This window comes from Scleropages formosus, chromosome 1, assembly GCF_900964775.1.
Source record: "Scleropages formosus chromosome 1, fSclFor1.1, whole genome shotgun sequence".
Classification (NCBI taxonomy): Eukaryota; Metazoa; Chordata; class Actinopteri; order Osteoglossiformes; family Osteoglossidae; genus Scleropages; species Scleropages formosus.
In genome coordinates, this window is record NC_041806.1 from 29,698,559 (window position 1) to 29,770,647 (window position 72,089).

General features: G+C 42.6%; 2 protein-coding genes and 1 non-coding gene across 4 annotated transcripts; 1 reads left to right on the forward strand and 2 right to left on the reverse strand.

Moving 5' to 3' along the window:
* Positions 1–6,221: 6,221 nt before the first annotated feature.
* On the reverse strand, positions 6,222–31,748 carry syne3 (spectrin repeat containing, nuclear envelope family member 3). Of its 2 annotated transcripts, none has more exons than XM_018735304.2 (18): positions 31,638–31,748; positions 25,141–25,320; positions 24,364–24,536; positions 23,749–24,058; positions 20,127–20,282; positions 19,265–19,609; positions 18,570–18,706; positions 17,352–17,526; positions 16,265–16,447; positions 14,950–15,093; positions 14,423–14,557; positions 13,823–13,984; positions 13,492–13,664; positions 10,722–11,586; positions 10,459–10,614; positions 9,931–10,104; positions 9,508–9,549; positions 6,222–9,044 (listed from the first exon to the last, which is right to left on the reverse strand). In XM_018735304.2, exons 2-18 carry the CDS (start codon positions 25,282–25,284, stop codon positions 8,862–8,864), a joined length of 3,657 nt encoding a protein of 1,218 aa, XP_018590820.2. In that variant the 5' UTR covers positions 25,285–25,320; positions 31,638–31,748; the 3' UTR covers positions 6,222–8,861. The 2 variants fall into 2 exon arrangements, with proteins under 2 accessions (XP_018590820.2, XP_018590819.2); XM_018735303.2 differs by having other exon boundaries at positions 6,222–9,047.
* Positions 31,213–31,512, reverse strand: LOC114912390 (small Cajal body-specific RNA 13). The gene has a single exon (XR_003798247.1).
* Positions 31,749–32,012: 264 nt separating the features above from the next.
* On the forward strand, positions 32,013–36,456 carry glrx5 (glutaredoxin 5 homolog (S. cerevisiae)). Its single transcript, XM_018735081.1, has 2 exons — positions 32,013–32,420; positions 35,894–36,456. Exons 1-2 carry the CDS (start codon positions 32,117–32,119, stop codon positions 36,070–36,072), a joined length of 483 nt encoding a protein of 160 aa, XP_018590597.1. The 5' UTR covers positions 32,013–32,116; the 3' UTR covers positions 36,073–36,456.
* The last annotated feature ends 35,633 nt before the right edge of the window (positions 36,457–72,089 follow it).

The window sequence follows — 72,089 nt, forward strand, 5'->3', positions numbered from 1 at the left end:
ATTGAACTGCAGCCATCAGTCTCTGATGTGCAACACACATACATAACCATCAGACATGCGAGAACCAAGGGACCATCTGGTGTGCTAAATCACAGTAAGTCATGTACTCATGGGGTCACGTAGGCCACGCCAATGCATTTCTGGGCATTTCTAGTCGATACAGGCTGTGCTTAAAACATTGGGGAAGAAAAAACATACCATGTGACTCTGTAAACTGCGGTATGTGTTTCGCCAATACCTGACTGGGAGCCATTCAACCTACTCTGCTGCTGCTGCGGTGGACAGCACTTGAAGTAACGAATGCCCTCTCTGAAATACAGGTGGTCCCCCGCTTACGATGGGGTTACGTTCTGCGAAACCCATCGTAAGACAAAAATATCGTAAGTTGAAAATGCATTCGATACACCTAACCTACCGAACATCATCACCTGTAATCCAATAAGATGCGGAGAGACTGGGAGATGTGGATCGCTGCCACTGCCAAGCATCATGAGAGAGTGTCGCACCACATATCGCTTGCCTGGGAAAAAATTAAAAATTCAGTTGTAAGTATGGTTTCAACTGAATGTCTATCGCCAGCTTACCATCGTAAAGTCGAAAAATCGGAAGTCAAACAAACGTAAGCTGGGGACCACCTGTACATAATGTTATTATTTTTCCAATTCTTAAGAGACAGCAGGATCCAAAATGGCACACCGTATTGTATTTCTCGCATGTATAAAATTACTAACTCACTATCCATAATTGCTTGTTCTGTTAGAAGGTCATGGAATTCTGGAGCCTATCCCTATATAGGAAGGCAGGTTAGGCATAGTACACCCTGGACAAAACAGCAGTCCTTCACAGGGTAGCCACATGTACACACTGCAGGCAATTTGGGGTCAATATCCAAAATTATTGCAACAAAATTTTTCTGTTATCTTCTTCGCAAAAGACCTTCTTCTAGGGTACAATGGTGTTTTCCTTTCCCAGCTCTCAGGCACAACTCTGCGGTTGACTGTCATGTGACTGACACTCCTAAGGAGGAGCAGAGAAGAGACCGCACCCTGGGGCAAGGTGTCTGCTGTAAGGAGTGCAAAACAACACAAAGGAGTGAACAGTGGAGGTGCTCAGGCTGAACCAGCAGCAGATGTCTGATGCTGCATGTGTTTGGAGAGGTTTGTGTTTAGACACAAATGTAAAGATAGTATTGCTTTGTCATCTTGGGGCTTGCAGACTTTTCATATTTTGTTATTGCTTACAGGGAAAAAAAACAACATAGAAAGCAATACAAACAAATACTTATGTATGTACATATAGCATTTCCAAAAACATATTAAAAAAACATTTGGGGTCCACATTACAAAATAAAACACACATGAAAAAGTTTAACCATAGAAAAGAATAAAAAATATCTTTTGTAACTGACTTTGTCATATTTGCATGCTATTGTATAGAGTAAAGTTGTCGGAGAAAAGTCCTGTGTTTGAACACTTTAAAATAACTATAAAGACCTATCTGCAAGTTTTTCAAAGTGTAAAAATATAAAAGCATGGTGTACTTTGTTTACTTAGTTTGTGATTGAATCTTGGCATCTATTTCTTTAAAATTAATATGAAAATTTGCCTCTTTTTTTAATATGTTTGTCCAAAAAAGTTTTTACCATGGGACATAACCAAAATAAATACTGTATAGTTTCTTTCAGGGTTTCTTTCACAAAAAAACAGATATCCCCTATACTGTATTAATCTTAAACATGACATATTGTGAATAATTTGTATGAATGCTCTTTAACCTAGGAAGGTTCTAATATCACAGTTCAGCTGACAGTTATCCAAAGTGACCAGATTGTACTCATTTACATAGGGGTATATTATTCAGGGGCAGTTTAAGGTAAGTAAAGAACCTTGTCCAAGGGTATCACAGCAAGGCTCATTCTTAAATTCTGCTTGCTACCTCTCTGGCTCTCACTGGTGCCTTTGCATGCAAAGCAACTGGTTAAAATCCCATCAGTCTGGGTTACATTTTGAGCGCAGAGCGATGTGGCTTAACTGCCCTCCGCCATCGACCAGGCACACTGACAGTCAATTCATCATCCATCCAGAAAAGACTTCCTGATCTCCTCCCCCTTCCCAAAGGGCAGCTCACCCTTGCTCCACCTGGAAGTGATTAAATAGAAAGCAAACCCTGAACTGTTCCGGGACTGAGCGCTAGCCCTGCAGGATGGAAATTGAAGCTCTATCCTAACATGCTCCCCATCACATTACACAGCAGAGGCGCCACAAAGGTATTAGGGGGCTACCTCATGAGACCTCATTTCTGGAATGGATTCATCTGTAGCTCTGTTCATTTGGAGAACTCATCAGGTGAAAAAAGACTAAATGAAATGAGAAGATTTCAGATTCACACTGATGACATTTTGCAATCTACCTTCACATAAAAATAGCCAAAAGGAAATAGATATGAGAAATGCAAAGTAGATCTGAATTTTATTCATGTAAAAGAAACAGCACATGAAATGAGTTGTCTTTTAAATATTGCAAAAAAATAAAATAAAATCCCAGATATCTACATTGACAAAAATACATTGTGAATGTTCAAAGCTGTAGTTTTTCTACACTGCAATGGATAACACTTTTTAATGATTGCATTTAAAGACCATCTTATAAACTTGTTCTACCAGCAAACTGGCTCTTCAAAATTGTAACAGCAATAATACTGCTATAAGCCCTGAACACACTGACATTTACTGAAACAGTTATGACTTATATTTACTGCTGCATTTATCCTATAGCAGACACTTATTAAAAGCAAAGCACACCTCTGAAAAGAAAAGCGGTTTTCAGTCAAACGAAGACACAGATCCAGATACAATTCTCAAAATAGTCAGTTTTCCAATATCACAGTTTAAACCAGCATAAATTACATTGGTAGCTAAATATACAGTAACATTGGTAGAGAGTACAAATTATTAAAACAGATAATATTGGCAGATAACATTGATAACATGATTAGCAGCATATACAGCTGAGCAGATCCATTGATGGTCTTGTAGGCCACAATCAGAATCTTAAACTTGGTGGCTACAGGCAGCAAAGAAAAGCTGTGTAAACACAACTCATGCAGTCAGCTAAAAAGATTTAATGGAAGAGGCTGGAAGGCTGGACAGGAGACTCAGTAGTCCAGGCAGGATATCACCATGATCTGGATCAGAAGTTGCATAGACTTCCTTGAAAGATTTGTGTGGATCCAGCAGATGTTATGTAGGGTGTATCTGCAGGATCTGGTTATGGAATCAATGTGATGAGAGAAGCATAGACCTGAGGCTCTTAATCAATGAAGCAGGTGAAATGAGCAAGATGTGCAGTTTGATGGAGAGTTCCTAACGGGTAGTCAGACCAACTGGGATGTGAAGGGTCTCAGTTTTGGAGAGGTTGAGTTGTAGACAGTGATCAGTCATCCAAGCAGAAATGTCAGAGGCAAGCTGCAATAAGTAGGATATGTCTGTAGAAAGAAGTGGAGAAAAGACAGCACCCTAGATCAAAGTGTAGTAGGTATAGCTGCAACTGCAGTAGGAACAGAGAAGAAGAGCTGGGTATCATATACACAACAGTGGTAGGAGAATTCATGAGAGGCAATGACACAGCCAAGGGAAGACGTATAGATGGAGAAGAGTAGGGTCCCAGCACCAAGTCCTGAGGAAAACCAGCTCAGATAAGCTGAGGAGCCAGGTAGGACTCAAACCTTTTTAGTGGGGTTCCTTTGATGCCAAGCTGTCCAAGACAGCAAAGTAGAATCTGGTGGTTGACAGTGTCAAATACTGCAGACAGGTGGAAGAGAATGAGGACCATGGAGAGGGATGCCACACTATCTGACTGGAGAGCATCTGTTACTGCAAAGAGGGCAGTTTAAGTGGAGTGGCTAACTTTTGAATCCAGATTGATAGGTGTCAAGGAATCATTCTGGGCAAGGAATTCAGATCGGGGGGCATGGTGGTGCAGTGGGTTGGACCGGGTCCTGTTCTCTGGTAGGTCTGGGGTTCAAGTCCTGCTTGGGGTGCCTTGTAACAGACTGGTGTCCCATCCTGGGTGTGTCCCCTCCTCTTCCAGCCCTTCGCCCTGTGTTGCTGGCTCAGGCTCTGGCTCCCTGCAACCCCATATGGGACAAGCAGTTCAGACAAAGTGTGTGAATTCAGATCATGAAGGTTGGTTAAAGGTTGTCGATCTTCAGATTTTGACATAAAAGGGAGTACAGAAAATTTCCCATAATTCTGAACTGAGTTTTGATCTAGACAGATTTTTTTTAATAGTGGTGAGATGAGGGCAGAAACACTCTGATGAAAGTGAGGGGTCAATGATAGGGCTGCGATAGAGGTTAAGGGAAGGGATGGGATCGAGGCAGCAGGTCTGCGTGAGACCAGGAGGTTGCAAATGTCACCTTCTAATGGTATTGAAATGGAATGAGGTTTTGCTGGGCAATCCAACACTATTGGCATAGGTGGATGCCAAGAACTTGATGGTGAGGGAAATGGATTTATCTTTGAAGAAAGATACAAAATTGAAAAGAAAAGAAAAAATAGTGAAGACATTGTGCAGATTGTTGGCTGTAGACTGTCATTAAGTCTGTTGGACTACTATATTTCTGCTATTACTGTTCAGCAACACAAAGTTTAGTTCTGTTGGCATGGAGTGCATCTGATCAACATGGGCTAGATTTAGAATTAAGAGTCCAGAGAGTAGGATTGGGTTGAAAGGAAGTCACTGGTGGCATCATCTATGGACAACTCTGAGAAGGGTGCAGTAGATGGGAGTGAGGTTAGTATGACAGAGAAAGAAAGCAGTGGGAGAGATTTTAAGTTATGGCAGGATTTGAGAAAGGGTGCAGAAGCAAAGGGGGATTAATAATTGTGACAGAGGGCTGAAAGGAAATGAAGAAACGTTCAGAAACGGAGAAGTAACAGAGAAAACATGATAGCTAAGCTGCCATTTCGGAAGAAGGCAAGGTCAAGGCAACGGCCGGCCTTGGGAGTAGCAGAGGACCGAAACATAAGAGGTCAAAGGACTGAAGGCTGGTTTTATGAATGTCCTTAACACGTAAGCTAATCAACCACTACACTACCACCCGGGGACAGTCAATAGCAAAGTGGTTAGTGCTACTGCCTGTGAATCCAAAAGTCACAGGTTTGATCTCCACCTCCAGATGTAATACCCTTGAGCAAGGTACTTACCCTAAACTGCTTCACTAACATTAACCAGCTGTACACATGAGTAAATAATTGTAACCTTAACACTGAGTTACTTTGGAGAAAAGTATCAGCTAAATAAATAAATATAGATGTACAGTAAGTTAAAGTTGCCTAAGAAGATCAGTGACCTTATGAACAGATCATTTATCATGTAAGACTTCTTGATACACTGGTTCACCTTGTATTGTTACCTGCATGTGGATTTGAAATGGTTACGGCTTATGGTTTAGATGACTTGATAAACATGCAAAGGTTGTCTTTAAAACATGACAGTACAATATAGCCACATTCAGCAAGCGAGCGAAGGATGGCTTTGCTGGATACACACTGCTACAGGCATGGATCATTAACTTGCAGGATCAGGGAATTAATCTCTCAGCACTTGCAGAACAAACAGGGATGAGTCACTCCTCCAGCCGCTCCTCCGTGATTCACGAGAACAGCCTTGCCAGTGTGTTCATTTGCCTGCAACGTGGTGGAAGCCTCTCAGGTTAGAAGCAAGTTCACAGTTTGGATCACTTTATGGCAACACTGACAAATTTTTCCCATATTATATTGATAATGAATGATTGACTTAGTAGTCCTAAAGTTGTTGGTGGCCCAAATTAATATATTGCACAGTATCCCAACATTTACCAAATAATCGGTTTCACAAAACAATAATTTATAGTCATTTCTAGGATGCCGAGGACTTAAACAGCCATCTTTGTTTCCAGAATGATGCAATTACTATGTCGCCAGATAGTTTTCGCAAGCTTGAAAATAGGCTGGGTTTTTTTTATACTGGGTGTAGGGCTATTTACAGAGTCACACTGCTGTACTATACAGCAGTTGCAGAGACAACGAAGGGGGGCGGGGGGGACTGGACAAATGCAAAGTGTTTGCTTAAAAAAAATCCTATACAATCAACTCAATGTTCAAACACTCCAATTTTTTAATTATAACATTAATGTCCAAAAAACAATAACTCAAAGTAGCCAGAAATGAAATACACAATATTTATTGGCTATGTATCATAGAAAAATACCAGCTTAATAAGCAATGTTACATTTTCAAAAATAGGATTTTCCTCCAGTCATCAATAAAATAGGTTAACTACTGTACAAATGCTTTGCGTTTCTGAACAAGCCTGAGATGGTTTTTCTCTTAATGATTTGCATTGCTACAGGAATGAATTACTGAAATTTACTGTCATTCCTTCAAGGAAGATCTCTATACACAATATTACTCTGATCCATAAAAAGCATTTAAAGTCAGAAAAGCAGAGCCTGACATGCAAATTTTATTGCATATCATGCACCATGCACAGAATACCTTCAAAATATTCCTTAAATGAAGCCAAGATTATATATCCGCAAAGCTGTACCTTCAGGTGCCACATATATCTTCATGAAAGTAGTAAAATGTATCAATACAGGACCAGATTAGGCAATAGTTAATTAACATTCATTAATATATTATAAAGGCATAGCAGTACTGGTGGCTACATATGCAGAAGCTGCTTCAAACCCATGCAACCATAAGATGATATTTATACTCAGCTCGACAACTACTTTCACACTTCGATTTGCATATGCATTCTGAGATTGTCAAGCCAGAGTTATTGTAACACCATAAATAGTGGCAGCCTTAAGGCCTCAATAGGACTAACTTTCCCAAGCATCCAGAGGCTTCTCCACTCTGACAGAGGGAAAACTGTTTCATATCACTTGAAATACTTGGAAAGGACTGAGGGAAACTCCATCCTGCATATCACTGGAAACATAGAAAGGTTAGGACTTTTGTGCAGAACGTGAGGGTGAGGCCGAAGCCGTATTCATGGGAAAATTAATCTACATTTTGTGAAACTTTGAAAAGGCAGGACTCCATATAGTGAAACTACAGAGTCTGCAACAAATTTGTTCTGTGCAAGTGTTTAATTTTCAAGAATCCACAAATACTGCAGAAGCAACCTGCCCCATTCTTCAGGTGACACTTTAGTCCTTTAGTTATGAGAATGAGGGCAGACTTTAAATGAGCACACACAGCAGAAACTGAGTTTTCCACTTACATTTCCTTGTTTACTGCTTAGGGGGTAATATCACTTTCACATTAATATAGCCAAACTGTAGGGAGGTAAAAAGGCCACCAAGTTCTAGAATCGGGAAACTCCTGACAAATGGATCGGTGTAATCTAGACTTGCACAAAACTAAACATGGCTTGCATGTAGCACACAGTGCTACCAACACATAACTGAAGGTACTGCTAGAGGTTCTATGAACCTAACAGGCTTGCTGCATATTAAGTAAACAGACACTTTTCAGTGCTTTATATTATATTTACATACTTTTACTTTAAAAAGTTGGCCCACACCTTTTATGTTCTGCTGAAACTTCATATATTACATTAAAATATTTTTCATGATTAATGATTTTTTAAACATGACTGTGTTGAGTGCTTGCTCATACAGTACTCTTGTCAACAGCTAACATTTCAGTTTGAAGTAAACACCATAAACTGCATATATAAGTCTTGTTTTTGGGACTGTTGTTCATCCCTTATACTTCATAATTCTGTCCATAGCTTTCTGATCACTTCATGAACAAGTCAATGCCAATTAATAAAACAAGTCTTCATGTCACATGAGTAATGTAGATTTTTTAAAAAAAAATTTCAAGCAGCTATTTCATTTACACTGCCTGTAAAATTCATGTACAACTTGACCAGTATGTAGCATGTTAAAGAACATTAAAATTTGTACAGTTTACAACTATGAGTTTTATTTATGCCGAACATGACAAGGCAGCTCACTTAAGAATGGCACCAACAGTTTCTTCAGACTTCCCATTTAAATGAATTAGCTTTAAGTGCAATTTATTCAGGCTTATAGGGATTAAATGGATTTATAGGAGCTTGTGGACAATCATGGGACAACGGATCTGTTCATAAGTTGAATCCAACATCGGTGTTTGAGTAGAAACACCAAATATGCCAATTTTGTTTTTTATATTGCTTCACTTTGCACTTTTTTTCAGAACCTACAATGACTTTCATAGTAAAGGGAGTTTTCCTACAAGTGAATGCCTCCGAAAAGTATGTCATTATGTATTTGGCTTTATGTTGAGGCTGTGTAGAACAGCGGTCGCAATCCTTGTTCTGGAAATTGACAATATATGGGTTTTATTCCAACCTCTGCCTCATTAAACAAACAGCATTTGCCTCAAGTCTTTAAGCAAAAATGTTACCCATTTACTGTTACAAACACTTGTGTGCTTTTTACAGTGTTTAAAGAACTTGTATATTCTTATTTTAAATAGTCATTATCTATTTAACCGTGTAATGCCATATATTAAATTTGAGGACTGACTTACACATCCTGCAAAGTCAGATGCTCAGAGCCACATTTATGCCATTAGATATCAATTTCATGGTATCTAGTTTGGGTTTTCATATTAGTATAATGATCACAATGCAGAGATACACACCACTATGTGAGGAAATAGCGAATCTTTGGCTAAGCTGCTGTCTGCTGCTGACTCCTTGAAGGTTGGAACAAAAGCCTGCATACCATTGTGTTTACCAGAGCAGGGGATGGCAACCGCTGCTGTAGAGTATGGGTGGTGGGTGGGGGTGCATCATCAGTAGTCCACACCGTTCTCAGGTGGGCGGTGGCCCGTTGTAGCGCAGCATCACACTGAAGGAGCGGGCAAAATTGTTGGCAAGGGAGCAGCTCGCGCCTTCATCCGTCAGTGGAAGGAGAAATGCGAGTAGGAGAAGGGCCAGGAGGAGCAACTGTAGAGGCAATGCGGCCCAGCACACGCGTGACAGGAATGTAGAGCGCTTCTGGGGAGACAGATATCAACCATCAGTGCCCACTTAACACGGTAGCAGGAGGTGAGAACAAATGTATCTCACCCAACACCTCTCATGGTGCTCAAGGCCCAGCTGCTATAATGAACCAGTGAATGGACATCTGTATGTCTAAGGTAGGGTTTTGCAATCCCAGTACTTAAAGATCTGTATGAATGCAGGTTGTTGCCCCAGCTCAGAATTTAATTCATTAGTAATGACTAAGATGTTGACTGAAAAATAATCCCAGGATTCAAATCATGTGGACCTGAACGGGTTAGCAGAGGAACATGCATTATTTAAATCATGTGGTGCATTCAATCAAGAACTCAAGTGGAAAAAACAGGAGACCACAGGAACCAAGAGTTGTAATGATCACTGAGTGCAAGTGTAGTATTAAGGTATGCTTCCAGTAGTGGTGTTCTCACAAAGATTAAACTACTAGAGTACTCACCTTTCTTAACTTCATGGGTTCCTCCCTCACAACACCAGCATCCTAGAATAAAATAAAAAAGTCTACTCAAATTTTACTCAACTCCACTCTACAGCTTGTGTTATTAAAACATCACCAGTTCCAACCAGGATGTTACGACGACACCTAGTGTTCGTGAAAATGGACAAATTATTACTGTACCGAAAACCCAGGCACTGCTGGTTTACATAAATTTTACATAATTTTACCAATGCTGACAATCTAACTAATAAGGACTTAAGATGTCAGTTTGAATACCTAGTGCCCTAAAGCACAAAATGAAGAAATCTGTGGTCTGAAGCAGATGCCACTGAAGCTATCATTACCATTGTCCATATGAACTTAAATGTTTATCAGAGTGTAATGGCCCTGTATCACTGGATCAGCTCATCAACCCCTCCCTACCGTTTGCCTCAGCCTGGCATTCAGGTCCACAGCATCCTTCAGCTGAGACTTGTAGAGCATCCAGCGGTACCTCAGCTCTTCCAAGTCCTGCTCCTCATCCTCATTTCCAACACCCTGTGAGGCCAGAAGCTTCTGAAACAGATTCTGGCCCCAGGCCACGTGCGACTGCAGATTCTGGAAGGAACACACATAACAGCAAAACTGGGTGAGTGGATAACCATGGTAACTGAAGTTATGCTTCTCCGGGGAGAAATTCTTGTCACAACGAGCATGGTAGAAATATAGCCTTAAATACACACACACATTTTCAGAACCGCTTGTCCCATACAGGGTCGCAGGGAGCCAGAGCCTACCTGGCAACACAGGGCATAAGGCCAGAGGACACACCCAGGACGGGACACCAGTCTGCTGCAAGGCACCCCAAGCGGGACTCGAACCCCAGACCCACCGGAGAGCAGGACTGTGGTCCAACCCACTGCGCCACCGCACCCCCTCGACTAGCCTTAAATAAATTTAGCAAAAACTTACCTTAAGGCCCTCATCCCTGGCCTTCAGCTCCTTGGAGCTCAGTTGTCCTTTCTGGCCCAAGATCTTGCAGAGTTTACTGTTCTCAGCTTTCAGCCAAACTTCAAATTCCCTCTTTAACTTAGGGTCAGCCTGATACTGGGTCTCCATTGAACCTACCTGGAAAGCACCACAACAATGTCTGAAAAGAAACCATTAATACCAATTTTCTCAAATACAAGCACTAAAGTGTTAAAGGAAGAATGTCTATCTGCCATATCAATTACCTGTCTGTGCTGAATGGATCCGTGCTTGGACGTTGCTCCTGCCACAGTAGTTATGTTTCCCATTGACTTATCTCCTGTTCCAGTCACACTCCTGGTTCTCACACTATGAGTATTTCCTCCCCTGTTCCAAGTTTGGATCTGGTATTTGGTCAGAACACGACTCCCTTCCTTATATTTTCCAGAATCATTATGGCTGGGTCTACCCTCTGCATCCAGCATATCAATCCCATGATCCCACTGGCTGGGAAAGTCTGAGCCACTGCTTTGTTTTGTATCCTTCATTCTTCTCTGACACAGTCCTTCAGTATGGATGGATGTGTCATCCACATCCAGTTCCTCAGGAGTTTCATAGTGTCCACTAGACCCAGACAGCATACCAGCTTGAGAACTCTGGCCTAGACCTTTATCGTCAAACTTGGAGCCTGATCTGTCTTCTGTCTCCATACCCCGACCAAAGAGCTTACTGAGAGATCCAAAATTCCCACCAGCGTCCCCACTCTGCTGGACACCAAGTGCTGGTGCAGTTTTAACGATATCCTGTCCTACAGAAGATCTTTCCCCACCAGGCCCTAGACCCAGACCTGAATGTATTCCCTCCCCTCCTGCCCTTATATACTGCCTCAGATACAATCCCTTCCCCCCAGTTATAATATTCGGTCTACAGTCTATTTCTTCAAAGCCTTCCACCCTGCACCCAAGTCCCTCACTTTTTCCTCCAGAATAATCTCCAGGAATTGGATCTGATGCACTCATTGTGATCTGGTCCTTTCCCTCTGCTGGTGAAAACACTCTGCCTGTCCCAGTTGGACCCTCCATTTCTCCAGGGACATCTCTGCTCCCAGCTGCCTCATTGCCACTGAGCAACCTGCAGGAGAAAAATGGCAGATATGATTCCATTATGTTCCCAAGAATGCAAGCTCCTTTACAACACAGACATGATTTACTCTGGACCAGATTCCACTTTAACAGTGCACAGCAGTAAAAAGTGTGTCCTTTTAAAACAAATATCCTTTAAATGGAATGGATTAAACAGAATAATATAAAACCTCTTTTATATTTTCAAGCAGTACAGAAAGAAAGATACAGTAATGCTTTGGAAACAATTTAATAAGGCATTTCATGACAAACCGTTTTCTAAATGTAGTTTTATTTCAACAATCATCAACTCATAGCTGTCCTCTGGTTGTTTCCCACCTGCCTTCAAAAGTGCCCTCCTCTCTCTGCTGTTAAAGAGATGCTCTCTGGATCCAGACTCAGTTCACAATTACAGGCCAGTCCTCCCTTTTCTGTCAAAAACTCTGGAACAGGAAACCTATAACCAGTTATCTGCATTTCTTGCCCAGAACTATCTCCTTGATTCTTATCAGTCTGGATTCGAAGTAGGACATTCCGCTGAATCTACCCTCCTTGCAGTATCGGATGCTCTCCAGTCACCAAGAACAACTTCCCTCTCCTCGGTCCTCATTCTCCTTAACCTATCTGCAGTATTTGACACTGTCAACCACTGGATTCTACTCCTCTCTCTTGGACAGCTTGGAAAACCAAAGAAAAGCACCAATATGGTTTGAGTCCTACCTATCAGGTAGGTCTTTACCAAGCAATCTGGCGGGGCTCCCGGTCATCGCCTCAGCCTCTCTAAACTGGTGTTCCAGTTGGGTCCCTACTCTTCTCTGTGTGCACCTCTTCTCTCCGCCAGGTCATCACCTCCCATGGATTCTCCTCCCACTGCTACGCCAATGATACCCAGCTCTTCCTGTCTTTTCCCTCTGGAGCAACAGGCATTTCCTCTTGTATCACTGTCTGCCTTTCTGACATCTCTGACCTCTGGATGCCAGATCACCACCTACAACTCAGCCTCTCCAAAACAGAGATCCTTCACCTCCAGGCTGGTCCATCCTCCTGTTGAGAACTCTCTATCAAACTGGACAACTCATTCATTTCACTTACTTCACTGGGTAAGAACCTGGGAGTAACAATTCAAACAGACTCAAAGTCTGTCTTTCTGTCAACATATAGTAGCTACAACCGGTCTTGCAGGAACATCCGGCATAACACCCACAGGATCAGCCCTCACAACGCCTGCTCACAGCCACATGAAACTCTTGCAACTCTCCATCTGGCCATTTGCTCCCTTCCACCTCCTCAGCAAATATGCTGCTGCAATAACTGTGTGGATGGATCTGCTCCTTGATGTCTACATGACTACATGATCACTTGCTACACCCAACCTCCTATAATAACTATTCTTAAAATTATTCTCTATGCAGCTACCGTGTAATGTATACTAGTTCATATGGTGGAATATGACAAATTGACTGTGTTCAAGAATCCCGTGTCTGCATCCAAATCTCTCCTTCTGTTCAGGTAATGTACTTTTTATATTGTTCAGACACACACACTGTCCGAAACGCTTGTCCCAAGTAGGGTCATGGCAAACCGGAGCCTAACCCGGCAAAACAGGGCGCAAGGCTGGAGGGGGAGGGGACACACCCAGGATAGGATGCCAGTCCATTGCAAGGCACCCCAAGTGGGACTCGAACCCCAGACCCACCAGAGAGTAGGCCCTGGCCAAACCCGCTATGCCACCGTGCCCCTCTCTTTGCATTGTTCTTAGGAGAAAAAGGTCTGCTAAATGAATAAATGTAAATATAATGCATTATTTTTTCCAGTACAAAGGTATTGCTCCACACTGACAGAGGCTGAGCAGCAGTGAGATATTTAATATTACTAATAACATGCACATTGAAACCCTTTCTCAACAAAGATGTACCTGTAAATGTTGAGACTGAGGGCATGGAGCGACATCCAGGACTCCCGCAAACGTTGCAGGTCCCGCACAATATGCACCTTCCCATCTTCAGATGTGTGCAGCAGCACCTTTTGACCCTGGGCCTCAGTTCTGTGTAGCTGTAACTCCCTCTCAGGAAATTCTCCCAGTGCTCTCTAGGCAGGGAAGAGACAAACATCCATTCTGAGCTGCTTACAGCACAATGCAAACAGGGCCATTTCATTTGCACAATCTACAAAGTAAATGGGGGATAATTTAATAATTGCAAGCTAGAGCCACAGAAACCTGACAGGACAGGAAGGAGGGGCCATACCTCCGCTTCCGTGCGCCGATTCTCTATGCTCCACTCGCCAGCCGAACTGCAGAATGACTCCAGTTTCTGCCTCATGATCATCAGCCACTTCTCCACTGACAGCAGGCTCTCATGGAAGTTCTCATGCTCAGTGATGTTCTGCTCGCTCTCGCTCACCTTCAGCTGGAGCAGGGAGGTGGATACATAAGATTCGGCGAGGTTTACACAAAGATTTGCTACAGTATTCTCAGAATTTTAAAGCAAAACAAATCAAGATTTCAGGTATGAAAATTCCACAGTTATCAGAAGATATTCAGATGCTCTCATGTATGAACATAAACATTGCCATCAATTACTGTTATATCACACACCAAGGTACAGCTAAACTGCATTTACATTTATTCATTTAGCAGACACTTTTCTCCAAAGGGACGTACATCTCAGAAAACAATTTAGTATACAGATGATAATGCAGTAATTGGACAATAACATAGTATAACTGTGTATTACACAAACCTCATTTTAATGGCACTACATTGGTTACAAAAATGTGTCATACCCATGAATCCACACCACAGATTTTTTTAAAAAAAAAAAAAAGCAGACCACATATCCGCTTACTCTGACATCTTTGTATAGATCTCTCCATTCTGCGTATAGTTGATCAAATCTGCGTCGGTTGGAAATGCTTGATGAGACAAGGGTCTCCAGGGCTGTGATGTGTGCTTCGCAGTCCTCCAAGTCCTTCTTGACAATCTACATACAAAAAGGCATCATGTAGTCCCTGTGTGATACCCAGTGAAGTTACCGCTGGATGCGGTTCAGGGACCTAATGTATGCAAGCAAACTAGTTGTCCAACCAGTGTTTGAAACAGTTGGAACGGTTAAAAACAAAAACCTGTGAACTGCAGGAGGAAAACAGAATGTATAGACAACTGGCAAACGTTGCAAATACAGCATGAGGAAGGGATCTGAACCCACAACCCTAGAGCTGTGAGGTAGCAATGCTAATTAAACAGGCATTTGTGCCATCTCTGAAATCACAAAACAAGGGTTTCTGCAAAGCTGTGTGCTTAAAAGTCGAGGTACAAAAGGTGTCCATCTAGCTCATTCATATATACTTGCCAATGAAAATTGCAGCATCTTACCATGAGCTGATCGTACTGGCTTTTCTTGGCCAATATATCAGGCTGGAGCTCAGCAGCTGCTTTGAGCCTTTCTTTGATGAGCAACAACCGTTTGCAGGTAGAGTCACACATATCCCCGAAGTCCTTAGATCTCAACAGCAAATCCTTCAGGAAACATTTTGCACAGAGATAAAACAGGTTTTAATTATATGGCCTTACCCACCTTGCAGAAGTGATGCATTCCTGAAAAATCCTTTGTAAGGTGAATTTTCATACAAACATATTAGTACCATTAGATTCAATGGTTAACATTTTTATGCATTTCTGAATCCCAAAGCTGACTTTCATTTATTCTACAATATCACCAAATTCCATTAAATAAGACACAATTACTTCAGCAGTTAACATTAGTTAACATTTTATGTCGGCATGTTCAGCTCTTTGCATATATTATGCAACGTATACTTAAATGCTCACTAACAAAACATACATACATATGTACTGTGAGGGTGATACCGTAAATTTGCTGCATTTCCACATGTGGCACTCACTCTGTTTTTACACACAGCTGAGCGAGTTCACCAGCTCTGTACTGCTCTGGTATCCTTTTTATACTCTTTACTCCAAGTTTGTTTCACTGTGCCTTGGAGGATGCCTGTTTGTGGTAGGCAATGGCACTTGAATAGTTGAGGGAGACCTACACAGCATTCAGTGGTGTTTTGCATTAGTTCCTGTACTGTCAGCTGAGTCAAACTATAACTGTACAGAGGACATTGTGGCGGCTCTGGTCTTGCGTGGCTCAGCAGCCAGGATGTGTGCAAAACTCAAATTTGGTCCTCATAAACGTGAAGAAACGCCTCGTATGCAGAGGCTGGGGTACTTAAACTCCTCGTAAAGCTGAATTCTCATAACCTGAAAGGGTGTAACTCAGGGTATAACTGCAGTTTATTGGCTTCACACCACTACAACACAGCATCACAAACTAGGAGAAAAAAAAAAAATATAAGAGTTAAATATTACACTAAATTGTCCATTAACGCCAGGGAGTAAACGACTGCTTTCATTATTTGTTTTTTAAATATTAGGCAGCTAATTTTTTTGCGAAGTGAGAAAACCATTTAACACCCGTAAAAGTTTACACTGGAAAGGTGGAAATGTTTCATGAATAACTTGTAGCAGAAAACATTTAATGGTTTGCTCCAGACAGGAGTCTTATATTAAATGCCACTGCAAACACAAGTTTTCTTTGCCACAATGAAAAGCAGCGCTTGTGTTCAGTACTTCCTGCAGGGAAAACACAAGGGGGCACTGTCACCTCGGGCTGCTCATGTAGTACCTGCAGGTGACTCTTTTTCTGAACAAGCTGGCTGTGTAAGTGCTCTCTCTCCTTCACAGCCGTGCCCAGCTCTGCGAGTGTGCTGGCAGCTTTTTCGGCGCTGAACACACTGCTCAGCAGGTCCCCTTTCACCTGCAGCAGGCTCAGTCGCTCCTGGAGCTGAAGGCTTTGCTTAAGCAGCTTCTGACTCAGACAACGGGAGAAAAAACCAACATGAAAACATGCTCTGGTGCTGCGAGAAGCCAACAGATGGCAGCAGAAAAGCCATTACAGAAAAAAAACACACACACAGAGTTTTAGTATGTGTGTCAACACACTTCAGTATTTCATATGTAATCACAGAAAATGAGAAGTACCATGTACAACTTTCCAAATACCTTAACAGTGCCCTTTATTTCTGGCAGAGACTACTGTGGAGGAAAACAGTCTACAGTATTTTAAACATAAGTGGAAGAACATTATGGGATGATGCAGTTGTGATTCAAGTCCCATGAGTGGTATGCTGAAGTGCCCATATTCACTGAACTAGAATTTTTCCCAGTAAAATACAGAGCTGCAGAAAACAGGAAAATGTAAAAAAAAAAAAAAAAAAATACATTTTTTTGCTCTTTTGAACAAATCTTAGAATAATAAACAAAAAATAAAATGGCAAGCGATTTCACAGGCAAAGAGAGATGTATCTGGATCCAGAAATAAATTAATTTATTTAATGTAAGGATAAAGGCATCATGAATTGCATTTAGTGCCGCTGCTCTATGCATCCAGCAGCACTTTAGGACAAACTGACCAAAGCAACAGGTATGACATGTGAGGATATTGATAGCTTTTCTAAAAAAAATTCTGCTGAAAGGATCCTAAATAATTTTTTTTTTTTTTTTTTTTAAACTTTACAAATCACTCATAAACCCAAAGAAGGAAACCCAAAAGGTAGAAATGACCAGTATGTGCACTTCAGAAAAGCTCAAATGTAAAAATCTTATAAAAAGAGAAAAAAGATGAAGTGTGCTTTTAAGGGCTAAACCATAAAAGGGAGAGTAGAGCAAAGTCGCCCAGCATATAGTTTCTGCCAACAGCTGTACAGTGTTACCTCCATCTTCTGCACCACCAGGGCAAGGTGGGAAAACTCTGATGCCTCAGCCGATGCTTCCAGAACCTGTGTGGCCAGCGTGGCCCACTGTCTGTAGCCTCGCAGTGGGTCCTGCAGAACCTGCCTGAGGTCTGCTTCAGCCTCCGCCGAGAGCTTTGATGCACGACTTTTAACCCTGGCATAGAAGGTCAAAGGCAGGTGATCCTCAATGAGAAAATAGGTTTAACCAGACATGCAGTTTTGCACTGGAAAGAATCAGTGCTTACACTCGTGGTATCAAACTCAGTTGAACAAAGGGCAGCGTGTATTGGATTTCATTCCAGTCAGCGACTCAGTCCTTGTCATAGCTTGTCCAAATAGTCACACTTACTCCTCATACCTACAGCAGTGTTTCTACAAGGAAATGTTTGCAGCATGGTGAAGTTTAAGCAGTGAGTAAAGAAAAAGGAATAAATAAAAATATTGGGAGCTTATGACTGCATGCCATGGTGGACAAAATCTGTGTAATTGTACCTGATATCAACTTAGCAGCTTGTAACAACTGCAGTAATGTCAGAAATAGCTGCATAACTTTCCTTCCGTTAGCCGTTATTACTGGCACACATTTTACATGTATTCATTTAGCTGATGCTTTTCTCCAAAGCAACTTATAATGTAAAGCCACTTCTTACAACGATTTACACATTTATACAACTGAGTAATTTTAATGGAGCAATTTAGGGTAAGGACCTTGCACATGGGTTCTATAGCTGAATGTGGTATTTGAACCTATGACCCTTGGGTGCAAAGGCAGCAGCTCTAGCCACCATGCTACCAGCTGGGCTTTTTTTCTATCCAGAATACCCTGGAGGGGTGGAGGCAGGCAGCCAGACTGCGAAAGGTTTATTTTTCTCTCGTCTTTTGAATTTTTGTTGTCCTCTCCTCTGTGCCCAGCTGCCTTATTTTCCAGCTTTACTAACTAGTGAAATTCCTGCAGTAATTTAATGTATAGATAACCATTTATTTAGGTTACTTCTGTGTCCCATGATGCTTTGTGTTTTCTTCTTATTCACACCACACTTAGCAGTACAAAACACCCACAGTGCGTTCTTTACCAACTACTTTGTACATGACTGGCTGGACATTTTAAAGGCTGGAAAGACCAGAGAGCTAAGTACGGCAAGCTCAACTTGGTCCAGTAGGTAACACCAAAGGCTCATTCTGCCTACATCTCCTCACCCCTGGTATTCCTTGACCACAGCCAGCACCTCTTCAGACACTGGACCAGCATCCTGGGAGCAACGAAAGAGATCCTTCAGCTGGCTCTTGAGCTCCTCCACGAGTGGCTCCTCAGCTGCCAGGGAGCTGCGGACATTCTGCGCAGGAAATAAGGAGAATTTTAAAAAAACCCAAAGCAACATGAAACTGTTACATTTCATTTTAAACGAGACCAAATCTTTGTTAAAACATCATAAGCAAAAAAGTGAAATTCATTCAATGACAAAAATGACGCAGGTAATGTTACTGAGAATGGTACGAGAAAATGACTGGATTTTACCACTTTTAAAACATTTGCTTCAAGGGCGCTGTAGTGATGCAACCACAGTTTTACCAAAACGTGTCTTTTGAACACAGCCCCAATACTACTTTGGCCCTTTAAAACTTGTGCGTCAACACAAACAGTGGGTGCAACCAGTCATGAGTATGTAAGACACTTATGTCAGGTGTGTCTAGGGAATTCTTGCCTTCACATACTTCCCTCAGGCATCCTACAGCCAAGGTAATACCATTCAAGGTGGTCACTACAGAAATAGACAACACGATTTACAGCCAAATTAATAGCTAAGTGGCGGAAAGCAGCAAAAGGAATGAGCAGCTGAACATAGCAACAAGGACATGACACAATAGTAGATGGAGCACAGAGCGAGACGTACCACGAACTTCCTCCACATGGCCACCATCTCCTCCTCGGTCCTCTCCCCTCCTTTGGCTTCCAGGTCCCGGCTCAGTCCCTGGAGCAATTTGTGCAGCTGAGAGGCGTCGGCACGAAGGCGCAAGACGCGGGCCTTGCAGTCGTCGGCCGAGAGCTGGATGGCATGGAGGGCCTCGTGCTCCCTGAGGAGATGCTGTCTCAGACAATCCCAGAGTTCACGCAGGTGCTCAGCCTCTTTGGTCACCACCTCTGCACCTGCCGGGGAGGTTTTGGCTTTCACGGCTTCTGCCCTGGCTTCCAAGTGCAGCACAGTGTCCTCCTCATTTGTGACACTCTCATACAGATCCTGGAGGAACAGCACAGTCCACAAGCTGTAGGTCTACAGTTCTTGTCCTCGAGGGCTCGTGATGTTGTAACAATAAGCTACTGTGAAGAGCAAGCGACCAATGCCTCTATGCTGTGTAATTTTCCCCTCCACTGCAGCATTTACACCTCATGAAGCAGCACATGTTCACTTTATGGGATGACCTGTCACAATGCAAGTCCTCATATTTAGCGAGCAGTGTGTCCTAACTATGTAGAAAAATATGTGTATGAACTGCCCTTTGTTGAAATACATTTACTAGGTCATATGTCATTCTGACTCACTGCTATACCAAACAACTCCTTACACTTACAGTACATCCTATTTATCATGTACAGAACCATGTGATGTCACTCAGTGACAATATTTCTCTCAAACAGTGCAACACATCAAGGAGGAGGTAAAACAGAGTGAAACTGGGCAAACCCTGCAGCACTCAAGGACCAGAAGTGAAAAGCTCCTTCAACCAGGTGCAAGTGTAACTCATCTGCCAAGATACCTGCAGGGCATGGAGCTTGTTGGAAGCACTGTTTTCTCCCCCCAAGCAGTGATTCAGCTCCTCCGTCTTGGAGTCTAACCAAGCTTGAAACTCCTGGACGCAGCGACTGTACGTCTGGTGGTCTTCCGCAATCTTCTCCAGCTGCGCCACCCTTTCCTAAGGGTGGAACAACACTTCAGAGCACAGATAATGTGTGCTATAAACTTTTTTTGATGGCTGTCACAATTCACGACAATTGTCAACCTTTCCTGATCACACTGGGCTCAACAGGAAATTTCATTATCAACATGGCATTTATGACACATGCACATGTTACAAAGACTGGCCACCATGCAATAGTGCTGTGGTTTCAAGTTTTCGGTACACGACGGCCAGTCTTAAAACTTATTGACTGTACCATGCATAGATTTGATACAGGACAGCTTTCACAGTATCTCTATTTGTTCATTACAGTGCAGAATTTAGGCAAAAATATGAATTTGAGAGACAGACACGTTTGGGCCACGTGCCTTCATCAGCATGCGAACATTAGTAAGATGGGCATGTAAGTAAAGTCATGTGTAAGATGTTTTCCATTCCCACATTCAATCACGAGGAACATGAGGTCCAAGAGACCCTCATCTAAGATCTCGCACAATGTCCTGCAAAAGTCCAAATTCTCATGACCAAGGGTGCTTTTGTAATCCATAAGCCGTGAGGAATGTGCATGTTCTGCCAGTACTGAGCCATGCAGCTCAGAGAGCATTTCCTTCTTACAGTCTTTGAAAGACTCAACAGTTGTCGAGCGAGTGAAACACCGATCGAAACGTTCTTCAAGAAACAAAACCGTAGTGGAGATATCTTCCAGAAATGTTAAGTTCTAGGAGAGGCGATTCCAGTATTTTTTAAATGAGGTGGCACGGGGGACCCATAGGAAATCAGAAAATTATATCAGAAATAAATACAGCATTAAAAACTGGCTTAGAAGACAGTGAATACAATTTTCAAGCGGTACATACCAAGTCATGTTTCTTCTCCTGTTTGAAAAACATGGTATTGTGATTCCGAATCGCAAATCAAGCAGCTATTAACAGTGCTCTGATCCAATGGCATTGGGCATTGACAGTACTCCAGCCCAATGGCATTGGGGGGGGGGGGGGGGGGCACCCCCACACCTTTTGACACGTCTCTCAGTTGCAGCCCCTGGCCTCAGGAAGCCAGATATGGATTAATTATAACAGCGAGGAGCTACATGTTCAGAACAAGGAAGAACGCCAACCTGAGCATTAACCCCAGTCTCGGAGAAGTGTTCCTCACACTTCCCTGGTTTGCATATAAAGGGCCTGCTAACCTACCTGCCCTTTTGGTCTGGGCGGATATTCAATCATGTTGGACACATAGTGGGTACTTCACACTTAATGGGCGCTGAGGCCATGGCCAAGCGCAGGAAAGGTGCCAACAAGGATAGATGCCTGCTTCAACTGGAGGTATGGTACATCCACATGTTGAACGTGGTATCCCAACTGGGGACTAATAAGGACATGTACTAAACGTGTTTTCTGTAATAATCATTGTATTTTCAATGTTCGGGACAGATCTGGTTGGCCTGTATGTGTGTTTATAAGTCTGGCTGTTACAGCTGATACATTCTTCATGCAACACACTTTGGCAGAGGTAAGGTTTGTACCACAGTTGGTGCCCTTTCTGAAACTGGACTGTCTATTTTGTACTGCTAAAATCAGCAATCGTTTGCAATGTAATGGATGCTCATTTAACATACACTGGTTTTTAGCCATCAGTTCTCATTGGTAAATCCAATTGCATCACATGATTTTGTACATCTGTTGCTTATTTGTATGTCTTACTGGTGTTTGCACACACTGATGAAGGCCAGTGGCCGCATGGGTCCGTGTCTCAGTTTCACATTTGTGTTGAAATTCTACACTTTATTAAACAAATGCAGGAACAACAGCGAGTACTGTGCTGCATAAACTCCATTTCAGTTTCTTCATTCAGCAGATGCTTTTCCCCAGTGACGTACAGCTCCTCCAGTAAAAGTGCATTACACCAAGAGAGATTTGGATGGAGGTATATGACTGAGGACTCTTTTTCCCTTCAACATTTGCAGAGAGAACACATTTGCCTATTGCTATACTATGTGAACAAACACATACAGACAAACAAACCAAAGGGGTTTATTTTTTAAATAAACAAACAAATAAATAAAAACCCTTATGCATCCTCTTTTCACTTGAACTCCAAACATATCGATACATTTCAGCAGTGGTCACTGACCTAGATAACCACACTGTGAAGCATGTGAGCACTCACTGCACTTACTCATGACAACTGAAAAAGGCTTTGATTGTCTCTGAAATGCAACCATCCCCGACGGGACTGCATCCAAAATTTTTTGCATGTCTGCTTGTTCACATTTGTTTCGTTTTCCCCACCCCCACAAGAAACAAGAGGGGGGGGGGGGATGTGCCAGTTTTGGACACAAGGTAAAGTATGTTGAAGAGAGTAAGGAAGCATTCTACATGTCCATAGCCTCTAGTACAGATATCTGGGTTTGCAGATCATTTATGTTACTCTTTATGAGAAGCTGTCTTACCTTCTGAAAATTAGTTGGGCTAATAATGAACTGCAAATGGGATCACAAACCAGAGCAGTGTTGGGTGGGGGGGGGGGGAAATACTGATAACCTATATATTTTTAATATGACTTTATGTAGAGTCACACCTCTTAATGGTATGAAGACAGCAAGTCACAAAAGAGACTGATTTTTCCGGTTAGACATCACGTTCAGTTCATAATGTGACTATCACTTAATACTGATGGCCTGCACAGTGGGTAGTACTCTCACCTCACAGTCTGAGCTATTTGGGTTCAAAACCTGCTCTGTCCATGTACAGCTCGCATGTTCTCTCCTTGTCTATACTGGCTTCCTCTGGGTGCTCCCATTTCCTCCCACACTAAAAGACAGGTGATTCAGGCTGACTAGTGACCTACATTGCCCATAGTGTGTCTATGTAGGTGTCCTGCAATGGACTGGCATCATCATCCAGTGTACCCCCTTCTAGTCTAATCCATGGTAATTCCAGGATAGGCTCCTGACAGCTGTGACTCTGGTAAGGACAAGTGGTTAACAAAAATGAGTGTAAATACTGGTATCTACCTAACAGAACTCGGGGTTGGAGGGTATATGGAACCTTTATGTAAAAAAGGACAAGCAAACTGGCATATTGGCACAGTGGATAGTGCTGGTAGGTTTGAATCTGACTCCATTTGTATGGAGTTGGCATATTCTTCCATGTCCCTTTGGTTTTCGTTCCATAGTCTTAACATAGTTTCAGGTGGACTGGTGACTCCTAGTATTGTGTGTACGTGTCACATTGCTGTTTTTACAGCAGAGCAATTATAGTGAATTTAGTGTAGCGTTTTTGATATTGCAAGTTGCCTTGGGCAAAGACATCAGCTAAATACTAGTTTAAAAGCTCCATTCCTTTGGAGAAAAGCATCTGCTAAATAAATAAACGTAAATGAAAAGAGGCCGACCAACAACAGGAAAAGCCAGGATCTTCTCAACAATCAAACTTGTGACAGCCAAGGAGAAGCCCCAGGCAATCAGCACCATCCTCACCTGAGCCTTGTTCCGGATCTCGTCGTAGGCACCCTGAAGTTCTTGCAGCGCCTTGGGCCCTACACTGGGATCTTCGGTGCGGCCATGTAGGGCCAGAGCCTCATCCAGCAGCCTCTCCAGCAACACCGCCTGGCCCTGTACATCACTGAGTATCACCCGGTGGTGGTCCAACTGCCACAGCTTTTCACGAGCATCCAGCTGCAGCTCCAGCTGGGGCTCCAGCATGCAGTGCATCCTGCTCAGCCAGAGGCCAAACTCCTCATGTGCCTTGAGGTACTCGCCCCAGTGAAGCCACACCCACTCGATCCGGCTGCCCAGGAAAAATGTCATGTCAGCGCTTGGGAATAACAACACAACCAGCCACCAGCAAATACCACTTAGCCACAGGAACAACACTCCTGGCCAACTGTGTATTCCACTAGAGAAAAATAAAAAATCCCATTCCTTGGGACATCTACATACATTTCACATTAAAAACCACTCCCCTTATTTAAGCGGGGGAAAAAATGCTCCTTATCCTTCCATATTCTTCACTAACTTGTGAAGTCAGGGCAATGTTCTGCCCAAAAATATACACTGATCAACAATTCAGGAGTGGGATTATTGGCAGTGCACCTGTGGCAGTGGATGATGTAGGTGGACGTCTCCTCCCACATTGCTTTGAGCTCCTTCAGCTTAGCATGTGTGTCCTGCTTGATGTCATCATTGCCATTTTGCAGCAGAGGGTCTGCTGCCTCCAGTGCAATGTCCACTTTCAGCCGACCCTCGTGCTCAGACTCACGGATTTCCTACAATTCAGCACAAAGATGTTACTCATTTCCTCCTCGACAAAAAACACTAAGCAAGCAAGCCAAGAAATTGGAATCAAGGCCAGAAACAGTAGGTTTAAGTCTTTAAAAAAAGGTTAACTATTTAGACTACGATGGAGCTACTGAATTGCTTTACCAAAACAACCAGCTTCACAAATGAATACAAAATACACAAAGCTATGCGAATCAGACACAAACACAGTGTGAAACCGCTTGTCCCAAGCGGGGTCGCAGCAAACCGGAGCCTAACCCGGCAACACAGAGCACGAGGTTGGAGCGGGAGGGGACAAACCCAGGACGGGACGCCAGTCCGTCACAAGGCACCCGAAGCGGGACTTGAACTCCAGACCCACCAGAGAGCAGGCCCCAGCCAAACCCACTGCACCACCGCATCCCCCCCCCCCCCCATGCAAATCACTCTGGATAAACTGCTGAGTAATATGATTGACATCATTGCTCACACATACCACATTACTCTGAAAAGAGACAAACATGCAAGGTATGACAAAGTACTGTGTTGAGAAACAGCAGCTGGCAGCGTGGCTACTTGTGAAAGCAGGCCAGAGGGGACGGGTTGGGTTACCTCTGTTTCTCTGAGTCTAGACTCTAGTGCATCTCTGGGGCCCTGCGTGTTGTCACTGAGCCGAAGCCTCTCTTGCGCTGCACGCATCCAGGAGAGAGCTGCCTCCAGGCTCTGCCCAAACTCAGCCTGCTCCTGCTGAGTCATGGCGATGGGTCAGACAGGGCTGAAAGGGGATGCAGGCTGGCCGGAGACACAGACAGACATTGAGTCAGTAGTGCTGCAATAATACTGAAGGGTCAAAATTATCAGTCTTGTTCAAACACTTCAATATCAGCAACAAAATGTTCATTTCTACAGGATGGTTTTCACAAAAGACACCTAACAAAATGATCTGTCAAAATGTATAAACATGAAGCACATTAAAAAAAGCTTCCAGTTACACATCACAAAACAGGTTGTGCTTCCTAAATGCGACACATTCACTGTGAGCATGAATAGAACAACCCATATTATACCCCCCAGGCATAACTGTCAAAGATGTACACAAATCCAGCCAAAATGGGTTCAACATAACCCTACAATAGCAGATGCCACCTTGCAAATGTGACATTCCACACATTGCAATTCACCCATCCATTCATTTGTATGCAGTGCTTGTCTCTGTCAGGGTTGCAGAAGTCCTGAACGTTGGACTGCAGGACGGAACCACTGCAACTGGACGAAACCCATGGAGAGAACACGGAAGCTACACATAGACTGAGCTGGATTTGAACGCAAGGCATTCAAACAGATGTTTCCTTACAATATCTACCATAACACCTCAAAAGAGAAACACTATGCTGTACATATGCGCTAAAATCCTTTGGAAAAAAGTAATCAGCTTCAGTGGTCTGACTAGATGGCTGTTTAAAAAAAAAAAAAAAATGGCAAAGAGCTGTGAAAAACAAAAGCAATAGCTAAAGGCAAAATTCCACAACCCCCCCTCCCCCACAACTAACCTTTTCCTGCAGACAGAAATGCTGTTCTGGTTCCATTAGTAAGTGAAACTCTTAAGAGGCTGCATTTGAGGGAGGAACATGCATTCTACTGTGAGCATGCCCATCACCATGCCTTCTGCCAATACCACAACTGAAAGGATATTCCGTTATTTGCATGCACACGTGCAGCTCATGGAAGGACAGGCTTGACAGCTGAATGCCCACAGACAGGTACCTGTCACACGAGGGCGTTTCTTCGCAAAACTTTTACAATAAGGCATTCAAAGCATGTCAACCGAGAGCCTGACAGCGTCACCCCAAGTTCAAAAGTCTATGAAAAGGGAGGTACAGGTGGTATCGTGATTATGATTGTAGTGTTACAATATTTAAGTCCTGGATTCAAATGCTACTCCTGATGCAATGCCATGGATCAAAGTGCCAACCCTAAACTGACGCTGCAAGAAATGTCCTCTTGTATAAATTAATAATTCTAGAGTTTAGCACCTAACAATCTAAGTACACACACATTTTCAGCGCTTGTCCCATACGGGGTCACGGGGAACCGGAGCCAACCCGGCAACACAGGGCGTAAGGCCGGAGGGGGAGGGGACACACCCAGGACAGGACGCCAGTCCGTCGCAAGGCACCCCAAGCGGGACTCGAACCCCAGACCCACCAGAGAGCAGGACTGTGGTCCAACCCGCTGCGTCACCGCACCCCCTTACACAATCTAAGTAGTGCTGCTCAAAGGAGCTAGCTGAACAAAGGACAACAGTAACAACAACAACAACAACAACAAATACTCTAAATAAATTAGGACGAGGCTGCTACAACAATGTGATTGTGATACTCAATTCAGAGACACGAGCGTCTAGAATGAAAACATAAAACCAGAAAAGGGGGGCGCGGGGGGCACTAACCAAAATATTTCCGTCTTAAAGTTTAAAAGAAGATTTGTGGTAAGGGGGGGAGGGCCCCAAGCTTGAGTTCTCCACAGATTAGTAATTTTTCCCGCATGACTCAGAGGACCGGCAGCGCGCCTCCTAAAAGCGAACAAACCACATAAACCGGAACTGGAGCCTCGCGCGAACCCGCCACACTGCTGCATTGAATGCATCGTACCATACAGTCAGTATATCGTATCCACACTGTTACTGTACACAGCCGGGCGAACGTGTCTGCTGTTCTGTTTCGTGAAATGCAACTTCTCCGAGAAAAGCAGAAAAACGAGAAAAGAAGATTTTAGTTATAACTTAAGTGCAAGTAAAAATAAACTATGTTAAACTGTTTTTAGACATAACATTGCGCCCCCACGTCGAAGCGAGAACAAACACAGCCAGGTGGAGTTATGTAAAATGGGTATTCAATTCATCATGGGAAAGCCTTACAAGCAGGCTACGTAGGCTATTCCAGTACGGAACACGCCCTGCTGTAGTGTAGCTGAACGCATCAGCGATGAGTTGCACACGCTTAAACTACCATAGTATAATTACTGTAGCTGCGCATTTAGCAACTTCCTAACAGTACAGCTAAAGAACAAAATTCCAACATTTGCACTGCAACATGACAACGCATACCAATCTGTAAGTTTAGAGTAAACACACAGACACCTACAAAAAACAGTAACTCTGAGTAGTAGTAACGGGTGACTACTACTAGTACTACTAGCCAGCAAAGTCCTTGCCTACGCAGGTTATGTTTTCACAAGGAAAGGAGAAAGGAAAGTACTCCTACCACAATATTCAAACTCTCTCGGCTCGTGCCGCCCGCCAATAACAGCGCCAACAAAAGCGAGAGGAACCGGCTCACTGACTATACAGTATAGTACAGTACAGTACAGTGTGCGCGCGTGCATCCAAATCGCGGGCTCGCGGAGGGAGTGAGCGGAGCGCATGCGATCCGGTCACAGACAGCGCTAGTCCACACCCCGAGCCATGGATCGCGCGCACACTCTGCGCTCCGACACGTGGACTGCCAGAGCAGCCGACAGTTACTGACAGTCACAGAATTTGCGCTTTCGCACAACGACCGCTCCCTACGTGCTGTTATTATCTTGTATTCTGTCAACGCCTTTGTTAAATTAGATTTGTACAATGACTTACACACTTATACTGCACAGTATTCCCCCACGAGCAATTTGGGCTAAGTACCTTGCTTGATTAAGATACCGCAGGAGCGGGGTTCGAACCGGGAACCGTCAGATTACAAGACTGGTCCTTAGCTGGACTCTGGATGGGATATTCTGCTGGTGTTTATTTGTGATTCACGTCTTAAAAATGTATGAGATGAGACAAGGGAGTCCAACAAGCCTACTGCACCTCCGCATATTCCAGTTGGACTCCCTTGTCTCATACATTGATTGAAGCGAGAGGAACCTGTGACGTGTACTGTGCGGCGCTGGACACCAGAAGCGGAGGAAAGGCTCCAGGACTGCTTTGACTCCGTGGACTGGGACATGTTCAGAAACTCATCCTCCAATCTGGACGAGTATGCCACAGTCAGTGGTCACAGACTTCATCGGGTACTGTGTGTGTAAATGTCTGTATACCACATAAAACAGTCCGCTCATTCCCCAACCAAAAACCGTGGATAACTGCTGAAATCCGAAATAAGATCCGCGCGCGAATTTGCGCGTTTCAGTCCGGAGACACTGACGCGTACAAGAAGAGCAAGAACAAGCTTCGCAAAGCCATCACCAGCGTGAAACGGGAATACAGCAGGAAGGTGGAATCAGAGTTTAACTGCACTCGAGATGCACGTAGGCTGTGGCAGGGAATCCAAACATTAACAGATTATAAACCACAAACGCGGACATTGGTGGGTGCCGCTCCATCTCTCTCTGACAAACTGAACGCGTTTTATGGTCGTTTTGAGTTTGAGAAGAAAGACCCCCCGGTGCGGATCCCCACAGCGCTGCATGATAACGCCAGTCTCACGGTCTCTGTAGCACAAGTGAGAAAAACCTTTAGCCATGTCAACATCCGCAAAGCTGCTGGTCCGGACGGAATTCCAGGGTGAGTTTTAAAAACATGCAGTGAACAACTGGCTGCTGTGTTCACGGACATATTTAACACCTCCTTAAAAAGCTCAACTGTACTCACGTGTTTCAAAAACACCACCATTATCCCCGTTCCTAAGAAAAACAAAGTGAGCTGCCTTATGACTAGCGCCCAGTGGCACTGACCCCCATTGCAATGAAATGCTTTGAGAGGCTGGTGCTGGGACACATTAAGAACACCATCCCAGACACATTGGACCCACTGCAGTTTGCCTACCGCCACAACAGATCCACTGAAGACATAATATTACACACACTTCACACCATTCTGTCTCACCTGGATAATAAAAACTGCTATACAAGGCTATTATTTGTGGACTATAGCTTAGCATTTAACACTGTCATCCCAACCAAGCTGATCCACAAACTACTAGGGCTGGGACTGAGTGCCACATTGTGCAACTGGATCCTGGATTTCCTCACCAACAGACCCCAGCGTGTGCGGAGTGGCAGTAATACCTCCTCCTCACTGACCCTCAACACCGGCACTCTACAGTGAAGCGTCCTGAGCCCGGTGCTATATTCCTTGTTCACACATGACTGTGTGGCCAGTCACAGCTCCAACACCATCATAAAGTTTGCTGACGATACCACTATTGTGGGTCTGATCACCAACAACGGTGAGACGGCCTACAGAGAGGTGGTGAGGCTCCTGGGAGAATGGTGCCAGGACAACAACTTCTCTCTCAATGTTGTCAGTAAAACTAAGGAGCTGGTGATTGACTTCAGGAAACAGGATACGGCTCATGCACCCATCTACATAGGAGGGGACATTGTAGAGAGGGTCAACAGCTTCAGATTCCTAGGGTTCACCCTCACTGTCAAAATCACATGGACTGAGCACACAGCATCAACCATCAAAAAGTTGCCCATCAACATCTCCACTTCCTCAGGCATCTGAAGAAAGTCCAGATGTTCACTACAGTCCTCACCACCTTCTACAGGTGTGCTGTGGAGTTCGTCCTCACAGGGTGTATTACATCCTGGGGTGGCAGCTGCTCCATACAGGACAAGAAACCCCTACAGAGGGTGGTCAAAACAGCTCAAGAAATTATCAGCATACAGCTACCAACAGTCCAGGACACCTACACCACACGTTGCCTCAGAAAGACGATGTGCATCATGAAAGATCACAGTCACCCCGCACGGACACTTTTCTCTTCCCGGCCATCTGCAAAGCGGCTCAGGTCTATTCAAACCCGCACAGCTAGGTACAAGAACAGCTTTTACCCCACTGCTGTAAGAGTATACAACACTAACCAATGTGCCACCTTTAGTAACTAGAGTTGGACTGCTCCTTCCAAGCACATTGGTAGATTACACTGTCATTCTAAGCATTCTCATGTTCTGAGTTCTCTGGCTGTCTACTGGTATTATTGTTATTACTGTTACCATTATTTATTGTTATTGCTGTTGCATTACTCACTGTTATTGTTTTGTTTCTGCTGTATTTCTATTGTCTCTCTCTTTGTCCATAGTCAGTGGAGAAGCATTCAGGAAGAATTTCATGATACTTGTACATGGTACTTGTACCTATGACAAACTTGAACTCAGACACGAAATTCCATAGAAAAGTTCAGGAGTACAGAACGAGTTAGATGGCCACACACCCTTGAAGAGCTGGGTATTGTGGCAGAGGCAAAAAGTAACATAAAAATCAGCTTTGTTTCAACTTTCCTTTCTCCTTACACATGTGCTTAAGACTTCCACCAAAAATGCACAGTAAACACACATTTGTAAGACACTTGTCACTTTTTCCTGTAATCATAACGCTCACAGCAAACGAGCACTAATCGTGTTTTGTTTATAGCTCGTTTCATTTAAGGTGGTGTGTTCTTTTTACGTGTATTAAGCCAATGAAATTATGACACAAAAATCGCTAAGAAGCTTCCACAGGAACTGACGGAAGAGCGATTTCACTCCCTGAAAAGAGAATTAAAAAAAGCTGCGAGTTAACTTAAAGCATGTTTAGCGCCCTACGCTCAAATCCCTTCTGCGGAACAGATACAGAAAGAACACCCTGCTCTCAAATGGGTCTATCATTGCAAATACTGTGAGAACTGTAAGTCGCTTTGTGCTAAAAATTCGACATGAAATGAGTATCGCAGCTCGAAGTGCTCGAGGGGGTCGCTTCTCCCACACAAACAATATCTGGCTGCTATTGCTCTCCCTGCTACTGATGAATGACGGTACAGGAAGATCCGCCACCGCCGTGGAAGCAGGTCACCACACACGATGATGATGGCAATTTGTTGTGTTGTGCAAAGAACATCGCACGTGGAGCCGCCGGCGCTCGAGCGGCCACGCCTTAGCTTCCTTAACTTTGCTCTTCGCAGTCCTCTTTGGGCCCCAAACAACTGACCGCGTGAGGCCGGCGGGTGGACAAGACTGCAACTCAGCGATTAGAGGGAGAGATTTACTAAATCATTTTTAGCCAAGCAGCAGACACGGACCCAACGACGCAAGCGTAAGCGAACTACAGAAAGCTAAATCTGGTAGTCAGTGGCATAACACAGACACACCTCCGTTTCCGAAAGGTCAAAATAAATGCAGTCTTCTGCCTCGCTATCCATTCATTTGTGAGTACCCACATCGAACTAAAGCGTTTCCATGACCCAATATACGGATAATAAAACGGAAATGACCTTTCAATGACCTAAATGTACCGGGAAGTAATACCACGCAAATACAAAATTCATTTAACTTGGTAAAAATGTGTACTTATTTACATGCTGTGTTAAAAACTACAAATGATGAGTATATAATAGTATGTTGACAAGTGACGTAAAGTACTTTTTTGTATTTTGTGCTCACGTGACACGTACTTGACTGACACTTATGTAGCCCAATCAATCAACGAGCTGCCTGACTTGTTGGCCAATAGGGAGTTCCTCACTCTTTCCTTGCAGCACGGGTCAGATTAAAGAGTGTACTGTGGAACGGAGTCGTATGTGAGAAACAGTAGGTGTAAAAGTCGAGTGGTTAAACGTTAAAGGGCGAGATGAACACTCTGTTTCGGTCAACTCTTCAGTGTTTGCAGGCGGGCGCCGTGGTCTGTCGACCGAAGGTAATAGGCGGATATGTGCCGTTCGCGGCTTCGGCCCGAGTCCGACAGCTGTGCGCCGTGTCTGGCGAGAAGAACCTCGCCGAAATAGTGAAAAAGAACAAAGTGGTCGTGTTCATGAAGGGGACGCCGGCGCAGCCTATGTGCGGTTTCAGCAACGCCGTGGTTCAGATCCTTCGAATGCACGGCGTCGACAACTACGCTTCATATAACGTGTTGGAGGACCAGGAGCTGAGGCAAGGTCAGTTACTGCGTCATGCGGTTGCGTGTGCGCGCGCGCTCCTTTGCGCCCCCTCCCACAGCCTTTACCACAGAGTGGAAAACGCAGGTCCTACCTGCGCTCCAGTGAGTGTCACTCACTGTGAAGCACTGTAACTGTAAAATACCGGTAATTCACTGTAAACGTTACACCTGTGTGGTTCACTACACACTATGGGTGTCATGGATGGAATGTGTTAGTGTAAAATTATTATTATTATTATTATTATTATTATTATTATTATTATTATGTTTTTATTATTAAGCTTTATTTTGCTGACACCTTGTTAGATAATTGAGTTTACTGTGATTTACAACTATGCAGCAGGAGAGTCATTCTGCACCACTTCAGGGTGAGAATGCTGATCAACGGTCCTACTGTAGGACTGGGATTTGAACCAGCAAACCTCGCATTACAAACAAAGGGCACCCAATGTGATCAGGATGCTACTTGCTGTGCTATAACATTACCAAGTTTCTGAAATGTTTCCAACAGCTCTTGTTTTGGGGGGGGCAGAAGAAGAAGCACTATCAGTGTGGAGCAGCTCCAAAAGAAGGGCGTCTACAGGAAGGGTGTCTGGGGCCGTTATCTCACCAGTCTTTCTCATGCTGAAGTGAAACTCTCACTGTGGAGATTAGTTCTGTCTGCTTCTCATAGGCTTTGTGTTGGAAGTCTTTTGATTAAAAATTTCAAAAATAATACTAAAATGTAAGGCAGGGTTTATCATTTGAAGCTGCTGAGACTCTTAAAGACCTAGCTGAAATGGCACTGGTTTAGTGTGTTACCTCTGAGAAAGCTACCAGTAAATTCAGTAATTGTGCGGTGGCGCAGTGGGTTGGACCACATTCCTGCTCTCCGGTGAGTCTGGGGTTCAAGTCCCGCTTGGGGTGCCTTGCGACGGACTGGCGTCCTGTCCTGGGTGTGTCCCCTCCCCCTCTGGCCTTACGCCCTGTGTTCCCGGGTAGGCTCCGGTTCCCCGTGACCCCATATGGGACAGGCGGTTTTGGGAAAAAAAATGCAATACATCTGTGAAATAAGTAAAATGTACTTTAGCCATCAGGTTAAAAAGTTAATATATAAGGAACTTAAAGTTCTATGCAACGAAAATGATTTTCAAAGGCGTACATTGGCTCCACAACTTCCAGACACAGTTGAGACCAGAAGATCATTCATAGCTTGTTTTATCATTAAATCCTTGTCCTGGTTAGCACTATATCTCTCTCTCACACACACACACACACACACACACACACACACACACACGTTCTCTGAAACCAGTTGTCCTGAGCGGGGTCACGGAAAACTGCAGCCCAACCCGGCAACACAGGGCGCAAGGCTTGAGGGGAGGGAACACACCCAGGACAGGACGCCAGTATGTCATAAGGCACCCCAAGTAGGGCTGGAACACAGTTTCCTCCCACAGTCAAAAGACATGCTGCTCAGGTTCCGCCATAGTGTGTGAGTGACACAGAGAAAGTGGATTTCACTGATGTATGGATGAGTGACCCTTTAAGTAGTGTATCTAGCAGTATAAGTCACCTTGGTGAATAAGGTGTGTGGGCTGTTAACACTACATAGTATCCATTGGAAGTTGCTTTGGAGAAAAGCGTCAGCTAAATAAATAAATGTAAAATTGTGCTACAGTAGCTCTTCCATGGGATCGAACCAGACGGGCTAGCCTTCGCTCCCCATGCGCATCAGTGAGCGTTGGGCACCCATGACCCTGTCACCAGTTCACCAGTTATCCTTCCTTGGACCACTTTTGGTGGGTACTAACCACTACATACTGGGGACACACCCTGCAAAGCCTGTTGTTTTGGACATGTTCTGATCCAGTTGTCTAGCCATCATAATTTGGTCTGTATCAAAGTCATTCAGATTCTTGCGCTTGCCCATTTTTCCGGCTTCCACCATATCATATTCACGGACTGACTGTTCACTTGCTGCCTAATATATCCCGTTCCTTGACAAGCACCATTCTGGCGAAATATTCAGTGTTGTTCACTTCACTTGTCAGTGGTTTTAATGTTTTGGCTGATCGGTCTATGGGAGAAAACTTAGTTTGTCCGATAACACCATTTTTACTGCCGCATATTTGAAAAGCGACCCATAGAGTTGGAAGGAAATGCAAAGCTGATCCCGACAGTGTGATACAAATTCAAATCACTGTTAGGAGAGAAGTGGGTCCAAAAGGGATGCATTTTGAAACCCTTCTTGAACACTACATAATATGCTGTGTGACATTTGTTCAATTAAATTGACTACATAAAAATAAGTAAACTTTTCAAAAAATATCTTCCTTCCACAAACTCAGACTTTGGATCCATTCATTCCATAAACGCCCTCAATGTTCCTCATTGGGACCCTAATAAAGACAGCAGGTACTCCAACTAGCTTAGATGCTTTGAGTGTCTTTTTGGCCAGTGTCCAATGGGAAGCAGAAATGCAGGTTTTGCTCTGCAACAGACAGAAATTTAAAACAGATCGTTGAAGATAAATAAGCTGGAAATCCTGTTTTTATTTTCAACAGTCTTCAACTCAAAAATTTGTAACACACAGTGTATATTACTTTAATTTGATAGTAGCTGGTATAGGCAGTAGAGTGGCACAGCAGTTAGCGATGCCATTTTGCAGCAAATGGGTTGATCTGGTGTATGTTTGAATCCTGCTTAGTCTGTGTGTTGTTTGCATGGGTTTCCTCCCACAGTCCAAAGACATGCAGTTGAGATGAACTGATGACTCTAAATTGCCCATAGTGGGAATGGATGAGTGAGGGTGTCTGTGTGGCTACCCTGTAATGTACTGGTGTCCTGTCCACAGTGTACTTCCCTAAGTTTTGTGCCTCATCATTCTGGGATAGGCTCCAGTGAACCTGACCAGGACAAGATGATATAAAAAAAGTAAGCATGTGAGTAGATGGTCAATCAGTCAAGGACAGGGACTTACAATTTAAAGACTGCCAGTTTAACCCCAACTACTGCTCTTCTACCCTTGATCAAGGCACTTATTGTGAATTGGTCCAGTAAAACACAGCTGTGTAAATTGACCAAATACTATATGTCAGTTTTAAATAAATTCCAGTGACAAACTAATGTTATAAATTCGTGACCTTGAGTTCATACGGGTGCCAGGACTGAGAACAGGCTCAAGGTAAGTGACAAACTGTTTTTGCTTATGCTATATGCATGAGAGGTGATGACAGGGCAGGGATTAGCAGAGGGATGTGACGGATCAGTTGATCAGATGGTCACTGAAAGGCACTTAGGTCTTCCTTTCTGGCTGCTGAGAACTCCTACTGCTTCTGAAAGGTTTAAATAGGTAGTTAGGAATGAGGGCGTTGTGTACAGGTGGGATCCACTTTGCCCTGTGCTGCAATGGCCATGAACACTGCAAGCATATTTTCTAGTAGTGTGACTTTTGTTTTAACTTTACTAATGCCATGTTTTGTCCAACAGGGGTGAAGGCTTTCTCAAACTGGCCAACAATCCCTCAGGTGTTCTTCAACGGCGAGTTTGTTGGCGGCTGCGATATCCTCCTTCAGATGCACCAGAATGGAGACCTGGTGGAAGAGCTTCAGAAACTAGGAATCCGTTCCGCTCTTTTAGATGCAGAGATGGATGAGAAGTCCAAGTAGATGGGGAGTGATAGGGCAGTTTTGACTGACAGGCTGTAGCTGTGTCCTGCTTTTATTGATTCCAAAAACAAGTTTGTGTCCATAACAGCCCTGCGTGGCAAAACCTGCAGACCTTCGAACTACAGATACTACTACAGGGAAAGGTGTAACCCTTTCTCCCACCCTGCTTTAGGTTTGGTCATAAATGCTGGGTTTAGTCCTTTGTGTATAGAAAATATTCTACTGTCAAAGTATGTGATCAAATGTATTTCAAAAGCATATTCAGTCTTTATATAAATAAAATTTCGATACACAAATGCACATTTTGATATATTTAAGTTTTGTGGTATAATAGAAAATAAGATTTTATAAAATGAAAGTGACAGTAAAATGTGTCCAAGATGAGATTGTTTGATACTGATTGCTTCAAGGTATCAGATGTAATGCTGTGTTTGTTTGTGCATATACCTGTGACCAGTTAACCTCAGTTACTTTCAGCACCACCTTAGTGGAGACCTGAAAACAAGAAAATGTTCGCACTAGTATTGCGCTCAAAGCCGGTTTCAGTCTCGAGCACATGTTTTTATGGTCTTGGTTTTGTCATGGTCTCAGATAAGGATTGGAAACTTTTTTTTCTTTTTTTTTTTTTTTCTCTCTCTCTCTCTCTCTCCCTACTGGTTGAGCCCAAAAAAAAAACTGGATGTTCACATCTGTTGTAGCCTATTATGTCACTCTTACCTCTTACACATGCATTTCTGGCTGTAGATGAACAGTTAAGATGGGTAACTGTTGGGGGTGTGTGTTCCAGTGATTGTTCATGATCATAGATGCCAATGTTGTTCAGGATATTGCCCATACAGGAGGCTCACTTCACATAGTTATGTCAGATTGCTGAATGAATGTTCATAATGCCAGTTATTCAGTTTGCATGTGAACTACTAAGAGTTGGAAAAAACACTAAAAAGAGTGCAGTGTACACATTTTGCAAAGCATCAGTGAGAGCACCAGGCTGATATCACCTTTTACAGGTAAGCATAAAGAAAGGTGAGAGTTGTCCCCTTTGTGCAGTTTATAAGCACAATTTATTCTGCTTCTAACAGAGCATCTAGTTCTTGCTGATGGTTCTCAGTGGTTGGGATACATGATATCTGATGAAAGAAATCGCTTGAGCTGGAGAGGCATTTGGGTAGAGTTTGAGAAAGGCAAGTGTGTGTGCCGTCCGTGCTCTGAACAACGAGGGACTATGCCAAAAGTGAGTTCAATCCTGAGCGTGCCTTCAGACGATGCTCTTAATTTTTTTTTTTTTTTTGTGTTGTGTAGTTTAGCGGCATCTGCTGATGAGAATGCCATGAGCTCCAAATGCGTAGCTACTATAGAGGTGGTGGAGAAGATTTTGTTCTTTACGGGATCGTGTCAAGAACGTAACGCTATTAGACAACAGAAAGTTGGTTTGATTTTGTGTGTCTAGATAGTAGGCCACAAGTATGTCCTTTGACCCCTACACTCCCTACTGCAGTCAGTGAGAGGTCCAACCCAAAGCAGCAACTCAGGTTCAGTCACATGGTGATTGGATTACAGTCCAACAAGGCAAAGATTAGATGACCACTCGCCAATTGAGAGCTGTAACAGACGCTTGGCAGCCTGACCGTTGAACCTCATAATAACATACTAGTGTTTGGTGACTCGGAAGTTCAGGGTGTTAGACTCGAAGAATTTGCTCACCGTGTGGTTAAAAGGGGAATGTTTCCCACATGCCCAGGTGTCTGACACCGAGGCTGATTGGAATCCCCTGCTGAAAGTCCGATTTCTATCTGAATATGGCAGGTTCGTTTTAATGATATTGATCAGCAGTTTCAGGTATTCATAGCTTTGCATATCATTGGCTACAAAGGCTAAAACAAAACATCAGAACCTAGTGTTTCCTGGTCATTTACAAACATTGTTTATGGACGATGTAGGTTATGGTATTTTACTAGTTGCTTGGTGACATGGTGTGACTACTTCTATGTAGGACCCATTTGGCTATAGACTGCAGGCTCTACAGTATACTGTATGGTTCTGAATCTTTTTTCTGCTAATACCCAAGTTCAGTGTGGAGGGGTTTCTTGTATCTTACCTAAGTTTAACTTGCGTACTAAAAATAAAAATAGAGAGCATCGACGACATGATCATGGATGATAAGCAGAGCTAGCATTAGGAGTGTGTGCATATACTAAACATATATCAAAGCACACGCACAACTGTAAGAAACCACTTGTCCTAAGTGGTGTCCTGGAGCCTACCCTGGCAACACAGGGGGACACACCCAGGAGGAAATGCCAGTCACTCACAAGGCACCCCAAGCAGGACTCCACCCCCTGGATTTGCAACACAGTAAGATGTGGCCAAGCTCTCTGCACTGCTATGTCCCCCTCTATATTAAAACAACTTACAACTTGAATAAATCTAGCACCTCTGATGAGAAGCAGTCTGAAATATTGTTTAAATAACTAATAAATATTCACTAATTGAGTAATAAAGCCACTCTGGTAAAAGATATGGCACTAAATTATAAGTGTGACCTCTTTTTCCTTACTGAAACCTGACTTAGTGAATGATATGTGTCCTTTAAGCCACAGCAGAGAGATATAATTAGTTCTGTAAATTTTGCCCTGTTGGTCAAGGAGGTTGAGCTGGAGTTCTCTTTAATAGTCACCTGTGTATTGTTTGTGGAAATCTTGAAACTACAGGGTGCAGAGTTGCGGGGAACACCCCCAGAACAGGACGCCAGTCTGCCACAAGGCACCTCAAACAGGACTCTGACCACAGACCTACCACAGAGCAGGCCCCGGACAAACCCGCTGCACTGCCACGCCCCTTCCTGTATTACGTTACCAGAAAATAATAATAATTAAGCAAATTTTAAATCAGAACCTAGAACCTAGCATAATTATATGACTTATGTACTGACCCCCTGGGCCTTCCTTTTTCATTACCAAATCCTAACCGATTTAGCCATCACCTATATTATAGTAGTCTCGTTGGCTGAGTTTAATATTCACATAGGTGTGTAGTAACACACTTTCGGCAACGGTTTTACTTCTACATTCTCTAGAGCTTTCCCAGATTATTAAAGGTCAAACTCATTCTAATTTGCTTGATTTTATCCTTAATTATGGTACTGAGATTTGTAATATAACTGTAAATCCATTAAACTGATCACTTTTTTTCCTAGCTTTTTATCTGTTCCTGCTGGTGTCACTTGTTTCCTATGAAACCAGAGTAGTGCAACATCTAAATATTGATACTTCACAATTTACTGAGTTAGTGATTGTCAAACTTTTAAGAATAGTGGCTAGAGATCAGCTGACTGCAAATCTTATTTCAAAAAGCGTATTCTGTGACTGTGCTCAAAAGTAATTACTTTGATGCAATGAACTAATAACTAGAATTATAAGGAACTCAAAATAGTTCCAACAGTTTACCTCCATTCTACGTTAGAATGTTGGGAACAGGAATGTCAGTGGAGGTCAAATAAACTCCACGTTTATCATATAGCAGGAACTAAATGTTTTTAAATTTGTTAAAAATGTAAGAAAGCACTTCTTGCAGCCATATTTGAACATTTCCACTCATATTTTAACAAAAAAAATGAATGAATAAGAAAACATTTAAGCACAACTGATAGTGCTGTACAGTTTGTCATAACTAATTGGCAGAAAGAATAAAATGTGGCTGAAGGCACTGCCACTTTGTACATCAGCTACACCACTACAAGGCAGCTGGACTCTTACTTTTAATTTACCTGTTACTTTTTCCTCCAAAACAACTTACAGTATTGTGCTACTTACAATTATTTCCCTTTTATAACAGCTTAGTAATTTTACTGGAGCAATTTTAGAGTAAGTATCTTGTTCAAGTGTTCCACAGCTGGAGGGGGATTTAAACCTGCAGTTTCTGGGTCTAAAGGCAGCACCTCTAACCACTATACTATCAGCTGTCCCGAGAACCACCACCTAATAAAATATTGAGTAAGCTCATAGAGAATAAATGTACACTTGGTTAGAGTAGAGAGAACTTGGTGGGCTCCACAGATGTTTAATATAACGTTAAATCTGGATTTAATGACTAAAGGTCTTACACAGAGCCTGGAACACTGATAACACTGGAGAATTACTAGATAAAACAGATCATTAAATTATGTGATGGATGTATGAAAAGGTAACTCAAAGTTTAAATAACTTATTGGCAGAAATTGTTCAAACAGACTTGTAGATGGAAAAGAAAAACTCATGTTGGCTCATCATGGCTAATACTTGTGGTGTTTGTGTAGGCTGGGGCAGTGAAAAGTGGTTAAACTGTTCAAAAGAAAACCTGCTTTGTAGTTATGGCTGGCATATAGTGAGAAAATGCTCTGTATTTGGATGTTAAAATGATAACCAGTGGGTCAGTAGTAAAAGGAAAGCTATTTCTAGAGTCACTCCTCATAACTTTGAGAACTACTAAAATGTACAATGCATGACTGTTTTTCTAGCAGTTCTTGTAAATTCTAGCAATTTGAAACACTAACAATTTCTATACCCTTCCTGGATCGGTGTCTTGGCGTGGCGGAAGGGCTTGCATGATCTAGGGATCTCCAGAGCTATGTCGTCGGGAGCATTATGCTCACAAGCCCCCGGCTGGCTGTCATACAGTTGGAGTTTGCCCTGTTGGACGAGAGGGTCGCCTCAATGCGACTTAGGGTTGCAGAGAGGAAAACTTTGACTGTTGTGTGTGCTTATGCACCAAACAGCAGTTCAGAGTATTCGGCCTTCTTCAAGAAGGTGGGAGGGGTTCTGGATAGAGCCCCACCTACAGACTCCATAGTCCTGCTGGGGGACTTCAACGCTCATGTTGGCAATGACTGAGAAATCTGGCGGGGGTGATTGGGAAGAACGACCTGCCCGATCTGAACCCAAATAGTGAAATGTTACTGGACTTCTGTGCTAGTCATGGTTTGTCCATAACAAACACCATGTTCGAACACAAGGATGCTCATAAGTGTACTTGGTACCAGAGCTCCTTGGGCCAAAGGTCAATGATCGACTTTGGCTGCCTCCAGAGGCTTTCGGGCTGTCAGAGTCCATTTCCCTGGTGGAAGTCACTGAGGTAGTTGGTAAGCTCCACAGTGGCAAAGCACCGGGTGGTGGATGAGATGCACCCGGAAATGCTTAAGGCCCTGGATGTTGCAGGGCTGTCATGGTTGACACGCCTCTGCAATGTTGGATGGACCTCGGGGACAGTGCCCTTGGATTGGCAAACTGGGGTGGTGGTCCCTATCTTTAAGAAAGAGCACCGGAGAGTGTTTGCTAACTATCGGGGCATCACACTTCTCAGCCTCCCTGGGAAAGTCTATGCTGGGGTGCTGGGGAGGAGGCTCTGGCCGATAGTTAAACCTCAGATTGAAGAGGAACAATGCGGATTCCTCCCTGGCCCTGGAACAGTGGACCAGCTTTTTACCCTCTCACAGATCATTGAAGGGGCATGGGAATTTGCTAATTCAGACTACATGTGTTTTGTGGACTTGGAGAAGGCCTATGACCGTGTTCCCCAGGAAATTCTGTGGGAGGTGCTTTGGGAGTATGGGGTACCGGGGCCACTACTGCGGGCCATTCGATCCTTGTGCATACGGAGCGAAAGCTGTGTCCGCATACTCGGCATTAAGTCAGGCCTGTTCAGTGTGGGTGTTGGACTCCGCCAAGGTTGTGCCTTGTCTCCACTCCTGTTTGTGATTTTCATGGACAGGATATTAAGGCGCAGTTGAGGTCAGGAGGGCATTCTGTGTGGGAGTCGAAAGGTGACGTCTGTGCTTTTTGCAGATGATGTTGTCCTTTTGGCACCGTCACATGGCTGCTTTCAGCACGCACTGGAATGGTTTGCAGCCGAGTGTGACGCGGTGGGGATGAGGATCAGCACCTCAAAGTCTGAGTCCATGGTTCTCTCACGGAAAAGGATAGTGTGCCCCCTCCAGGTAAGGAGAGAGTTTTTACCCCAGGTGGAGGAGTTCAAGTATCTTGGGGTCTTATTCACGAGTGAGGGAAGAAGGGAGCGTGAGATCGGCCGTAGACTGGGAGCAGCAGTAATGCGGTCGCTGTACCGGACTGTTGTGGTGAAGGGGAAGCTGAGCCATAAGGCGAAGCTCCCCATTTACCGGTCGATCTACGTCCCTACCCTCACCTATGGTCATCAACTCTGGGTGATGACTGAAAGAATAAGATCGTGGATACAAGCGGCCGAAATGAGTTTTCTCTGCAGGGTGCTGGGACTCACTCTCCGTGACAGGGTGAGGAGTTTGGACATCCGGGAGGAACTCAAGAGTAGAGCCGCTACTCCTTCACATTGAGAGGAACCAGTTGAGGTGGTTCGGGCATCTGATAAGGATGCCCCCTGGGCGCCTCCCTTTGGAGGTATACCGGGCACGGCCAAGTGAGAGGAGGCCCCGAGATTGGCCCAGGACCCGCTGGAGGGATTATATCTCACTGTTGGCCTGGGAATGGCTGGGGATCCCCCAGGTTGAGCTGGAGGAAGTTGCGGGGGACAGGGGCGGCCGGGCCTCTCTGCTCTCCCTGCTGCCACCGCGACCCTTTTAGGACAAGCGGAACAGAAGATGGATGGATGGATGGATGGATGGATGGATAATTTCTATAGTAACCACTGAATCCCACTTCAGTCAAGTCATTTCCTGTTGGAATAATGTTAGCTTCAAAATATGATTTTGTACCATAAAACTACAAGACAAATATAATCAAAACCTGGTTTTTAATATTACGGAATTTCTTAACTACACACGTTATCAGAACAGCTCTGTGAAGTTGGCCCCCCTACAAACAGCACAAATGAAAGAAAGCGAGAACGAGCAATTTCCCAACACATGCTTATTTCTATTTCTTTTATATTTAAAAAGTAATAGAGATCGGACCGCAGTTCGAACGGCACAAATATAGCACTAATGAAAAATATGGGTTTCTTTATTTATGCCATTTGTAAGGGGGCCAACTTCACGGTTCCAGGTGACATCAGGAGAAGTACTATCCTTTATATTTAATGAATTAAAAGAGATAGATAGGACTGCAGTTCAAACGACACAAATCAGGACAAATGTAGCACTGACAAATGAGCCTGAATTCGAGTTTCTCCGGCATTGTAGGGGGGGCTGGAGTGAGGTCACATGCCATGTAAACAACCACGTATTATCTGCAGAACCAAAGGAGGTAGAACCGCAGTTTAAATGACACAAATCAGCACAAATTTAGCACTAATGAATGAGCCCCAATTCGATTGTCTGCGGCATTGTAGGGGGGCTGGTGCCGTCACGTGCTATGTAAACAACCCGTATTATCTCGAAAAGTAAGATAGATAGAGATAGAACTGCGGTTTGAATAGCACAAATCGCCAGAAATGTAGCACAAACGAATCACAATGTTTTTTCATTGGCTGGAATGACGTCACTTCTGAAATCAATAAATGTTAATATCTCAAAAACTGCAGCAGCACAAATTCTAATTTTTACCGCACAAAACAGCACAAATGTAGCATTAACGGATCATAAGGTTTTTTCATTTGTGCTGTTTGTAGAGGGGCCAACTTCATGAAACTTTTCAAAGCACATGAGAACATTAAAATTATAGATTAACAGTTTGTTACAGTTTCAAAGTTATATACACCTAGTTATAAGTTATATAAAATAGGTGGTGCGGTGGTGCAGTGGGTTGGACCACAGTCCTGCTCTCTGCTGGGTCAGGGGTTTGAGTCCTGCTTGGGGTGCCTTGTGATGGACTGGTGTCCTGTCCTGTCCTGGGTGTGTCCCTTCCCTCTCTGGCCTTATGCCCTGTATTACCGGGTAGGCTCTGTGACCCTGTATGGGACAAGTGTGTGTAAGTTATATACACCTACTTTAGAGGAAATTGTTAACATCTCTTTAATTTCCTGGTGAAGACCTTAATTAAATGCAAGTTACACGGCCCTGTGTGTGAAACTGGTTTCTGACCAAATAAGTCAGAGAAGCTCTGTCAAAAACATCTGCTCATGGAACAGCCATGGAGAATGTCACATACAGCACCCTATTTCCTTTGTATGTGTTTGTCACATCTTCCGTGTCTCCTTGTTCCTTTGCTCTTCAGGTCCCCACAGCACTTTGCACTTGAGTCAGTGGACATCCATGTCTCTGACTCTTCATGGTGCAGGATGGGAAAGGAAACTATAATATATTTAAAATAGTAAATACAGCATTGAGTTTAGTATTACTATGAACCTTTGCAGATTCATAGGTTCTATGTAGATTTAAAGTACAGGCAATCCCTGGCTTACGAAAGAGTTCCGTTCCTAAGTCTGTCTTTAAGTGCAATTTGTATGTAAGTCAGAACAGTTAGGTATGGTTTGTATCTAACGTCAGTTAGTCAAATGTTTGTCTTAGTATATAGTATATCGTGTACCTTTCCATGCATAAAAAACATTAAAGAAACACTTCTGGTTACACTGAAACATCTTTAATATAACCATACAGTAATAATAATAATATGGTGTGATGATAATAATACATTCATTTAGCTGACACTTTTCTCCAAAGCAACTTACAATGTTAAGGTTACAATTATTTACCCATTTATACAGCTGGGTAATTTTACTGGAGCAATTCAGAGTATGTACAGTGCTCAACAGTACTACAGCTGGAGGTGAGGCTCAAACCTGTAACCTTTGGGTCTAAAGGCAGTTGCTCTAACCACAATGCTACCAGCTGTCAGTAGTAATAATAATAATAATAATAACAACTACAGTATTTAAGGTAGAGTGAGAGGAGGAGGACAGAGCGTGTGCATATAGGTATAAAAAACATTAAAGAAACTTTGTTTGCTTTTCCAATGTTTGTTGGCGTTTTACCTTTTTCCGATCGCTTTATTATTTCCACTTTAGTTTCAATTACTATTTTTTTCCTTTTCTTTGATGCATCACCATCACTTACATCATATTTATGCTTTGGTGCCATGGTTAGGAGGGTAATAACAAACAAATTAAAGAGAAATACAGTAACACATGAGGCTGTTAACAGCAACGTGGTCCGACTGAAAAGAAGGAAGTCTGTCTTATCTTGGGCTCACGGGCCCGCAACCCGCGAACCACTGTAGATGCGCAATGTTTTCATGCAGGTCGGAAAGTGGTGCCCATTTGTTTTTACAAACCATTGTATGTGACTCAAACTTTTAATATAAGAGGCTTAATTAGGAAGTTTTCATTTGATTGTTACTTAAGGGTGACAAAAAATTAACTTACAGTTAGGTAAGGGAGTGGTTTGTAACTACGGGTTGTATGTAAGTCGGACCTTCGTAACCTGGGGACTGCCAGTATGCAAGGCTGCAGTCACGCTTGTGACCATACTTGGAACAGTGTAGATTTTAAACATTACCACGTACTGGAATCTGGCTTCGTCAAAGTGTATGAACTGAGAGAGGATATATAAACAAATAAGGACCATACAATGTCATGGGACTTACAATTTCATGGAAAAAGGGAAATCATTGGATAAACAATGTCATACATTAAGACATGCGATTGGACAAAGGATGATGTACATCAAAGTAACCAGGAAATTTTATCACATTGCAATACAATATGTAATTGCTCATATGGGCTTTCAGAAATAGCATTGCAATACAAAACAGAACCTCATACCTGAAAATGAAGCTAGTGACACAAAGTAGGACATTTGATGCACTACACACACACACACGTTTTCAGAACCGCTTGTCCCATAGAGGGTCGTAGGGAACCGGAGCCAACCCGGCAACACAGGGTGTAAGGGACACACCCAGGACGGGACGCCAGTCCACCACAAGGCACGCCAAGCGGGACTCAAACCCCAGACCCACCGGAGAGCAGGACTGTGGGCCAACCCACTGCGCCACCACACCCCCTTACCCATTTGGTGCACTATCAGCAATAAATTAATACCAACAACCATAGACTTTTCCAAAAGGAAACTGACTTTACTGTATTTTCAAAGTTCAAAATGAGACATTGATTCCAATAACGAACGAGCAGTTAACACAGTGAAAAGGGGGCAGTCCTCCAGAGGGTTACAGTTATGAGCTTTATGAATAGTGTTTCCATATCCTCCACTAGAGGGAAGTAGCCTCATACAGTACTATGAAGCTGGCAGCCAGACTTGATCCCAAACTACTGTGTTCAAGTTAAATTTTTATAAAATGGGTTAAAAATGCTCAGCAAATTAAAATATACATACCAAGAGTGTCTGGTATGTATGTGTATTAATAACAAGAGAATGCTAATAACGACAATGAGCAGAATGAGTAATTTTTTCATCTTCTGCCAGTGGATTACTGTTTATTCATCTTTGTGTTTCATGCTGACTGCATTTTGACTTGTGAAGTTAACCTTTAACTGGACTCTAAGACATAAATAGGCAACGTATATATAATTCTGTCTCAAAGAATTTAGTGTCCTAGAATCTGGCATTAATTTGCATATCATTTCAGTAAAGGCAGTCTGTTACCAAATTCCTATGTCATCTTCAAGGAGAAATTAATACACGGTATGGAAGTAACTTATTGAAATGCCCTTGACTCACTCACTCACACACACACCTTTAAAACCCTAAAGAAGTATCAGAAAAGTATATGAACCTGAACTTGTTCATCTCAATGAACTGATTTGTTCAGGTGACAGAGGAAGTCACTCAGATAATAGTCATGTTATGGTGGCTGTGGCTTAACAGAAACATCTCATCGTCTCACGACGAATTACACAGTGGTCACACTCACAAGTTGCTGTTACTGTTTTCTGGCTGCTAAAATAAAAAAACCCAGTTAAACCTGAATGCCTTGTGATGGACTGGCATTCTGTCCTGGCTGTGTCCCCTCCCCCTCCAGCCTTACGTCCTGTGTTGCCGGTTCAGGTTCTGGTTCACTGTGGCCCCTCTTGGGACTGGCAGCTTCAGCCAATGTGTGTGTGTGTGCCTGAGTTAAACCCGGATACCATACCGAGTCTTACCACAACACTTGATTTTAACATTAAAAAATTTTATTGAATTATTACAAAGGGGGGTGCGGTGGCGCAGTGGGTTGGATCACAGTCCTGCTCTCCGGTGGGTCTGGGGTTTGAGTCCCACTTGGGGTGCCTTGTGACGGACTGGCGTCCCGTCCTGGGTGTGCCCCCTCCAGCCTTACGCCCTGAGTTGCTGGGTTAGGCTCCGGTTCCCTGTGACCCCGTATGGGACAAGCAGTTCAGAAAACGCATACATTAATTAATTAAATCAATCAATTTATTTTATTATATTGAAATTTCATTCATTCATTCATTCATTCAATTGTTCATTTATTTACATTCATTCAAGATACACAGGACAAGATGTTATACCTCATGCGTATTTTTCAACAGCTGTACACAAAGACCCAGTCCACCCAATCACATTAAGCCACAGACAACAACCAACAAGCCAAAGGTAACCCACCAACGAAACAAAGAAACCAAACCAAACCAATATCAAACATCATATCAATCAAACATATTTTAGATTTAATTTTTAGAGGAATTATGCTGATGGTTTTAATTTTTTTTAGTTTTAATCGTTGTGGTGGAACAACCTCCCCCTCTCACTCAGAACTGCTGAAGCTCTGTCCACATTTAAAAAGGGTTTGAAAACTCACCTCTTTCCCACTCACTTCACCCATGACCTCTTAAGTTCATGTAAGTTGTAAATGTTCATGCACCATAACTTTATGATCAATCCCAGAGTCTTTACACAGCAACTCCTGTGTATTGTAAGTAAATGTTTGTGTATTGGCGGGGGTGCGGTGGCGCAGTGGGTTGGACCACAGTCCTGCTCCCCTGTGGGCCTGGGGTTCAAGTCCCGCTTGGGGTGCCTTGTGATGGACTAGCGTCCTGTCCTGGGTGTGTCCCTTACACCCTGTGTTGCCGGGTAGGCTCCAGTTCCCCATGACCCTGTATGGGACAAGCGGTTCTGAAAATGAATGAATGAATGTTTGTGTATTTAAAAAAAAAAAAATGTAGGAAGGTGATCAGGATTCATCTGTGCTATGTTTTATGCAGCTACTCATGTGATGAACATTGGTGCATATAGTGGAAAGAAACAAACTACTTAAGAATCACACCTTTGCAACTATGTCTCTCTTTCTCCTAATGTAATGCACAAATTGTATTTTCTATGAGATGTACGTCACTTTGGAGAAAAGCGTCTGCTAAATGAATAAATGTAAATGTAAATGTAAATTTTCCCAAATAGTGCATACTGCTTATTGAGCGCAATGGGTGTTTTGGATCAGGAGATTCTTTTCCAGTTTTTTCACTTTCATATCTCAACATATACTTTAGCTATGTGTCTCTGTTTTATTTAGACATGAAATTTTGCCATAGGTTTTTTTGGACTCTTGGGGTTGTGTGGAATGAGCAATCGAGAAGGAGCACCCAGAACCCAGCGTCAGCGCAGGAAATGTTTGTGGTTGGCCTGGTTAAAAAGTGAGCTTTGATGACAAGTCAAAGTGGCTTTATTGTCATTTCAACCATATACAGCTGGTAAAGCATACAGCGAAATGAAACAACGTTCCTCTAGGACCATGGAGCTACATAAAAGAACAATATACACACACACACATTTTCAGAGCCGCTTGTCCCATACGGGGTCACGGGGGAACCGGAGCCTACCCGGCAACACAGGGCGTAAGGCCGGAGGGGGAGGGGACACACCCAGGACGGGACGCCAGTCCGTCGCAAGGCACCCCAAGTGGGACTCGAACCCCAGACCCACCGGACAGCAGGACTGTGGTCCAACCCACTGCGCCACCGCACCCCGCAAGAACAATATATTACAATAAAAAAACAATATATTACACTATATTAATAACTGCTGTAAAATGTAAAAATAATTGCAAAAAGAAGATGAGCAATATGTCTCCATGGTATTCATTTATGTTAGAGCCCCAAAAATGAGCCCATAAAGAACGGGAAAGACTATTTCAATAATTAAGCAAAAGCTTTCTCTAAATGTAATTTTTGTGTCATCGCCCTGGTTCAGTATTAATGAAGAGGTAAATATAGAACAACAGTGTTCTTCTCAAGCATTGTGTGCATTTGTTCAGTGTTTGGAAATTGTTTTCCTCCTTTGTGTTTTTACATTTCAGGCATACCCCCTGATGTGTGACTCCAATACGCTTTTTCCTCCAGCAGTAATAGCACAGCTAATGCAGGGCTTGCATTTTGAAACATAACCCTGGATCCTGTTTTCAAAAGCTAACAAGGGCCACATCCGAGGTGAAGATACAGCAAGGGTGTGAAGGCTGATGGAGAGGGGATTCTACAATATTCCACCCAGGACCAGCAGCACCACTGCAGGAGCTGGTGTTCTGTATACAACTCTTTGAGACGACATTCCCTGTAGCACTGGAGACAGGCAGAATCCCTGAATCAGCACGATTGACTTTTATGAAGCCCCATACAGGCGTACCATTCAGGCACAAAAAGAATATAAAATTGGCAAACATGCATTTCACAACTTGAGTAGATCAGAATACTGATGAGTGTTGTACACAGATGTTTTGGCATACTTCTCCCGCACAGCTTACCTACCTACTCTTCATTTCATAGGTTTTCGAAAGAAATTCGTCAGACATAGACTCAGTCTGTACGGAGTCTGCGTGGGTTTCCTCAGAGTGCTCTGGTTTTGGCCCATAGTCCAAAGACATGATGCAGGTTAATTGGTGATGTTAAATTGCTCTGTGGGGGGGGGGGCGCGGTGGCGCGGTGGCACAGTGGGTTGGACCACTGTCCTGCTCTCCAGTAGGTCTGGGGTTCGAGTCCTGCTTGGGGTGCCTTGCGATGGACTGGCATCCCGTCCTGGGTGTGTCCCCTCCCCCTCCGGCCTTACGCCCTGTGTTGCCGGGTAGGCTCCGGTTCCCCGTGACCCCGTATGGGATGAGCGGTTCTGATAAAGAGAGAGAGAGAGAGAGAAACTGTTTTGTGTTTGTGGCTACCTTGTGAAGTCCTGCCCAGGATGAATGACTGCTATGTTTTGTTTCAGCACAATTTGGTTGATACCAAAGATTAAATTTAAAAATGAAACTTTATGTTATTCTGGCTGCATTTTCATGGGTTTTGAGCAAGATGTGCTTCCAGAGAAAAGTTCCCTCAAGCCCTGTTTTTGGGCTCAGCTGTGATGTTTGTGATTCTCTTTTCTGTCACTAGGAAACACACCTCATGCCTGACATCATGCCCTTAGTCTCATTTTTTTTTACCTACTGCTTAATGGATCTTGGCATCTTCATGTCATCTACAGTTCAACTATCAAAGGTCTCTACTGGGTGAAGCAGTTTGTTGCCGTACAGTTTTGTTTTTACATTTGTGGAAAGTAAAGCACTTTCAATCAACATTTCAACCATTTAGACTGACATGATGGTCAGCGCAAGTAATGTATTTATGTATTCTAAGGATCTGAGTGTCACGCTCTGTAACCTTGCCAAAAGAACTAATGCCTAGTAGGCCTACATAATAAATACCACATTCACAGTATAGTATGACTTGCCACTTCAGTGGTCACATCATTTCATTCTGAAAAAAGCTTATAAACTCAACCAGCTCCCTGAAATTCTGATGAAACACAGCGTAACATGTAGGTATGATATTCTTTACAGCCTGTTTAATGGCCAGAGCTTTTTGGAATTTCCAGAAATTTCATGCATAAATGTATATAGTTAAGTTGTGTTTTCTGTAACTTTGCCATTTAGTTTTGATCCAAGGCACTGGACATATATAATCCTTAACACAAATGCAACAGTTATTAATTACCTTGTCCCTAAACAATAATGGTGCATAATAATAATTAATAATAATAAACTACTAATAATGTGTACGGGGGCATGGTGGCACAGCAGGCTTGGCCAGGTCCTGCTCTCTGGTGTATCTGGGGTTTTGAGTCCTGCTTGGGGTGCCTTATAACGGACTGGCATCCTATCCTGGGAATGTCCCTTCCCCCTCCAGCCTTTCTCCCTGTGTTGCAGGGTTAGGCTCCGGCTCGCCGCAACTCCGCTCGGGACAAGCGGCTTCAGCCAACGTGTATGTGTACTAATAATGCCAATTCACTGGAACACCAGCACAGAAACCAGAATGGGCAGATGTAGCCAAGACTGAGTGACAAAATGTGAGCAGTCAGGGTATTCTGAACAGCTAAAGGGTCTCTTAAATCCCAAAGCTTTCCTTTCAAATTTAATGGTACGTGTCTTATGTCCTACTGTGGACTTAAAAAAATACCTCCCACAGATAATTATTTGGAAGGAGCCTATCTGTTTACTTGGTTCCATGAAGCGGGGGTGCGGTGGCGCAGTGGGTTGGACCACAGTCCTGCTCTCCTGTGGGTCTGGGGTTCGAGTCCTGCTTGGGGTGCCTTGCGATAGACTGGTGTCCCGTCCTGGGTGTGTCCCCTCCCCCTCCGGCCTTACGCCCTGTGTTGCCGGGTAGGCTCCGGTTCCCCGCGACCCTGTATGGGACAAGCGGTTCTGAAAGTGTGTGTGTGGTTCCATGAATGACTTGTGAGCAAAGTGGGGGGGGAAAAAAAAACACAGACACACAACAGTACAGTAATTCTCTGGAAAAAGGACAGACATTACCACCTTTTATTTCTGATCTTAAAACTTTAAATGTATTACAGTCTTGGCATTGTCAAAACTCATTGTTGAAGCCAAGGGCTGAGACTTTTTTATTAAAGAGGGATTTGAGAAGAGGGTAAATGCTGGCTTTAGGAAGGGAAACATTTATTGCCTCTAAAGTGATCACAAGAACAGTTTGTTAAAAGGAAAAAGACCTTTAAAATATATTCTGCTGTTGAGTCCATAAAGTACAAAGGTAGATGAGAGCTGGGAAACCATCAACAGGAACAAAGTGGATCTTTTAACATTCACAGAAGCCCATCAAGGGATAAATAGAGATGCCTGAACAAATTTCTTTAATTCAAAAGAGGCATGGAAGCAATCTTTTTGGCAAGGGGCCTAGAATTGTGCCTCGAGCTTCAGATATCAGGATTATTTATTGGAATGCAGTTCCTTATTCATAATTCTTCTGCTTTACCATCTATAAAATCAAAAAATATGATTACTATGTGGGGTAGGAGCAGCCACAAGGATAGGAAAGATGCACCAGATAGCAGCGTTTTCATCATTTGGATCAGAACAGGCTTCACTAAAAACTGAAAATATACCTTCATTGCACCTTTAAAACAAAAACAAAAGTCTTCCAAAAGTAACAGAATTCAGCACTGCATATAATAGCTCCAGAAAAAACCCCACCAAACTGACAAAGTGTCATAACTCCACCCACACCTCAACCAGCTGCACCTGGCTCCGATTAAGCACCTGGCTTTAATTGGAGCATTCGGCTATATAAAACACCTCTCAACTGCTTTCCAGTTGTGGAATCTCACTTGTGACAACTGGCTCTTCTACAGTCTTAAGCTTACCTTGCTTTGGGGTTCCTGAGTCCAGCTTCATGTTTCTTTAGTAAATGATTGCCTGCCCTGTTCTAAAACTTTGGATGCTTGCCTGTGTTCTTAACCATTTGCTTGTCCCTGACCCCAAGAACCATTCTATTCCTTTTGGTTCTGAATAAATGATCCTGCACTTGGGTCCAGCCTCCCCAGCCTCTTCTGTTTGCCATGACACAAGGAGAATAGCTACTCTGGTTGAGTCCATAGGAACCCTTCAACTCATTTAAATCTACATTTATTCCTTTAGTAAATCACACACACACACATTTTCTGAACCATCCTGTCCCTTTAGTCCCCCCCCCTCTGGAGCTCAGAAAACAATACATCAGTCCATTATAGCAACAGAGATCTAGATGCAGAAATGTCATTTTTCAAGTACAGTCAATGTGTATAAATTGTACAAACCATTACACAAGTGCATGTAGTTTTTTCCTTTTTAAAAACTAATGTGCTACATGTTTATGCAGCACATAGCAGCTTAAGGCAGAAGTGAGTTTGAAAGAGATAAGTGTTGACATACTTCTTGCATTTTGAGAGAGATTCATTAGTTAAGAGTGAGAAGGTCCTTCTACCACATCAGAACCAGAACCTTTTGATTTTGAATCTCGTCTGTGGGCCATTAAGCTGTTAGAGGGGGAGCGAGCGATCACGTCTTGTAGACATTATGGAACAGATCCATTGATGGGCTGATACCGTAACCAAAGTCATGAACATCATGAGGGTACCTATAGGAAGCCAATGGAGAGAAAAGAGGAAGGGGATACATGGGAATGCTCTGGCAGATGAAACACAACTCATACACAGGGGCATGTCTAAAGGGGTGGCACTGGGTCCCCCAAAATATGATTGCCCCCCCCCAACACCATGGGGCTAGTGTACTGTTAATCTAACGCTACTCAGTGCCATTGGGTCAGAGCACTATCAATTGCTGCCTGATTTGCAATGCAGAATTATAGTACCATGTTTTTCAAATAGGAGGAGAGACACAAGTCAAACATAGACCACATTCCTGTTCATGGTATGAACACACTGAATTATATATTTTGAAATAGCCTACCGACGGCTTGATTGCCCTCGCAAAGATGACCCTCACAGGTAAAACTTAAAAAGCTCTCAGGAGTCCTGTTATAATATTATGTAGCTAGTTAGCTTAGTGAATGTAACTTCAGCAGATTTCCCATGATCCCCCCTCCATGCAACCTCATTTTAAAAAATAAAAAAAAATCCTGAAAAACATTAAATTTCAAAAAGCTAACCACATAGGAAAGCCACCAACAGCATCACAACCCCAGACAATAACATCCCCAATATTCACCAGAGGCACCACCTGTGCTCCATATAACTAACCCAGTGCACCTGTTTTTAATTTATCTCATCATCAGTCCCCAGCCCTATAAGGGGGGGGGGGGGGAAAGAAGAGAAACTACATCACTAGTATGTGGGTTCTTGATAATTGTGTTTCTTGTAATTGCCTAGTAATTCCTGGTTGTTTCTAGTGTGATGCTTTTCCAGTCTTGAACTCCTGTCCAATCCTTTGTGATCCTATCCTAATCATGTGTACTACACTATTGCTGTTGTCTCTTAGGGGCAGCTCAGTTTCTCTTGTCACTTGTGCACTTTATCTCCAGGCATTGTGTGTGTGTTATACTTTAGTGTAGAGATCATTGCACTTCACATTTGTCTCTGGATGTTACAGGAAAAATGCCTGTGTGTTTCCTGTCTAGATGTTGCAGACAGAAATGTAATCTTCTTTACAAATATACTCAAGTAAAAATAAAAGTACTGATGTCAAAATTTATTGTGAAAAGAACAACTTTTGCAAAAATGTGCTTAAGTGCATGCAACAGAAAAACTAACTTGTTACTACCTGCCTCTAAAACACAGTGTTCCTGGACTCAAAAGAAGGACATGGCCCATTTAAAATAACAACCTAAAATCAGCTCTTGCAATACAACTGGGGCGTGAATGTAAAAGTTTCAGTTGCCAAAATCTATATGAAGAATTCAGTTTGGATAAATATGACTCTCCTGTTTTCTAGATAAGAATTTCTTACTTCTCCTTTAGCATGCAATTGTTGTGGCCTCTTAGATCCATGCAGTAGAATATTGACAAATGGCTTTTTTTCATGAGTCTGTATGATTGCCCACACTTTTTAAGATTTTTTTTCTCTTTTTTATGATTACTCATTGTGGAAATAAAAATGCAAATTGGACAAAAAATGCTTTTGTTAGAAAAACAGTATACCTACATATACACACACTAAGACCTATACCTGTTTGCCATAATGACTATGCCACTTTATCACATAATTACAGCAGCAACTGCTCAGTTACCCTAACTCCCCTTCTTATCCCTCTACTGGATGGTGAGAAGGGACTGGCCCTAGAGTGAGAGATAGAGAGGGATCAAGACCATCCTCACTCCCTTCTGTCCTGACACCCTCACTCAGCCTGAGAGTTCTAGAAAAAAGATTATTGAATCCACAAGGCAGCAATACTTTTTTTACAGGTATTGTGAGGTAGTGGGTGGTATGGCTTAAGGCAGGAGTTGGGGTGTGCTGGATGGGCAGTGCCAAGTGACCCACCTTGGCTCTAATTGAATAACGAAGTCCAGCTGCATCCACCTGGGGGGATTTGTAGGACTTAAAAGCAGATGGCCTCAGGACTGAGAGAGTACTTTGGTTGTGGTGGGCTCCCTGAAAAGGGTCCTGTACCCTTCTTGGGCTCTTTTTGGCTTAAAGTAAAATCTGTTTTGTGGCTGAACCTTCAATCCTGTCCTTGAGTACTGTGCATGTCCCTGACTTATGATGGGGTTATGTAACCCACTGTAAGTTGATAATGTTGAAAATCCATTTAATATTCCTGAGATACTGAACATTATAGCCTAGCATATGTGCGATGGACATTACAGGCTTGCCACCTTCATGCTGGGTTGTTATCTTGAGTTTCTCCTCAAGAGTAATTGCCCTCCTCTACTTGTTCCTACCAGTAGTAGGAGACACAGATGGGTGTTTCTGTGACATTATGGATACAGAAAACACAACGGCATAACAGACCAGGAGATGTGGATTGTTGCTGCTGCCCAACATTGTGAGAGATTATCGCACCACATGTTGCTTGCCCTGGAAGAAAATCAGTAGAAACTATACTTTGAATATTGAATGTTTAACCGCAGCTCACCATTGTAAAGTTGAAAAATTGTAAGTTGAGTGTCTGCAACACTTTATGGGAATATATACAGTGGTTGTCATTTGGGATCCCACTACGTGAGGGCTCAGTGCATTTTGTTTAGTGCCAGTATATGTTCTTGTATTTAAGTTCTTGTTTATAATTAGTTGCATCTTAGCTAGTTTTTGAGTGTATGTGAACCCTAATGAGATGGTTGTTCTTGTATAAAATATAAAACTAAATGTATTGCAACAATGTGTGTTACTGGGGAGTGTCATGTTTGAGCAGGAAAAGGGGTTTATTGTAAATAGTTGAACAACTAATTCACATTTTACCACAATTCTCAACTGCTGTGGGGGCTCACGGGTAATATGAGATGAGTGTCTGTTGGGCAGTGTGAGTAAGGAGGAAAGCCTGATAGGTGCTAGGCAGGCTAGGAATGCTGACTTGAGGTGCAAGTCCTTGAGAAAAAGGGGTCCTCAGACTGAGTGCAGAATTTCCTTGGGTTTGTGCCTATACTTTTCACTGTGTGCCAGTGTTAACAAATGCTGTCCGTGCATCCTCCTTCACCCAATCCAGACCCAGAGTGCTGCAGTATCATATCTAAATCTATTATGATTTACACACCTGATTCTACTTACCTACTTGGTTTAACCAATGCCACTTGGGGTTCACTTATTTATGCACCTGCGCTACTTCTATTTTTCTACTAAACACAGTTTTTTCTAAAGCAACATATGGAATTGGTCATTTCACCTCTGTTATGTCAAATGAGACAGACTGCTTCTCATTGAATAACTACACACACTTTCAGAACCGCTTGTCCCATATGGGGTCGCGGAGCCTACCCGGTAACACAGGGCATAAGGCCGGAGGGGGAAGGGGACACACCCAGGACAGGACGCCAGTCCGCCGCAAGGCACCCCAAGGGGGACTTGAACCCCAGACCCACCAGAGAGCAGGAGTGTGGTCCAACCCACTGCACCACCGCACCCCCTTTGCATTGAACAACTATTTCATGGTAAAACTGAGGGACACAAGGGCTTCACATACTTTCAAACAGCACTGTATGTGTATGGCCTAGACTCAGGTGAAACACAGTAAGGAATGAGCTGTTACACAATGCCTCTTGTGAGGTGATTTCTGAAGGTGAAAAGTGTGTGTGTGTGTGTGTGTTTTTTCCAAATACCAAGTACGTTGCTGTGCAGGTGATTCCAAACAGCCTTGCTCTGCCCCCACACATTTTCCACTCAGTGGACAGGAATGGCAAAGGTCTACACTGAGCTCCTTTCCCAGGTACTGCAGCACCCAGACCTTCTCCCAGCTCCTGAGGCTATTGCAAACTGAGGCAGTGCTTGCTCTTCAGGCAGCCTTGTTTATGTGCATCGTTGCCTAATTGCACATATTCATAAGATGTGCGGCTCAGACCTTTTTGTAAAACTCACTCTTCTTTAGTGTTTACTCCAAACTGGGTCATCCTGGCAAGAGGCACAGTATGTGCAGCCGATGGCCTGACTCTACACTGATATCAGCAGATGTTCTTGTTCTTCGTCTTGTTTCTCGTTTTCATCTGGAAAGATATGGCTTTTCAAAGAGGCATCTGTCTTATTGTATCAAGGGGATTGGGGTAGTACGTGGCCCTGGGGCAGAGAGTGAATGTAGAACTGACATACTCTGAACACGTCTGTTTGTGTCCTACCCAGGTGCTCCAGCTTCTTTCCAACCCAGACCCTCTACCTACCCCTCCACCTACCCATAGCAGGACAAAAACCACGTTTAAATTAAACTCTTGTATGTAAGGTATGGGTGTGAGTGTGTCTCCTTCCTCTGTGTGGCATCTGCTTCCAGTTTTTGTATATCTGAATATACAATCTGAGACACAGTTTGATGGCTGGGCATATTTAATCAAAATTGCTCAGATTTCCATTGAGAACATGGAACCGATATAAGGCATGTAAATACCTGGAAGAATGTTAATGTTGCTTATAAATAACACAACAAAACCAGGTCACAGAAGTCCGCTTCCTAAGGAGTACTCTGTAATTTGCTGGCAATGGTGTACAATTCTAACAAAATGAGAAAAACAACCCTCAGTTATTTATTTTATTGGAGAGATACAGGTGCCTGTTTTGACACAAGTGATTAATAGCTTTTAAAAGCAGCTCTGAGAAAGTATACTCACCAAAACAGTTAAATTTTTTTTACAGCTCTTGGCTGTCAAAGGTAGAACTGAGAACAAAATGAACAATATGTCATTTCAATTTGTATGACAAAAAATAAAATAGGCTTCAGAAAATAACCCTGGGAAACTATTTGCTGTATGAAATAAAGTCTGTCATTAAATTATTTGTTTTTACTTTTTCATGTGTTAGCTTGTTTATGTTTGTTGAAAAGTTCAAAATAAAGGAACTCTGTAACTTTCTCAGGACCAAGCCTGTCAATGTGAAGAGCATTGTTTCCCGAAGCACCCAGCATTATTCACCTTTAAATGAAACAAAATGTTTAAGAAAATGCACTGAGTAATAAAAATACAGCCGAGCTAAGCAAAACATCTTATTTTCTTTAATTAAAACATTGAGAAACAGATAAGGAATAATATCATGCTGCATATGCTTATGTTATAAATGTTTGGTCTTCTGCACTATGAAGGTAAAAGTAGTTACACCGATTTGTGCAGCACTGAATAGTTTGCTACCTTATTTGTCCTTAGATAAAGAAAGAAGTTAAAATCTATTATCAACATTTGATATAACTTCTGGCTGTTTACAAGATGCCAGTTATCATGTCACACAAACATGTCATGTTCATCAGCTGTCACATAGTATTCCTCAATTATCCAGAAACTATGCTGACCTGAATCAAAAATTGGTAAGGTACTGGAATCCTCAAGAGTCATAACTTAAAAATAATGAATTAAATATTATTTGCTTATAATAAAAAGCTGTGAGCTAAGCTGAAAATACATTCGAAGCTTTGTCTCATCATATCTAACAAAAGCCGATGATTGCCAAGGACTGCCACTTTGAACTGTAACTTAAAACATAAATAGTAAAAACACTTAAAGCATTAAACACGAACAGCAGAGAATTAATCACAGGCACTTAAAACAAATACAATAAATTTCTACATAAAGAGAAACTGTAAGCATGCCAACCTTATTCTGTTTCATAAAATGATTTTAAAGCACTGTTTTTTTTATTACTGATTTAAGAGTCCATTTAAAAACCAAATGTTCCATACTAGGACAAAATTACATAACTGAATGGCACAAATGTTGTATAACTTTATTAGAACTTAAAAACTGTATGAATCTCATGATTATTTGTATTATTGCATTAACAAACATTTGCCAAATGGATACAGAATAATGAAATCATTTTGATGTGTTTTAAGGCAATACATTAATCACTGGATTTTTATTACAAACAGGATGTCATCTTCAAGCACAATATACACACATTTCTCCACACTCAGTCATAAAATTGCTTTAAAATATTAAACACACACACACACATTTCAATTAGTTGCAAACAGGACAGAGTGAAGAGGGACTTAAAAAAAACCTGCTGATTTTTTGGATCACATTAACAATGGCAAAATGCTGGCATGACAAAAATATCCTTTGCTTTTCATATGAAATAAACTTTTAAAATATCAAAGTATTTTTTATAAATGTTGCGCAACATATTCAAGGTAAGTTGTTAGAAAAAATGAATAACCTGCAATCCTCTGTCAGTAGTAATAAGATCTCCCACTGAAATCTTATCCAACCTGTTTGTCTTGTGTCAACTGTCAAAATACTTTTTGCCCTTCAAGAATTCTTTTCTTGACAGATGTCACGTCTAAGTGTCCATGTCTCCAACATGTAAATGGCTACCTGAAGTGGTCTGAGATCACCTTTTACTAGATCAGACCACTATGCCTGCAGTGTTTTCTCTTTGAATGTGTTCACGGTTGTTTGGGAAGTTTACCCTGCATTCTTAGATGGAAACAGTAAGGTATAGATGAAATTGTTTCAGATTTACTTGCAACGTGGTTTGTTATTGCAACTCTACACTGCTAGCTAAAGGCAGCCATTGGCAAATGACGGTGAAAAAACCAGGGCAAAACCATGAGCAACCCAAAATCTTGATGAGCTGTAGAGGGACTTATTGTAGACCTTCTCACAGTGTGGTATAGATGTACACGAAGATGATGACGATCAGGTTGAGAATGGTCCCAATGATGCCCAGGAGTGCCAGAATGGACTCCTCCTTACTCTCTCTCTCTTGAGTTCCCTTTTCCGCTCTGCTGATGGCACTCTCCACCATTGTCATTGGATGAGTCAGAAGCCTCCTTCTCATACTAGCCTGTAAATATAAAAAATATTGAGAGAAACCACCCATCGTCAACAACCTCTTGTCCCAAGCAGGGTTGCGGTGAGCTGGAGCCTTACCTAGCAACACAGGATGCGAGGCTGAGGGGGTAGGGGGCACACCCAGGACAGGATCCCAGTCCATTTCAAACAACCCCAAGCAGGGCTTGAACCCCAGACCCGCCACGCAGCCAGCACCAGCTGAACCTGCCATGCCACCATGCCCCACTTGACAGAAACATGAATGCATTTTTATTTCAAAATAAATTAGAATTTGGGTTGCCCTGGTTAGTATTTGTGAAGGGATTGTGGCCCAGTGGGTACCACTGGTGCTGAGTAGCTCCTGGACTGTCAGTTTGGACATGTGTTTGAATCTGCTTCAGTCTGTATTTAGTGTGCATGTTCTCCCTTGTGTTGAGATGGGTTTCTGCCAGGTGCTCAGTTTTCTCCCACAGTACAAAAATGTGCACTTCAGACGAATTTCAGTCACTCTTCATTGCCTGTATTGTGTGTGTGTCTGACTTCTGTGAAAAACTGGCATCCAGTCTAGGGTGCACCTTGCCCAGATATCTCTGACAATGAATAAATAAATTAACCACACCTTATTCAAAGCTTCAACATACAAATGGACTTTTATACACTTACACCAAACCAGTTTATATTTCAGTCTATTTCCTTTATGCTGTGAAATGGTCAATGTCATGCCCTTCACCTAATTATTGTTTATGGTTCATTTTGATATTCTTTTTGTGACTATATGTATGTAGATTGCAAAACATTTTTATAAAATTAGCTCCTAAGGTCGAAGGATGGCAGACAGGGCTCAAAACTCTAGACAGTTACTGTAAGTTCAACATCACTCACACATGAATGGACAAAAGCTGAAGTAGGCTGGGTAGACTGGTCAGCAAAAATTCACCAAGTTGTGTGCAGTAGGAAGATCAAGCATATTGTCTTAGAAACTAGGGAAACGTTTTTCACGCAGAGCCGATAATTACAAAAAGACACACATAACATACAACACAAACACACACACACTGACCGAAACAGCTTGTCCTGAGCGGGGTTGCGGCAAGCTGGAGCCTAACCTGGAAACAAAGGGCGTAAGGCCGGAGGGGGAGGGGACACACCCAGGACAGGATGCCAGTCCGTCGCAAGGCACCCAAAATGGAACTTGAGTCCCAGACCCACCAGAGAGCAGGCAGAGGCCAAACCCACTGCACCACCATGCCCCCTTCAACATACAACAAGTGTAACATGAAATAACGTTTTGTCCAACCTATATATACCATCATCCTTGTGTCTAATGCTCTAAAGAAATCACCAGTTTAATGCCATTGTTTAAAAGAATTATGAAAAGAATACAAATCAAACTTGAAAGCACTTATTGCACTTTATTTTTTGAATAATGCAATGTATTTTTATATATTTCCATAGCCATAATTTGCATGTATTTATACATCATAAATAATATCAGTTTAGTATGTTTTCAGTCTACTGTAGCAACACTATAGTGTGTTTTAATTAGAAGTATTTCTGTTTAGATGCTCTTTATATTCTCACCAGTCATTGCCCAGGCCATTCTTTTCCTGCTGGTACATGTGGGGCTATTCTTACTGGCATATTGTGTCAGCTTATGAATGTTTTTTTTTAGCATGAGAAGGTTGTGGGTGTCTTCTGTCAGTTGCAGGGACTTATGCAGCTGTCTCACTAGAGTGTGATAGAAATTCCGTCCATCCTCAACGTGGGTGGTTGCTATTAGTGTTCAGTGTGAGCTGTAGCTCTTCATGAAATACTCTGCAATGTTGTGGATAACTACTGAGTATATGGAACTACATACAGTATATAACCCAAGCAGAATGTATGACAAAACAGAAATACAGAATTATAGACGACTGTATTGCTGGACTCAGATGGATACATTTTACAAGTAAGATCACTGTTGGAATACGTATGCAAAGAACCTGAACTTGAATCACTTTGCATTATGTTAATATTGTAGTCACAGTCCTAGATTCACCTGTATTCTGTATTATTTTTCAGTCTATTTCAGTAACTGTTTATAAAATGATCAGCTAAAACTAACAATAATAATTTTACTCCACCTGAGCTGTTACTAAGTCAGTAGTATTCTATTAGGCCCTCTGTAAATACATCATAACAAGTGATGACATAAGCATATACATAGACAGGCAGTTTATTAATTTGCTGAAAAGCAGTTTGTTGTCCACCAGTTCATTGTCAGTTGCCTAGAATGAATGTCACTGCAAACAACATGAAGTCAGTCAGTCTGATTCTTCACTGTTGTGGATTCCATGTTGCACTTGGGTGTAATTAACATCTGTTGAGTCTCAACAAGAGAGACAAGAGATTTTGTTTTAAGAAGCCAGGAAGGAATTTAATGGAATCCTGGCTCAACCATAATCATATGAGTTTTATTTAGGCCCCATCTAGGTAACCCTCTATTTGTCCAGTTACACCATTTACATAGTTGTACACAGGCTCCTCAACTTATAAACACAACCAAAAGCAGACAACTGTTAACATGTCTGTGACACTTAAATGATAATAAAGACACCCCTCCATTTATTCAAAGGTTAGGATCTGTAAAAACCTCATAAAAAGGTATAATAAATGAAGATATCTGTAACACTTCCATCTATTGATCCGTTATTAATGACTGTTTGATTAATTTATGGGAACAGCAGTCAGTAGCCTATCTTGGACACCTAGACAGGAAGTCAATTCACTCCAGTGTAACATGTTTTTTGACTTCATATTACATTAACTTTAAAATCAGTTTAAAGTTGACCAATTCATCCTATAATCATGTGCAACATTTGTCATTTTGTCTTTGATCATCAAAACTCTGGAAAGCCAGATATACGTTGTAAACACAAGGAAAACAGTTGGGTTAAGATGTCCTACACTGCTAATCTGTAACATGAATTTTAGTAAAATATAACTCAGAAGAACACAGATTTAAAATGAAAGAATTGAAAAGAAACTGAAAAATGTTAGTATCTTCACAAATTGCTGATACCAGGAGCCAGTGTGTTTCCTCTCATGTGATATTTACAAAGTGTTTGTCATGTCAATGAAACTCTTTTCCTTAGACAGAACTTTAAAATCAAAATTACATCGTGCTGGAAAATGACTGAGAGGTGCTATCAACTTTCTATTTATTTTATACGTAAATAGGGCCATATAATACATGTAATAGTTCTCATCATGCAGTGAATTGTATGTTCGATCCGGTGCCAAACACTCAGCCATGAATGGCCACTAAGAAACTGCAGGCATCCCTCAATTTACAAAAAAAATTGGTAAAATGACTCTTGGCTTTTTGATACCAAATCTTTGATTTACAAAACAAAAAAAAATCTGTATAATAAAATTTAACCAAATTGTGTTCAAAATAGGGGGCGCGGTGGTGCAGTGGCGCAGTGGGTTGGACCACAGTCCTGCTCTCCGGTGGGTCTGGGGTTCGAGTCCTGCTTGGGGTGCCTTGCGATGGACTGGCGTCCCGTCCTGGGTGTGTCCCCTCCCCCTCCGGCCTTACGCCCTGTGTTGCCGGGTAGGCTCCGGTTCTCTGCAACCCTGTATGGGACAAGCGGTTATGAAAATGTGTGTGTGTGTGTGTGTGTGTGTGTGTGTGTGTGTTCAAAATTTTTTTTATGCCGCACATTGTGTTATGTGAAGCGGGAGTTCATTAATCCACTGTAGTTGGCTCATCTGCATCCAGATCTCTCCGTTTCTTGGTTTCTTAACAACATGAGAGTGTTGCTTTAGGAGAGTGGGGTATTATGGGAAGTGTATGAAATTTCACATTCTATGGTCTGTTGGCCATATTGGGTATGTTAATTAATTGAATGATTGTGGAGACAGCAGAGCAATTAGTAGGAAGGGTTTAGCTGATTTTGGGTATTTATGTTCATTTTAGCTGCAGCACTCAGTGTTAGGGAGTTGTTCACAATAAACATGAGGTGCTCATTGGATCTCTGCCTGGTGTACAGACATGCACCATTCTGAGAAATGCGTCTGTAGCATGCCTAGGCCGCCCGAAAGGGGGCGGAGACGGGGGCAAAGCAGCCACAGTTGGGGGCTGATTACACTTCCTATTTCTTCCCCGGTACCCAGCAGTAGAGAGAAGAGACCGAGGAGGAGAACAAGACAGAAACGTACCCGAGCTCGCACCCGATCCCAGAGACGACACCCGTGTCCCGACCGACTCGACTCTCCCAGCCCCCCTGACCCGCACGAAACCTCATCCTGCCTGTTCCCTGGTCCCCCTTTTCCATCCCCTTCCTTCTCCCCACTCTAAGGGCAAATAAAAGCCTTTATCAATGGGCAACTGCACCTCATGTCTCCTGCCTCATCTCTTAAAGCGTTGTTAGACAATTCCGTCATTGTGCGAACATCATAGAGTGTACTTACACAAACCCAGATTTATGACACTGCTGCAGGCATAACACAGCATACTATTTTAGAGTAAACTTTTTTTCTAAGTAGAAAGAGTGCATTCTAAAATAACAATAAAAAGTACAGTATAGTAAATACATAAACCAGTAACATAGGTGTTTACTATCATTATCAAGTATTGCTGTAAGTACTTCACATAATTGTATATGCTATACTGTTATATGACTGGCAGCGCAGTAGGTTTGTTTACACCAGCACCACCATGAACATGTGAGTAACACGTTGCACTACAATATTAAGACGGCTATGACGTCACTAGTCAATAAGAATTTTTCAGCTCTGTTATAATTTTATGGGAACACTGTTGTTTATGCAGCCAGTCGTTAAGCGAAAAATTGTTAAGTGGCGCATGACTGTATTGCTTATCCTGTGGACATCTGATCAATTAAAGAGAAAAGTGGAACTTACCCTGGAACAATTACTCTGGCCCTAGAGTTTTCAGCGCAGACAGAAAACTACCCTGGGTTTTCTAAGTATGGCTTGGAAGAAGGACAGCAAAGGTGATAGCTGTAATGCATTTTTATTTTGTTTTTCTTAGATGTATTTGCCTTCAATTGGGGGTGCAGTGGTGCAGCGGGTTGGACCGGGTCCTGCTCTCCGGTGGGTCTCGGGTTCTAGTCCCACTTGGGGTGCCTTGTGGCGGACTGGCGTCCCGTCCTAGGTGTGTCCCCTCCAGCCTTACTCCCTGAGTTGCTGGGTAGGTGCCGGTTCCCTCTGACCCCATATGGGACAAGCAGTTCAGAAAATGTGTGTGTGTGTGTGTGTTTGACTTTGGAGAAAAGTGTCTGCTAAATAAAAAATGTAAATACTAAAGTGTTTAAGTATGTAAGTGTTTTATATTGGGGGCGTGGTGGTGCAGTGGGTTGGAGCAGGTCCTGCTCTCTAGTGGGTCTGGGGTTCGAGTCCCGCTTGGGGCGCCTTGCGATGGACTGGCGTCCTGTCCTGGGTGTGTCCCCCTCCCTCTCTGGCCTTATGCCCTGTGTTGCTGGGAGGGCTCTGATTCCCCGCAACTCCGTATGGGACAAGCGGTTTGGAAAATGTGTGTGTCTGTGTTTTATATTGTGCGGGAATCCAGGGTTGATAGTTATATAGGTGTTTTACAGTGTTTGAGTGATATCTGGGAAATTTTCATTGGGATTTTTTGAAATGCCTGGGAATGCATTATTATTTTTCCCACTTAAAATAACACACACACACACTTAAAATAATTGAAAATAGGCTTTTGGGATCTGAAATATCTATATTTATGCTATTTTCTGGAATGGATTGATTAATTTAATAAATCAAGGAATGCATGTTTTAAGCAGGGTTTTTTTTTTTTTACTTCCTTCGTTTAGAGTGGAAATAAGGTGTCAAATACAAGATATTTATCTTTTTCTTCTGCTTTCATCATACTTAGGAATATAGATACATAGTGATTAGTTCATTAATGTAAAAAGGCAGGAAAGTAAATTACTTCCTTTGCAAAGCAAAGGTTATTTGAGAACATCTTGGAAAATGTCACCTTGAGCCCTGGTGACTTGGGTCAGAAATTTTTCATGTACAGAAACAAATCCACACTGACTGTATAGGTCAGCCAAGTGAACGTGTTATTCTAGAAGATGTGGATAATACAACTATTAACATCCAATAAGATGTGTGGCATAGTCATATAATGTTCATTATTAATCCCACAGCTACAGATTGGCTGGATCAATACCCATAACTATCTAATACTAGAAAGATACATATATATACTTGAGATGCTTACTTTTTATGACTTCACCCTGCCTATGCATTGTTTGACTGTAAAGCAAAGTAAGTCAAGGGAAAATGAAAGCAACTGGAATTTAACAGTCATGAGTGCAGTGAGGTTGACTTGGTAAATGAAGGTCAGTCTTCAAAAGAGACTGTTTTGCTGCTGTTTCTAAAATAAGACACATACAAGAAGGCCATTTCTCCCACTGCAGGGATGAGTCAGAGTGAGGCCGGACTGTTTGCAAGGCTGGCATGTCCAGCAGGACAATGCACATGGCCAATGACAGGCGTTCTTTCCACCAGACGAGGGCAGTTGCAGCTCTGAAACACAGAGGCAGAGTAGTTGGCCTGTGAAAGGGAAGGAAATGGGCCAATGGGTTGGCAGAATCTCCTAGATGTAGGGCAGCTTATACACAACTAGATCCAACAGAGTCAAGTGGTTCAAGGTCATTCTGGGTTCTGGAGCATCAAACACTAAGACAAAAAAATCCGATATTCCATTATTCCCATCAGGCTAAGTTATCTCAAAGGCCAAAGCAAAAATAAATAATTAATCAAGAAATAATATGAAATAAGCTGGTACTGTGTGTTAACTGTGTAACACAAACATGTAGAACAGCCACATTACTTCTGTGGTACGTCAGGCTGGGCTTGAGTTAAATCAAGTGAATTCATGTTCAGAGGTAAATGCTCATTTCTGCGTGAGTTCCATTTTGAAACATTTTCAAGTATCATAAAATATTATTTTATGGAAACCTTCTGGCTGTTTTTTGTACAGCTTTCCACGTGTATTTTTAGATCTAGGCTCCTCGCGGTGCAGGGGACAGTGATAAATATTGGCACCTCAAGCCCAGCCCGTCCATCCAGAAACAAAGACGGACCTCCCAATTCTGTTCTGCTTGTTGCTTTCAAGGTGACTGATCTGACTTTGAGATGTTTTTCTTGTTTGCATGTGTGTTGAGCAATTTCAGTTCATAAGCCTTACTTGAGAACCATGAGGACAGTCAGATAGGGACGCCACTGTATTTTTTATGACTCTCTGATTCCACTTTATTTAGGTACCTTCTTTGGTGAATGTGCACTCTTGATAAACGCTTTATCTCCTGTCCAGGATATGCAGAGAATGCAATACTAAATATTCATTGCTCATAAGAGAAGTGAAAATATGAGCATATGTAAAACTTCTGAATACCTCATACAGCATTACATCTCATCATGAAAAAGGACATTGGCATAAAGATGTGTGTCAGCTAGTCAAAGTTTCAACAAAATGTGAAACATAGTTTGAATGAAAACAGACAGAATTGTAGTAAACAATACTGAATCAAAAGTTTTACTAGTTTAAACAATACAGATTTCCTTGATATTGAAGTCAAGATTTCATGTGCTGGAGGTAATAAAAAATTGTAAAAACTTGAGAGACTGATTGAGTAAATAATTGCTGTACAATTTTCAAAATAATATTTTCACAAACTCAACCAAAGCACAACTGAAAGATAAAATTTCATGAAGTGCAGAACAGTTTTATGTAAAAACCTAACCTTGAGACACAGAAAAGCAGCCATCAGATGAGAAGCTGAGCATAACCGGGAAGTTTAAAAGAATAGTACTCTCTAACAGATGCAATACATATACAATAGATGTAACATGTGCCATGTAATCAACCCATTATGGACAGGGTGCTGTCATACTGGCAGCGTTCGCTCTTCTGTGAGGACTCCAGAGAATGGAGGTAGCAACACTTACCTGGCTCAGCATCAGGAGGACCATGGCATCGGGCATGCTGCGGGGGGCCGCCACTCTGCAAAGCACACAAAGCCTCCACAAACAGCAGCAAGGACAACTCTGTTCATCCTCCAACCAAGCCTAGATACACGATTCTTCGTGGAGGAGGGTTGGGGGGGGGGGGGCACTGCCCCCTCCTTGGGTCTGTCAAACTCTGCTTCTCTGCTTCAGTTGACTTCTGCCACACCCACTACCTGCTGCCCCGCAGTTTTCTGTCCTCAGCCCAGCGAGTGATTCAGAGGCTGTGTCAACCACGTCTGAGCAGCTGTAGCTGTTGCTTATGTCAGGTGCGTGGAGTAGGAACCTGGAAAGATCAGCCTTCTGTCAATGGCAGGCAGCCGATGTGGCGAATGACCTGATTCAGTCTGCGCACAATCTCCACGTTGCTGCCGCCGTGCTTCCAAAGAGAGAGGCTTTCCCCGCACTTTGTGCTGCGCGTATTAAAGGAGCCTGTGTTGCCTGGCAACGCCACCCCCGGGGGAGGCGCACAACGACCAGCGAAGAGAAGCATTTGTGACAGCAGCAGCCGGTGAGGGGAGGGAGCTTCCCAGCTCCATCTCCCTTCCAAGGGAGTACACTTGGCTTTGGGCTGATTTGGAGAATGGGAATGTGATCAGTCCAGGACCTGTCCACATACGGCCACCAAGCCAGACCAGGAAACAGGGTTCTACAGAACACTGAACTCACTGAGGGATATTACTCTATCCCTCAGCCCACTCATTCTATAACATTTTCAATCCACATAACAGCGGGAACAGATTGGCAGTGTGAATTAAGCCATTTTAAGGCCCCCTGTGATGAGTAATTCTTTAGAGTACAGCAGAAAAGTTGTCTCGCACTCAGTGAAGCCTGAGGCTTCTCACTGTCAAGGTCTGTTTCTTCAGTGTTGTGATCATTGAAACGCATGGGGTAAAGACATCGCTCTTGGTTAAGGCTTCCATGTAGTCTTTTGAGTTTAATCTATGATAGCCCATACATAATACCTTATTTTTAACAGTAAAAACCCTGAAACTTATCATTTTCATCACAGATAGTTATTTAATTGACACCACAGTAAAAATAGCTTGTGTTTTATTTACACTTTTTGTGTGTTACAAAAATTCACAGTTCATCCATTTAAATGATGTGTTATAGAACCATCAACACATTTTGGAGATTTGGTCATTGTTTCTCATCCTGTACACTATGGCAGCAGATAATGCCTAAAAGCAGTGCGGTGTAATCAAGATTTTGTTTGCTTAAGTCACAAGAGGCCCTACTGCTGTATCCTTAAGCCTATTACTTATTTTCAGTTTCTTTAATAAAAAAAATATCTAATTGAATAAACAGATATGTATAAAATAAAGGGGTGCGGTGGCGCAGTGGGTTGAACCACGGTCCTGCTCTCGGGTGGGTCTGGGGTTCGAGTCCCGCTTGGGGTGCCTTGCGACGGGCTGGCGTCCCGTCCTGGGTGTGCCCCCTCCCCCTCCGGCCTTGCGCCCTGTGTTGCCGGGTAGGCTCCGGTTCCCCGTGATCCCGTATGGGACGAGCGGTTCTGAAAATGTGTGTGTGTGTATAAAATAACAAACTGCACTAGCTGCTGTGGTTACAAACATCATCTAAGCAACAAAAATATTAAACATATAAATTAAAAGCATGTTTTGATTCACAGGTCCACACCATAACTGACTGTCCTCTTTGTGAACTCTGCTGTACTTGTCAGCACCACATGGTAAAGCTTAGAGGAAGAGGGGGTCGCCCTTTCATTCAAAAAAGGCTTTCATGTAAAGGTTGGTACATGACTCTAAAAATATGCCATTCTCTGCACAAGATTCAGCTCCAACATGACAACCAAAGGTAACTCTGACTTTTGGTGGAAGAACTGCATTTCAAGCCATGAATTATGGTTTCATGTCACATGTGGACAGTGTGGCTCATGGCTGCAGAGAGGTGGGCTTGAATCTGCTCTTGAATGTATCTTCATCACCCATGACAAAGAAGAAGCAGCATTTAATAAGTATTGTGTATGTTCAGTACAAGTATTGTTACATACTGAAACACGATATCCAAGGTTCAATAAGGTTCAGAAAGGCTCAGTTCTTTTGATATTTTTACATGAAAAATGTATTCCAGTTTTATACGCACATCTGCATCTCATTTACCTCCAGAACTCCCATGATTCTGGTTTTGGCACTGTTTTTTCTTTCCATCTAATGTTCAGCTTTGACAGACAATGTTCTCATTTGATGTACATATGATTTTCTGAACAAAAGCCTTCTTTTGTATAAGGAAAACCTACTGTTCTCGGCCTCTGCCTTGCTCACATGGGGACCTCCACCCCGCAATCAGCCAGAGTAACTCAAACACCATCTTTACGTCCTTTGGGATGACACCTACTTTTGAATGTGAACCTGTATGAGTTCCGTGGTTCTTTGATATATACTCCATCTTATTAAAGAACAGATGAAATGAAATAATGAATTTTGAATTTTATTTGTCTTGTTCTGTATTTGATAATTATCAGATTATAATTATTGGTTTTATGGTTCTGACCGGGTAGTATTTCCACCTCACAGCGCCAAGGTCATCCAGGAAAAGGTTCCCCCATGTTTGTGTGAGTGTCCTCCTGCAGTCCAAAGACATGTGTTTCACATGAATTGGTGAGAAAAAAATTGCCATAGCAACAGCCACTGGTTAGTCAGTACTGGTGTAGGCCCTGGAAAGTGGTGAGGGTTGACATTTAGGAAGGGCATCCAGTTGTAAAAAAAAAAATCTGCTCTAAATATGCCTCTAAATGATGTGGAACTTGGAGGTAAACTGGAAGAACTCCTGGAAAAAGTGCCAAAACAACTGAATAGAAGGAGTACTATGATTCTGCTTACACTTCCAAATTTGAGACATGGTATCACTTTTGGGCATGTCAACTTTAATTCAGTTCAATTTATTTTTATACAGTGCTCATCTACACTGTAACACAGAGTGCTGAAGAAAGGATTAGAGGCATAAAACAAATTAAAGGTTGGCTATACATTTAATTACTACAATAACTATCTAATTATTAAAGCTGAATGTATGCCTACTGGCCACGGAGGAAAGGAACAAAAAATTCTCAATTGAAAGACACCTCTGGGCAAGTGCAAAGTGCCACTGGCTGCTCACCCCTCCTGGGAATTCTAGATTGAAAAAGACTTAAGTTATTTTCGAGTTATTTATAACATTGTAACTAAGTTAAAATAACTTGTTGTTCTGGCTGACATAAGCATGTCTCGTTTACCATGACATGCAGTCATCAACTTCCATCAACAGGGAATGCTGGTGTCATGGCCGACCTCCTCAAGTCTCACCATGGGGAAACAATATTCAACCAGAAAGAAAGGGTTAGTAACTGATGACATTAGGAGATTACAGATGTGAGAGTTATGCCAAATTAAAAATCACATCAAACAGGAAGTACACTGGTCAAAGACATCCCAGAGTGAACATGTAAGTTTTAAGACTGGACTTAAAGGCTCAGACAGACAGGACATTCCTGAAAATAACTGGCAGACTATTCCAAAGTTTAAGCTCTCCAACTGAAATCTTATTGATCACAAGTACTTTACGGCGACCTGCATCCAATGAACAAAGACAATGTCCTGGAACATAAGATTCAATAATCTCACCTTGGTACGCTGGAGCAATGCTATTTAATGCCTTTAGGTCAAACGTAAGATTTTATAATCAACCCTAAACTTAACTGGAAACCAATGCAGTGACTTCAGTACCGGTGTTATATTATATCGTCACGCTTTCTTCTTCTTGAAACAATTCTTGCAGCAGCATTCTGTATCGACTGTAACCTGGATACAGTTTGGTAAGGACAGCCCGATAAAAGAGCATTACAATAGTCAAACCTACATGAAACGGAAGCATGGACCAATTTCTCAGCATTGTGTCTAAATAAAAATTGCCTTAATTTTGCTTTATTTCTCAACCGAAGAAAGTACAACCTAATTATGTAGTAATATGACAGAAC

What these genes read in the sequence shown, in the direction of transcription:
- syne3 (XM_018735303.2), bottom strand. Translation starts at nt 25,284, where the DNA reads ATGACTCAGCAGGAGCAGGCTGAGTTTGGGCAGAGCCTGGAGGCAGCT. An exon ending in GATCCATTCAGCACAGACAG is followed by an intron (nt 10,615 to 10,721) that starts GTAATTGATATG and finishes GGTGCTTTCCAG; the next exon opens with GTAGGTTCAATGGAGACCCA. An exon ending in CCAGGGATGAGGGCCTTAAG is followed by an intron (nt 10,105 to 10,458) that starts GTAAGTTTTTGC and finishes TGTTCCTTCCAG; the next exon opens with AATCTGCAGTCGCACGTGGC.
- glrx5 (XM_018735081.1), top strand. Translation starts at nt 32,117, where the DNA reads ATGAACACTCTGTTTCGGTCAACTCTTCAGTGTTTGCAGGCGGGCGCC. An exon ending in GGACCAGGAGCTGAGGCAAG is followed by an intron (nt 32,421 to 35,893) that starts GTCAGTTACTGC and finishes TTTGTCCAACAG; the next exon opens with GGGTGAAGGCTTTCTCAAAC.